General features: G+C 34.0%; 3 protein-coding genes across 4 annotated transcripts; 2 read left to right on the top strand and 1 right to left on the bottom strand.

The window, feature by feature from the left end:
- The first annotated feature begins 31338 nt into the window (after nt 1-31338).
- On the top strand, nt 31339-34838 carry LOC139844753 (lysM domain-containing GPI-anchored protein 1-like). The gene is made up of 5 exons (XM_071834979.1): nt 31339-32079; nt 33498-33612; nt 33704-33865; nt 34248-34279; nt 34376-34838. Exons 1-5 carry the CDS (start codon nt 31413-31415, stop codon nt 34654-34656), a joined length of 1257 nt encoding a protein of 418 aa, XP_071691080.1. The 5' UTR covers nt 31339-31412; the 3' UTR covers nt 34657-34838.
- A 1959-nt stretch (nt 34839-36797) lies between these two features.
- On the top strand, nt 36798-39266 carry LOC139844754 (uncharacterized). Of its 2 annotated transcripts, none has more exons than XM_071834981.1 (3): nt 36798-36928; nt 37826-37911; nt 38180-39266. In XM_071834981.1, exon 3 carries the CDS (start codon nt 38205-38207, stop codon nt 39057-39059), a length of 855 nt encoding a protein of 284 aa, XP_071691082.1. In that variant the 5' UTR covers nt 36798-36928; nt 37826-37911; nt 38180-38204; the 3' UTR covers nt 39060-39266. The 2 variants fall into 2 exon arrangements, with proteins under 2 accessions (XP_071691082.1, XP_071691081.1); XM_071834980.1 differs by having other exon boundaries at nt 38146-39265.
- Nucleotides 39267-41216: 1950 nt separating this feature from the next.
- LOC139840233 (fruit protein pKIWI502) lies at nt 41217-44261 on the bottom strand. The gene is made up of 5 exons (XM_071830478.1): nt 43593-44261; nt 42407-42506; nt 42232-42327; nt 41709-41789; nt 41217-41600 (listed from the first exon to the last, which is right to left on the bottom strand). Exons 1-5 carry the CDS (start codon nt 44150-44152, stop codon nt 41538-41540), a joined length of 900 nt encoding a protein of 299 aa, XP_071686579.1. The 5' UTR covers nt 44153-44261; the 3' UTR covers nt 41217-41537.
- Nucleotides 44262-72089: the final 27828 nt, after the last annotated feature.

The raw sequence follows: 72089 nt of genomic DNA, 5'->3' as shown, positions 1-72089 counted from the left end.
TATAGAAAATTAAATGACGCCACCAGAAAAGATCACTTTCCCTTACCTTTTATTGATCAAATGTTGGAAAGATTAGCCGGAAATAGTTACTATTGTTTTCTAGATGGATTTTCTGGATATTTTCAAATTCCAATAGCACCCGAGGACCAAGAGAAAACCACATTCACGTGCCCTTATGGTAATTTTGCTTACAAACGCATGCCATTTGGACTTTGCAATGCCCCTGCAACCTTTCAAAGGTGTATGATGGCGATTTTTCACGACATGATAGAAGAATGCATGGAAGTTTTCATGGATGACTTTTCAGTCTTCGGTGATACATTTGAATCATGTCTAGTTAATCTGGAACGAATGCTTATTAGATGCGAACAATCAAATCTAGTACTTAATTGGGAGAAATGCCATTTCATGGTTAAAGAAGGCATCGTTCTTGGACATAAAATTTCAAAAGAAGGAATTGAAGTGGATAGAGCTAAAGTAGATGTAATTGCTAAACTTCCACATCCCACCAATGTTAGAGGAGTTAGGAGTTTTCTAGGGCATGCCGGTTTTTACCGACGTTTCATAAAAGATTTTTCTAAAATTGCCACTCCTATGAATAAACTCCTAGAAAAGGATGCTCCATTCATCTTTTCAGATGAATGTATCAAATCTTTTAATATTCTTAAAGAGAAACTCACTAATGCGCCGATCATGATAACACCAAATTGGAATCTACCATTTGAACTAATGTGCGATGCAAGTGATTTTGCAATGGGAGCCGTTTTAGGACAAAGGATTAAAAAACTATTTCAACCTATATATTATGCTAGTAAGACGTTACAAGGAGCACAAATGAACTATACAACTACTGAAAAAGAACTCCTTGCTATTGTCTTTGCTTTTGACAAATTTCGTTCATATCTCGTTCTAGCAAAAACGGTGGTCTATACCGACCATTCTGCTCTTAGATACCTATTTTCGAAACAAGATGCTAAACCAAGATTAATCCGTTGGATCTTACTCTTACAAGAGTTTGATATTGAAATCCGAGATAAAAGAGGAGCAGAAAATCTCGCCGCTGATCATCTTTCTCGTCTTGAAAATCCCGAATTAGAAGTTCTAAATGAATCGGCCATACAAGACAACTTTCCTGATGAATATCTATTGAAGATAGATTATAAAAAAATTCCATGGTTTGCAGACTATGCAAACTACTTAGTTTGTGGATTCCTTGAAAAAGGATTATCGTACCAAAGACGAAAGAAATTCTTCAGTGATATAAAACACTATTTCTGGGAAGATCCACATCTTTTTAAAAGTTGTCCCGATGGAATAATACGCCGATGTATATTCGGAGATGAAGCTAGTAAAATATTAAACCATTGTCACACAGGACCAACAGGAGGGCATTATGGGCCTCAACTAACAGCAAGAAAAGTTTATGATGCTGGATTCTATTGGCCTACAATTTACAAAGACGCACACCTTCTTTGCAAATCCTGTGATGCATGTCAAAGGGCCGGAAAAATAAGTCAACGTGATGAAATGCCACAAAATGTCATCCAAGTATGTGAAGTATTTGACATTTGGGGTATTGACTTTATGGGTCCATTTCCAAAATCTCATAATAATCTATATATACTCGTAGCCATTGATTATGTATCTAAATGGGCGGAAGCACAAGCTCTCCCAACTAATGATGCACGAGTTGTAGTCAACTTTTTAAAACGTCTTTTTGCAAGGTTTGGAACACCGAAAGCTTTAATAAGTGATCGGGGTACTCATTTCTGTAATAATCAACTTGAGAAAGTTCTTAAAAGATATGGAGTAACTCATAAAATCTCCACCGCATATCATCCACAAACAAGTGGACAAGTTGAAAATACCAACCGAGCTTTAAAACGTATTCTAGAGAAAACCGTAGGATCAAATCCGAAGGAATGGTCCATTAAATTGGAGGATGCACTTTGGGCTTTTAGAACAGCCTACAAAACTCCAATTGGAACCACACCTTTTAGACTTGTTTATGGAAAAGCATGTCATCTTCCAGTAGAAAATGAACACAAAGCATTTTGGGCTTTGAAGACATGTAATCTTGATTTACATGAAGCCGGACGTCTACGGTTAAGTCAACTAAACGAATTAGAAGAATTAAGACATGAAGCATACGAAAATTCATTAATCTATAAAGAAAGAACGAAGAAATGGCATGATAAAAGAATCAGAAGTTCAAAAGAATTTAAGGAAGGAGACAGAGTTCTTCTTTTCAATTCACGATTCAAGCTATTTCCTGGAAAATTGAAATCAAGATGGTCTGGACCATTCATAGTCAAAAGAGTTTTCCCATACGGAACGATAGAATTAATAAATTCAAATGGGATTGAATTTAAAGTTAATGGTCACAGAGTTAAACACTACATACATGGTCCGATGGAAGTCGACAACGAAGTTAATCACAATTTCGACACCACAGCTAACTAAGTGTGGGGAGAATCAAGTCTTTAAAGGATAATATGTATTTCTGTTAGAGTTGGATTGTCTGTTTTCGTGTAGTTCTCGAAAATGGAACCTGAATGGTCTTTCCCTAGCAGACCCTAAAGAACTAGTATTCTCCCCCCATTCTGAATTTTTATAAAATGAAGACTGCCTGTGAACTAAACCATGGTCTAATGCTACACGCTTTGATTACTAAACGTAATAATGACACATTACCGAGTGAAATAGTATCAGTAATCAGAGAAAGAATGGACGGAGTTAGAAAAGAATCCAGATGCGAAGATAATAAGTTACAATTTGGTAAAGGAAAATCAAAATCCGCAGCAAAAAGAAGAGCACGACACCTAGAAAGATGTCACAAATGCGGAAAATGGTCACATGGAGGTAAATGTTCAAATAATCAAACCTATTCAAACACCGAATTTGTTACTTTATGCAGAGACGGACCGTTCATATGTTTAGAAGAAAAGACGCTGAATGCTCGAGGTTACGCCTATGTAGCTATGGAAAACCAATTAAACCGACTATCTTATGAATGGGATAGATCATATAACTAAGAAATCTATTTCACAGGTATGTTTGTACAGTTTTTATTTTTTTATTTTTATTTTTAACCTTTTGATAATAAACGCTAATTTGTTTGCTATAAAGTATTAAATTGGTATTGAATAAAATTAGGTTTGGCTACCGAAATTATTGATATCATTCAAAAATTTATTACATCACTGCGAAATTTAACGTTTATTCTTAAGGTATAAATATCTTTAATCAATCAACCCAAAATATTTCAAAAATTCGTCATGAGTTAAATTAGGTCTTGAAACCGAAATTACTTTACCGAAAAGAGGAGCGCATATTTTTGATAATATTTGATTGATTAAAGTGGGATAAAAAGCCAAAAAGATTTTTAATTTTATTTTTACCATGTTTTTAAAATTAATATATAAATCTTAAATTAATATTGTAAACTTTGTAAAAACAATATATTTAAAATTGTAAATATTTAAAAAATTTATATAAGTTTGGTGTGAATTTATAATATGAATTTTTAAATTAAGTTTGGTGTGAATTTTTAATTTTTAAAATATGAATTTTTAATTTTATACATTTCAAATTTTAAGTTTGGTGTGAATTTTTAATATTAATTTTAAATTTTATATTTAAGTTTTGTGAATTTAAAAACAAAAATTTACTTTATCTCATTAAGTTAAAAATATGATTTTTAAATTTCGTCGTAAGTTGAAGACTAGGTCATTGAACCGAAATTGCTTTACCCGAGAGAGGGACGAGAACTTTTATTATCAATATTTTTAATCTTATTGAATTAAAGTATGCCAAAAACATAAAAAAAAAAAAAACCAAAAATCTTAGCTTTTAAAACAATAGCTACGAAAAGACAAATTTTAAAATTTTGTCGAGGGACGGACTAGGACATCGATCCGAAACGACCTCGTCCTAAATAACAAGGGAAACAAAATTTTAAAATTAATTACTTAATTGTTTTAATTAGTATAAGATATATATAAAAAAAACAAAAACAAACTCCGCGACTCGCGGAGTTTGGAGGTTTAATCCCCGCAAGTCGCGAAGGGACCAAAACCCAGAAAAAAAATAAAACGTAAAGAACAGCTCAAACCACACACCACAAAAACATACAGCTAAAATACTGCGCGAAAAAACCCAAAAAAACACCCCCAAAATCACAATTTTTAACCGTTAATCATCAAATCTTTTACTAAAATCATGTTGAGAAGGATGCTATCAAGGAATTACTCAAGAAAAACGGTAAATTTCTACACCTAAACACCATTTAATCCGAAAATTAGTGTTCTTGAGCAATTTTTTCCCCAATTTGATTTTGATGCTTTTTAGTGTAATTATGCTTAAATTGTTTATGTATTATGCTTGTATAACCTAGATTGATGCTATTTAACATGATTAGAAGCCTTAAACTTCAAATTTTGAGTAATCTAGGGTTTGTGTTCTTGAGCAATTTGGGGCTTTTTGATATAAACAGGTTATGGCCGATTTTTGTCATGAATTGTTGCTAAATTAAGTAGTGTAACATGTCTAGGTAGTTAAATGATCCAAACTTTGAGCCTAAACATGATTTTGAGAATTAAAGTGGACTTTTTCAAGTTTAAAATTCATGAACTTGATTTTTGAGAGATAATGCCATTTGAAACTTGTTTAATTGCTAGTAATGATTATTTTGACATGTTATTTGAGTTGAATGCTTATGAACTTGGCGAACATTTTCGTATATGCTTATTTGAAAAAGTGTAGATTTGATAAAAATGTGAAAATGAGCTTAAGTTTGAAATAAATTGATCATGTCATTGTAATTATTTTGATTGATGATTTTGCTGACACTAATGCATATTTGGATGCACAAAAATTGTGTTTGATGTGTTTTGCAGACTGAAAGGAGTGAATCTTCATCCCAAGCTCGCAATGCTCCTGCTGATAATGCGGAACAACAGGAGGTGGATAACTACTACAAGCAAGATATACCTCATCCAGTCATGACATTTTCTGATATGCACTTGGAAGATTTGCACCCAAACCTGAGATTTGACAGACTTTGGTTAGATTATCCAAAATATCAAAGGGGTTTGCATACTCTTCATTCCAAAGTTGTTGAGGTACCTAGGGTCATAGAATGGGGACCCTTAGAAGCTGTAGAATTGGCCGGGCCAATTAGGGAATTACTTATATAGAGGTATGGTAATTCTACTTTTAACGACTGGGTACGTTTATTCACCATGCGTAGACCTGTATATAAAGTATGGTGTGAAGAATTGTTGTGTAGTATAGAATTAAATGATCGGGTAGCTAGTTTAACCGATCGATCTTTTATTATATTTTTGTTAGGAGGTTCGATGCGCCACATGTCTTTACTAGACATGGCTCAAGCTTTACGTATATATACGCCTGAGGAGTTAGCATCTGCCGATTGTAGAGGGTTGATACTAAATGGTAGAAAGATAGATGAAAATTTTGATACACATGGTGTATGGAGTCAAATGACAAGCCATCACCGATTCAAAGGGGGAAATTACTCTTATTTGGATATAGATAGAGCTGAATTAAGAGTAATTCATAGGTTTTTAGCTAATTCGATTACACAAAGAGGTAAGAACAAGGAAAAGGTAAATGAACAGGATTTGTTTTACCATATGTGTATTCGAGACCCACAAAGCGCTGTAAGTATACCTTATTGTGTGGGTTATTATTTATCAGCTATGGTTAGGGGGATGAGACCGCATAGCATAATAGGAGGTGGTATTTTTATTACTTTGATTGCTGAATATCTCGGTGTGGATATAAGTCGGGGGGGATTATTAGTCGAAGAACCAGAACCCCGCGATACTATAGGTTTAAATGTATACCATGGTGCGAAAGTTTTGAAGAGGTGAAATAACGCCGCAGTACAATACCATGGTAGACATCCACAGGTTGAGAGAAACCAACAGCAAGGTAATGTAGGAGGGGGGAATGAAATGCAAGAAATGCAAAGGTTTATAGCTTCACAGGAGTACGAAAATGCTAGACAGAGAGCATTTGAAGATTGGCAAGTTCATCAAAACCAAATCATAGCTCATTGCCAACATATAGGTAGAAACTATATTCCTACACCAAAACCCATATTCCCTCCCTGGTCTATAGAGATGCAACCACCGTATCCTACGTATAACCCAGACGAAGCATTCTATAGCACCTATGGTTATGCCTGGAACCCCTATTGGTATCAGTATCATCCCTAGTCTACTTAGTTTTATTTATTTTGTAATTTGTAATGTTGATACGTTTAATACTTATGTTAATATTGTAATAGTTTTTATAATTTTCTAACTTTTATTCTTAGATTTTAATAATTTTTGAATGTGGGGTAAAATACCAAACTTCAAAAATATGTATATATGTTTGCAGTTTATCTTATGTACACAACAGGGTAAAACAACACATTTTCAAAGACTGGCATTAAGTTTAGCAAAAGCAACTAATTTTGACGACAAGATGCAAAATATATGTGAAATAACAACAAGACGGAATGAACAAATGATGTGCACCATTTATCATTCAGCAAACAAACGCCAATATATTTGGAAACTTTGGTAAAAATTTAATCATTTTCACACAAATCACCCTCAATAATTTAAATTGTTACTGATTTCTTGCAAATGAGGGCATTTCAAGATCTTAAGTGTGGGAAGGGGTTAAATTCTTTCGGATTTTAAAATTTTTATCTTAAACACTGGGTTACCATTAAAAATACTAGTAAAGCAGTAGTTGTATTAGAATCTAGTGCTCTCTGATAATAAAGAACAGCCCTAGTCTTATATACTGACTACCCAATTCTAGTAAAAATTTTCAAAATTTTCAATTAAATGAACTCAAAATCATGTTTATACATATTTATGAACGATAAAACTAGGTTTTAATACCGAAATTATTGTAACCTCGGAAAGAACATAAATTGAGAAACAAACCAAAATGTTAAAATTCATTTAAAATGGAATAGAGGACAATAAAAAGGAAAATAAAAGCCAAGTGTGGGAAAATTCTCCAAGTTATTCAAAACATATATCACATATTTTTGTACAAATAACTGAAAATACTTTTGCTTTGGACTAAACTAAAAAGTTTTACCCGATTTACTGTAAGAAAGATGGATCTACACGATGAATCAATTCCATCATTAAAAGGAAGTAAAGTCTTCCGAAAAAGAAACGCGCTTCTTGATTTAGGTCAAGAAGTTATCGTCCAGACCAGCTGTAGGTTGACGAAAAATCTAGAAAAGTCATCACTAAAATCAGCAGGAAATCCACGGACCTCAGCATTAAACAGGGTCCCCAAGTGGTCAGATTTATCCTAACCATGAGAAGGATTTATCTCGTACAATGGGGGGCACCATGCAAATTAGCTTGATAAGACTAATGAATCAGATCCCCAGAAAGGATAATCTCCTTAAAGATCAAAAATCAGCTTTTAAGCCTGATATTACTCAATCCTTGAGATTGACCTTAAAGATTGAGAATTACAAACTCATGGAATTCAATGATATCTAAACTCGAGCTTGAACGAGAAAATATTTTGATCAAAATTACAAACCGATTTGTTTTCTGAAAACCCTATTTTCAATGCGTTCATTACCATTGAACGTAAAATCCTAGGAATTCACCTGGAATTCATTAGGTCACCTGAACCAAATCGGGTGTCAACTGTAAGAACGGTGGTTGCATAGTGGTCAAAGACAGGACCTTGTGCCAGACCGAAAAATCATAAGGGTGAGCTTTACTATTGCTCCTACCAAGGATAGTAATTGCGTCCGACACGTTATAGACCATAATTAAAAGCATGTCAGGGGACATTGCCTTAACAGTTGCTTGTTCAACGCTTTCCTTTACAACCGGACGGTAGTTTACCGAAAGGTAATATACGGGACAAGTTAACTGGACGTGTTGCTTTCCAAATACAAGGTTAGCAAGTGGGTGACACAAAACCGCAAGTTTTGAGCTAAAATTTTCAAATCTGAAACCCACCAAACCCACAAAAATATTTTGCAAACACCGGTAAAGGGTTATTCCGGAAAACTTATCTAGGGTAAAAACTAGATTTAATTTTCAAAAGATCAAATGTTTTCATAAAGATCCAATTTCCTTAATGGATCTAAATTTTTATAGTCATGTGGGACTGTAAACCATATCGTTACTACCATTGTTTATACCGCCGTATAGAAATCACTGATGTACAAAGTGTGAACAATAAAGAAGTGATTCTAGTATTTCAAGACGATATTGCTTGAGGACAAGCAACGCTCAAGTGTGGGAATATTTGATAATGCTAAAATCGAACATATATTTCATAACATTATTCCTCAAGAAAGACAAGCTTTTAGTTGCAATTGTTCTATTTAAAAGTGATATTCGTTTAAATAATAAAAGATGAAGACAAAAGACATATTCGACGAATTGAAGACGCAAACGATCAAAAAGCTCAAAAGTACAAAAGACAATCAAAGAGGTTCCAATTATTGATAAGAAACGTCTCGAAATTACAAGAGTACAAGATTCAAAACGCAAAGTACAAAATATAAAATTGTACGCAAGGACGTTCGAAAATCCGGAACCGGGACCAGAGTCAACTCTCAATGCTCGACTCAACGGACTAAAAATTACAAGTCAACTATGCACATAAATATAATATAATATTTAAATAATTCTTATAATTATTTATATATTATATAAATAAATAAAAACCGTCGGCAAGAAAGACTCCAAATTGTGTGAGCTGTATTTACAAACTCCCCGACTCGCGGAGTTTGAAGGCAAAAAGGGCCGCGAGTCGCGGAGCCCCAAATTCTGCAATTCCCTATAAAGCCAACCGAATTCTGATCATTTTTCAATAACATATATCTCCATCCATCTATCTAAACGTAATATATATATATAATTTATATTTTAATTTTAATTTTAATTTTAAATCCTAATAATAAGGGCATGTTAGCGAATATTGTAAGGGTGTAAGTCAAAATTCTGTCCGTGTAACGCTACGCTATTTTTAATCATTGTAAGTTATGTTCAACCTTTTTAATTTAATGTCTCGTAGCTAAGTTATTATTATGCTTATTTAATCCGAAGTAATCATGATGTTGGGCTAATTACTAAAATTGGGTAATTGGGCTTTGTACCATAATTGGGGTTTGGACAAAAGAACGACACTTGTGGAAATTAGACTATGGGCTATTAATGGGCTTTATATTTGTTTAACTAAATGATAGTTTGTTAATGTTAATATAAAGATTTACAATTGGGCGTCCCTATAAATTACCATATACACTCGATCGGACACGATGGGCGGGGTATTTATATGTACGAATAATCGTTCATTTAACCGGACACGGGAATGGATTAATAGCCACTAGAATAATTAAAACAGGGGTGAAATTATGTACAAGGACACTTGGTATAATTGATAACAAAATATTAAAACCTTGGGTTACACTCAGTCGACATCCTGGTGTAATTATTAAACAAAGTATTAAAATCTTGTTACAGTTTAAGTCCCCAATTAGTTGGAATATTTAACTTCGGGTATAAGGATAATTTGACGAGGACACTCGCATTTTATATTTATGACTGATGGACTGTTATGGACAAAAACCAGACGGACATATTAAATAATCCAGGACAAAGGACAATTAACCCATGGGCATAAAACTAAAATCAACACGTCAAACATCATGATTACGGAAGTTTAAATAAGCATAATTCTTTTATTTCATATTTAATTTCCTTTATTTTATATTTAATTGCACTTCTAATTATCGCATTTTTATTGTTATTGTATTTAATTGCACTTTTAATTATCATACTTTTTAATTATCGCAAGTTTATTTTATCGAACTTTTATTATTCGCAATATCATTATCGTTATTTACTTTACGCTTTAAATTAAGTCTTGTTTTTATTTATTATTTTTGGTTTTAACTGCGACTAAAGTTTTAAAATCGACAAACCGGTCATTAAACGGTAAAAACCCCCCTTTATAATAATAATATTACTTATATATATATATATATTTGTATTTTTATAAAAGTAAACTAATATAGCGTTAAGCTTTGTTTAAAGATTTTCCCTGTGGAACGAACCGGACTTACTAAAAACTACACTACTGTACGATTAGGTACACTGCCTATAAGTGTTGTAGCAAGGTTTAAGTATATCCATTCTCTAAATAAATAAATATCTTGTGTAAAATTGTATCGTATTTAATAGTATTTTCTTGTAAAAAATTAATAGCTATTTTATATACACCTCGCGAAACATCAGTATCAAATCAATCTTAAATATTTCGCTACCCAGTTTAATTTCTCGATTCCGGCATATATAATCTGCTAAAATTAATTTACCGTTTGCTAATTCGAGTAAAAATTTACTATCCAACGGCGTCAATAGACAACTTAATTTAGCACAAAAATCTCTACTCATATAGCTTCTATCCGCACCCGAATCAAATAAAACGTAAGCAGATTTATTGTCAATAAGAAACGTACCCGTAACAAGTTCCGGGTCTTCCTGTGCCTCTGCCGCATTAATATTGAAAACTCTTCCGCGGCCTTGTCCATTCGTGTTCTCCTGGTTCGGGCAATTTCTAATAATGTGGCCCGGTTTTCCACATTTATAACAAACTACATTGGCATAACTTGCTCCGACACTACTTGCTCTGCCATTACTCGTTCCGACACCATTTGTTCCTTTAGTTCTGTTAAACCCTGGTCCGTAGACCTCACACTTCACCGCGCTATGACCATTTCTTTTACACTTGTTGCAAAATTTGGTGCAGAACCCCGAGTGATACTTTTCACACCTTTGGCATAGCTGCTTCTGATTGTTGTTATTATTGCGGTTGTTATTGTTGTTGGGATGATTGTTGTAGTTGTTGTTGTTGTTGTTGTGCTGTTTGTTGTAGTTGCGATTGATGTTGCGATTGTTGGGATAGTTGTTGTTGTATTGGTGACTCTTATCACCGTTTTCCTCCCACTTTCTTTTGACTAGCTTCATGTTGGCCTCTTCGACTGCCTATTCTTTAATTCTTCCCTCAATCTGGTTCACTAGTTTGTGAGCCATTCTACATGCCTTTTGTATGAAGGCAGGCTCGTGTGAACTTATATCTTCTTGGATTCTCTCCGGTAACCCTTTCACAAACGCGTCGATCTTCTCTTCCTCATCTTTGAACGCTCTCGGACACAATAGGCACAATTCTGTGAATCATCTTTCGTACGAAGTAATATCGAATCCCTTTGTTCGTAACCCTATAAGTTCTGACTTGAGCTTATTGACCTCGGTTCTGGGACGGTACTTCTCGTTCATTAAGTGCTTGAATGCTGACCACGGTAGCGCGTAAGTAGCATCTTGTCCCACTTGCTCTAGATAGGTATTCCACCATGTTAACGCAATACCTGTGAAGGTATGCATAGCGTACTTCACTTTGTCTCCTTCAGCACACTTACTTATGGCAAACACCGATTCAACTTTCTCGGTCCACCGTTTCAATCCGATTGGTCCTTCGGTCCCATTAAATTCTGAAGGTTTGCAGGCAGTGAATTCCTTGTAGGAGCATCCTACATGATTTCTTGCGCCGTTAGATGTATTGCTAGATTCAGAGTTATTGTCAGTATGTAGCGCGACCTGTACTGCGGCTATGTTTGAAGCAAGAAAGGCACGAAATTCCTCTTCGCTCATATTCAAGGTGTGTCGAGTAGTCGGTGCCATTTCCTTCAAAATAGTCAAATGAAACAAGTTAATCATATAGAATATCAAGAGTAGTCAATAGTATCTCGTAGCATAATATGAACTCATTTATAAAAGTTTTTTCTTCATATTAGCGTTTTATAAGTTTAAATTCGGGTACTACCTACCCGTTAAGTTCATAGTTAGTAGCTAATATACAATTCAACTACTACAATTCCATATGAAAAACTGATTATAATAATATATCACATACAAATATTCTTCAAACTTACAACTTCGCTATATTACATATAACATGAAATATAGTACACTATGATACAATACAGTTTTGAAGATAAATCTAGTTAATACGCAAGTTGTTTAGCAAAGAAAATAAAGACACATAATTCATAAGTCCAGAAACAAGTCATGCATTCTGGTTTTACTAAGACGACTTCCCATCCTTGGTCTTGTGGAAAATAACCGTTATGACCATTGGCTAGGCAACATGTTGTAATGTCGTCAAAAGGACGAGGGTTTCGTAATGTCCAACAGCCCCGTAATAATCTAAAAACCTTGTTTCTCACCCCAACTACTGAATCCGTCACTTGTGGGAAAGTTTTATTTAAAAGCTGCAATCCGATGTTCTTTTTCTCACTTTGGTAAGAAGCGAACATCACTAACCCGTAAGCATAACATGCTTCTTTATGTTGCATGTTAGAAGCTCTTTCTAATTCACGAAATCCTATGTTGGGATATGTTGAGACAAAATAGGTTCTTAACCCGTAGCGTAAAATTGCATTTGGGTTCCCGCATTTAACGCTTTAAAGAAAACACGGCGTAACTTAAAGTCTCCCCAATGTGATATACCCCACCTATCAAAGGAAAGCCTTTTATAAACTAATGCATTTCTGAAAAGTCTTTCAAATGTTTGACAAGTTAATTTCGCCATAACTAAATGTGTTGATGAATTCTGACCGACTCTAGACAAGATTTCCTCAATCATATCCTCTGGTAGGTCTTCTAAAATATTCGGTTGTCTACCCTTAACGTCCATTTTGTTTTTATACTGTAAAATAGACAAGGATTAGATTTGTAATAACAAACAATACAAGTAATTTTTACATAGAACATAAAAGTATAAGCACACTACAATACATTTATTACACAACATGCTCACACCCCTCTAATCTGAATCACTGGTTTCTTCTTCTTCGGACTTGGTTCTTTTCCCTAATTTTCTAGGGATGTATGATGTTCCTCTAATACGAGCCATCGTTTTCCACATTGGTTTAGAAAAACCTGGTGGTTTAGAGGTTCCCGGGTTATTGTCACGATATTGAAAATACAGGTGTTGACGGTACATATAAAGTTCATCGGGGTCGGAATCAGATTTCTCTATTTTGATGCCTTTTCCCTTATTATTTTCTTTTGCCTCATTAAATTGGGTCGGGGTAATTTCTATGACATCATCGGAATCCTCATCAGGATCCGATTCATCGGAAAATTGGTAATTTTCTCAATATTTTGCTTCCTTAGCGGAAACACCATTGACCATTATTAACTTTGGTCCATTGGTTGAGGATTTTCTTTTATTTGACCGGTTTTCTGTGGTTCCTACTATTCCCCCTCCGGAACCTCTTCTTCTTCTGGTTCCTCTTCTTCTGGTTCCTCTTCTTCTGGTTCCTCTTCTTCCGGTTCCGTTTCCTCTTCTTTCGGTTCTTCGGGAACTTGTGAATCTTGTCAATATATATTCGACTCTTCGTTATTATTAGGTGAGTCAATGGGATTTGTGCTAGAGGTAGACATCTATCACACAATATCAAACATGTTAAGAGATTAATATATCACATAAGAACAACTTGATGACCATTTTGAAAAACATACTTTCACTTTGAGTTTAACCAAGATTTTTGGATATAGTTTCATGTTCATATGAAAAATCATTTTCCTAGAAGAACAACTTTTAAATCAAAGTTTATCATAGTTTTTAATTATCCAAACCAAAACAGCCACCGGTTTCACTACGACGGCGTATATCCGATTTTATGGTGTTCATCGTGTTTTCAGGTTTTAAATCATTAAGTTAGCATATCATATAGATATAGAACATGTGTTTAGTTGATTTTAAAAGTCAAGTTAGAAGGATTAACTTTTGTTTGCGAACAAGTTTAGAATTAACTAAACTATGTTCTAGTGATTACAAGTTTAAACCTTCGAATAAGATAGCTTTATATGTATGAATCGAATGATGTTATGAACATCATTACTACCTCAAGTTTTCTGGATAAAACTACTGGAAATGAGAAAAATGGATCTATCTTCAAAGGATCCTTGGATGGCTTGAAAGTTCTTGAAGCAGAATCATGACACGAAAACAGTTCAAGTAAGATTTTCAATCGAAATAAGATTGTTATAGTTGTAGAAAATGAATCAGAGTTTGAATATGAATATTACCTTGAATTAGAAAGATAACCTACTATAAATAACAAAGGTTCCTTGATCTTAGATGATTACTTGGAATGGATTATAAAGCTTGGAAGTAGACTTGCAAACTTGGAAGTATTCTTGATTTTTATGAAACTATACTTATGGAATTTATGAAGAACACTTAGAACTTGAAGATGGAACTTGAGAGAGATCAATTAGATGAAGAAAACTGAAGAATGAAAGTGTTTTTAGGTGTTTTTGGTCGTTGATATATGGATTAGATATAAAGGATATGTAATTTTGTTTTCATGTAAATAAGTCATGAATGATTACTAATATTTTTGTAATTTTATGAGATATTTCATGCTAGTTGCCAAATGATGGTTCCCACATACGTTAGGTAACTCACATGGGCTGCTAAGAGCTGATCATTAGAGTGTATATACCAATAGTACATACATCTAAAAGCTGTGTATTGTACGAGTACGAATACGGGTGCATACGAGTAGAATTGTTGATGAAACTGAACGAGGATGTAATTGTAAGCATTTTTGTTAAGTAGAAGTACTTTGATATGTGTCTTGAAGTCTTTAAAAAGTGTAAGAATACATATCAAAACACAACATGTATATACATTCTAATGGAGTCGTTAAGTCTTCGTTAGTCGTTACATGTAAGTGTTGTTTTGAAACCTTTAAGTTAACGATCTCAATTAATGTTGTTAACCTAATGTTTATTATATCAAATGCGATGTTAAATTATTATGTTATCATGATATTATGATGTATTAATATCTCTTAATATGATATATGCATTAAAATATCGTTACAACGATAATCGTTACATATAAGTCTCGTTTCGTAATTCTTGAGTTAGTAGTCTTGTTTTTACATATGTAGTTCATTGTTAACACACTTAATGATATATTTAAATATCATTTTATCATGTTAAATATAGTGTGTCAATATCTTAATATGATACATATGTATTTAGTAGACGTTATCATAACGATAATCGTTATATATATCATTTCGAGTTTCTTAACTTAGTAATCTCATTTCTTATGTATATCACACATTGTTAATATACTTAGTGAGATACTTACTCATCATAATCTCATGTCAACCATATATATATGTCTATATATACCACAACATGTAGTTTTTACAAATTTGCAACGTTCGTGAATCGCCGGTCAACTTGGGTGATCAATTATCTATATGAAACTTATTTCATTTAATCAAGTCTTAACAAGTTTGATTGTTTAACACGTTGGAAACATTTAGTCATGTAAATATCAATCTCAATTAATATATATAAAGTTGGAAAAGTTCGGGTCACTACATCGGGACCCGACCCGAACGTGTTGACTTTGACCCGATCAAAGTTGACTTTTAATCAAACTTAACCAAATACTTATGCAATCATTCTAACATGCTTTTATACTTGTACCTTGCATGAAATATGACAATTTGATTCACATGCTTTTATAATCGAGTCTTAACGAGCCATATGACTAATTGAACACTTTGACCGACCGTGTTTACCGATATTGATACAAACCTATTTGTTTAGGTCAAGACTAGCATTCGTTCTTGCACACGTTTACTTGTTGAAGTACTTTTACATACGTGCACTCAAGGTGAGATCATAGTCCCACTTTTACTCTTTTTGAACTTACATTTGGGATGAGAAAACATAAACGTTTCTTTTTACTAAGTGAACACAAGTACAGGAAAACAAACATTCTACATACGAGTTTGAACAAAAATCCTCAATTCGATTATCATTAGTTACACTTGCCGGGTGTAAGCGAGAACTTATGTTATATGGCCATATGGGTTTGACAAACCCTCATTCAGGCGGTTCGTTACCGTCTACGAATGAAATATATTTTCGAGAAACAGTGTATGTTCTAACACTATTGTGATGGGGTTCTATGGAAGGAATGTTAAGCATTGATAATTGAGTGCTCGTGAAACAAAATTTTGGAATGTATTACTATTATATCAATGTTACAAATCTTGTGGTTCACTTGTACTTACATACTTAAACCTATGATTTCACCAACATTTTCGTTGACAGATTTCTATGTTTTTCTCATGTCCTTGAACGTTTTGTGATACATGCTCCTGCTCATTACTTTTGATACTTTCTTGGATGTCGAGTATACATGCATACATGGAGCGTCTTTTGGCTACTTTCAAATTGTGTCGCATATGTTTCAATTGTACTTTAAACTTTGTTATGTAACTAGTTGTCGAACTACTTTGTAAACTTTGAAACATCTTTACTTTTGAAATGAATGCGACGTACTTTTGGTCAAACGTTGTTTTAAAGACTTATGACCACGTAATGGGACCTAAGTAGATGGCGCCGTCAATGACAATTTTGTTGGGTCACTACACAAACCACTAAAGGTAGTTATAAGTCTACTGAATTATAACACGTTATCAGCACGAAGTGCTCCGTATAATCAAGGTTTATCTAAGCAAGCACAAGTCACTAATGAAGGTAATAATAAAAAAAAAATCTTTAACAATATCTTCTATTATTTATTAGTAAGGTAAATATTATTATCATCGTAACTAACATTTATATTTATGTTATTTAAGTTACATATGGTCGGTTATACCGCCTGAATTATATTTCTGTAATCTAACTTTTATTAACTTCACTAACATTTATATTTATGTTATATATGGTCGGTTATACCGCCTGAATTATATTTCTGTAATCTAACTTTTATTAACTTCACTAACATTTATATTTATGTTATATATGGTCGGTTATACCGCCTGAATTATATTTCTGTAATCTAACTATTATTAACTTCACTAACATTTATATTTATGTTATATATGGTCGGTTATACCGCCTGAATTATATTTCTGTAATCTAACTCTTATTAACTTCACTAACATTTATATTTATGTTATCTAACATTTATGATTACTTATGCAATTAATCATTATTTATTTCATGCATACTAATGTTTATTCTTAAAATTTATTATTTATGCATAATATGTTTATTCTCTTAATCTTCGTATTTATACTAAACGTATTTATACTAAATGTATTTATAGTAATCATATTTATACTAAAAAAATTCTTTTATTAAAATTATTATTAATACAATGAGTACATAACGGTCGTTAACGTCAACTAACGATGTTACAACGGTCATATATACATAACGGTTGTTAACGTCAACTAACGACGTTACAACGACTATATTTTTCAAATATAAAATAAACATCTCCGTTTTCACATTTTCACAAATCAATCTTCATTTTCTCATATTACCACTCTCAAAAAAGTTTTTTTTGTAAAGATGATTCACACAAGGATGGTTTTTCCTATTGTATTGGTCATACTAACTATCATCATTGTTGCTAATATATCACGGGGTGAACCTATAGTCTATCCTGCTCTTTGTGATTTTATCATTTGTAATCATGCCATTATTCTGTTGTTTGCTACTTATGAATTTAAAATGATTCTAATTTCATTTTATTATTTGTCTATGAATAGAAGTTGATTATGATTATGATTTATGTTGTTCATCTTTTTGATAATAGAAAATGTCAAATTTGAAAAGGCTTAAATTTGCTCCTTTAAAATCAAGTGGGAACAACTACTTAACATGGGTTATGAATGTAGAAAAACATCTCGAATCAATCGGTATTTTAGAAACCTTGAATGAAAATAACAATTGTTCCGAACAAGAGAAAGCAATAGCACGTATTTTTCTTAGCAAACATATTGACGAGTCCTTAGAATCTACATATTATATTATCGAAGATCCAAGTATATTATGGAAAATACTCAAAGATAGATACGATATTAATTATCAAGAAATAACGGTGATCCATGAAAGAATAAAATTGAAGATGTTAGTAGACGCTCTTATGTGATGACCCGGAAATTTCTGACCAAATTTAAACTTAATCTTTAACTTTTCCAACACGATAAGCAAAGTCTATGAAGTTGAATCTCAAAATTTTGAACTATTTAATTACCCTTCGATTGTTTTCAACGATTCGCGAACAATTATATGTAAATAGATACATATGCTATAACTTGAAAACGTAACAAAGTGTTATGAAAATGATGCTGTGCATTAACCTTATTGGTTTGATTATCTGTTTGATATTTAGATAAGTTAACTAAAACGTTTAAGATGAACCAGTAAAACACTAATTTGCTACAGTATTTTCGAATTGCTACAGTACCCGAAAAGCTACAGTGTTTTTGAAAATCACTATTTGCTACAGCAATTCTACGCCAACAGTTATATATATACATATAATGTCTATCTTCCAGACTTACATACTTCGAATGTGAAGTTTCTGAAAAACATCCCAAACTATGAACTAGTTCTCTGAAATTGGAACAATGCTGATGAAGCAGCAAAAACTGTAAACGACCTTAACAGTCAAAAGTTTGATGATAAAGAATAGTATGGTGGTAAAGCTGAGAAAAAGAGAAGGTTTGGAACTGAAAAACAGATTGAGCAAAGTATGAAGGAGGCTGTGGATAAATCACAAAGACTGAACCTGCCTTCAAAGAATCCAAATGATTCAGTGTCTAATGAAGTCATTAACAAATACCTTACTCCTTACTCTAAAACCTTTGCGGATAATATTCTTCATCATCATCTTATCTTAAATATTCTAAGATATCATCGTATCTTCCATTATAAATATCCTTCATATTTCTGAAGATATTTTTTTCATACCCATTCTTATCTTAAATCATTCATCTCTTCGCGCTATCTGTGTTACATCATAAAAGAAACTATTTTAGCTTCTAAAATCTGAAAAATTCGAAAAAATGGATGTTTTGACGTAATGTTGGGAACTGAAGCATGAGTTAGTATAATATAATGACACTTGATCAACGTGATTATATTACAGTAAGTCATGCTGAGTTTCTAATGGAACGTGATAAAGGTTCACAGATCCCACCCTTATCATGAACCATGTTACATAACTCTTTCATTCTATATAATCTCTAAATATATCAAGAAAATATATTTCTTGATGATTCGGTCTTTTCCGAATATTCTGGTAATTTGACAAATCAAGATCGTGCCATTACATTTCCCTTCTTAGAACATTAACTATGTTCATTTCAAAATCCATACCTACGAATTCTGAACCATTATTCGCTTGACTTGAAGGCGGGAAGAGAGAACGAAAGCATGAAGCTTCGAAATATAACGGAGAATATAAAGCCCGATAAAAACACATAAATTACAAACCATGAATATCAATAAGTATTGCAACGTAAAGACACGGGAGAACTAAAAACACTATAAAGCCAAGAGTATAGTAAAAGTGAATAAATTCCTCCGGCGGCAGATGAAAAAGAAGAATGATAGATATGAAAGTTAGGAGTATATCAAGAATCAGAACTGGATGAAGCATTTTCACAATCTATTAAGAAGTATTAAATAAGGAAGAAGATTATAGGAGTGATGAAAATAAATGAAACGGAAGAGGTCAATTTATAGCAAAATATCAGACATAGCAATCGAGGCAGATTACGCATTTAATCAAAGAAAATCCTAATTTCCACAAATTCCGAAAAAATCAAATCTTATTTAGATAATGAAGATTTTCTATTCCTTAAATTCCGAAAATCAATCGTTACTACGTCAAGAGTTAAAAACGAATCTCTATTCTCCATTTCACTCTATTATGATAACTTCCCTCATACGCTTCGAGTAATTGGATTGTTTTATCCATATTATTCAACGGTGATAAAAATTCTATTTATCAACTCATATTCGTCATGAAAACATTTTTATTGTTAGCCATGATGACCTCACTCAAATTTCGGGATGAAATTTCTTTAACGGGGAGGTACTGTGATGACCCGAAAATTTTTGACCAAATTTAAACTTAATCTTTAACGTTTCCGACACGATAAGCAAAGTCTATGAAGTTGAATCTCAAAATTTTGAACTATTCAATTACCCTTCGATTGTTCTCAACGATTCGCGAACAATTATATATAAATAGATACATATGCTATAACTTGAAAACGTAACAAAGTGTTATGAAAATGATACTGTGCATTAACCTTATTGGTTTGATTATCTGTTTGATATTTAGATAAGTTAACTAAAACGTTTAAGATGAACCAGTAAAACACTAATTTGCTACAGTATTTTCGAATTGCTACAGTACCCGAAAAGCTACAGTGTTTTCGAAAATCACTATTTACTACAGCAATTCTACGCCAACAGTTATATATATACATATAATGTCTATCTTCTAGACTTACATACTTCGAATGTGAAGTTTCTGAAAAACATCCCAAACTATGAACTAGTTCTCTGAAATTGGAACAATGCTGATGAAGCAGCAAAAACTGTAAACGACCTTAACAGTCAAAAGTTTGATGATAAAGAATAGTATGGTGGTAAAGCTGAGAAAAAGAGAAGGTTTGGAACTGAAAAACAGATTGAGCAAAGTATGAAGGAGGCTGTGGATAAATCACAAAGACTGAACCTGCCTTCAAAGAATCCAAATGATTCAGTGTCTACTGAAGTCATTAACAAATACCTTACTCCTTACTCTAAAACCTTTGCGGATAATATTCTTCATCATCATCTTATCTTAAATATTCTAAGATATCATCGTATCTTCCATTATAAATATCCTCCATATTTCTGAAGATATTTTTTTCATACCCATTCTTATCTGAAATCATTCATCTCTTCGCACTATCTGTGTTACATCATAAAAGAAACTATTTTAGCTTCTAAAATCTGAAAAATTCGAAAAAATGGATGTTTTGACGTAATGTTGGGAACTGAAGCATGAGTTAGTATAATATAATGACACTTGATCAACGTGATTATATTACAGTAAGTCATGCTGAGTTTCTAATGGAATGTGATAAAGGTTCACAGATTCCACCCTCATCATGAACCATGTTACATAACTCTTTCATTCTATATAATCTCTAAATATATCAAGAAAATATATTTCTTGATGATTCGGTCTTTTCCGGATATTCTGGTAATTTGACAAATCAAGATCGTGCCATTACAATTCCCTTCTTAGAACATTAACTATGTTCATTTCAAAATCCATACCTACGAATTCTGAACCATTATTCGCTTGACTTGAAGGCGGGAAGAGAGAACGAAAGCATGAAGCTTCGAAATATAACGGAGAATATAAAGCCCGATAAAAACACATAAATTACAAACCATGAATATCAATAAGTATTGCAACGTAAAGACACGGGAGAACTAAAAATACTATAAAGCCAAGAGTATAGTAAAAGTGAATAGATTTCTCCGGCGGCAGATGAAAAAGAAGAATGATAGATATGAAAGTTAGGAGTATATCAAGAATCAAAACTGGATGAAGCATTTTCACAATCTATTAAGAAGTATTAAATAAGGAAGAAGATTATAGGAGTGGTGAAAATAAATGAAACGGAAGAGGTCAATTTATAGCGAAATATCAGACATAGCAATCGAGACAGATTACGCATTTAATCAAAGAAAATCCTAATTTTCACAAATTCCGAAAAAAATCAAATCTTATTTAGATAATGAAGATTTTCTATTCCTTAAATTCCGAAAATCAATCGTTACTACGTCAAGAGTTAAAAACGAATCTCTATTCTCCATTTCACTCTATTATGATAACTTCCCTCATACGCTTCGAGTAATTGGATTGTTTTATCCATATTATTCAACGGTGATAAAAATTCTATTTATCAACTCATATTCGTCATGAAAACATTTTTATTGTTAGCCATGATGACCTCACTCAAATTTCGGGACGAAATTTCTTTAACGGGGAGGTACTTTGATGACCCGGAAATTTCTGGCCAAATTTAAACTTAATCTTTAACATTTTCAACACGATAAGCAAAGTCTATGAAGTTGAATCTTAAAATTTTGAACTATTCAATTACCCTTCGATTGTTCTCAACGATTCGCGAACAATTATATATAAATAGATACATATGCTATAACTTGAAAACGTAACAAAGTGTTATGAAAATGATACTGTGCATTAACCTTATTGGTTTGATTATCTGTTTGATATTTAGATAAGTTAACTAAAACGTTTAAGATGAACCAGTAAAACACTAATTTGCTACAGTATTTTCGAATTGCTACAGTACCCGAAAAGCTACAGTGTTTTCGAAAATCACTATTTGCTACAGTAACTTGCTACAGTAAACACTGTTTTAAAATGTATTTTAACAAATAGCGAGACGATGATTTATAGAAGTAAATGACCAAACACTCAAATGTATAAGTTATATTTCGAGTGATATAAATTAGGGATAATTTAAGGCTATATTTTGACAAAGGTACGTGTCCCAAAATGTAAATTACAAGTTTTCTCAGCGTACGAAGGGACACTCGAAAAATCGGAACCGGGACATAAGTTGCGTAATGACGTACGACTTATCGAAACAAAAATTACAAATTAACTATGCAAGAAGAATATAATATAATATATAATTAATTAATTTAAATTATATATTATATATATTATATTATAATATGTCGACAAACTAGAAGTTAAAAGGTTTGTGAGCTGGATCTTTAGGCCATGCGATCGCATGGCCATTCCTCTTCAGACCCATGCGATCGCATGGGATGGCTGGGCAGGAATGCCTATAAAGCTCGATCAATTTTTCGGACGAATTCAATCATAAATCTATCTCTCAATCTCTCTGTCTCTTTAACATATATATATATATATTATTATTATTATTATTATTATTATTATTATTATTATTATTATTATTATTATTATTATTATTATTATTATTATTATTATATTAATATTATTAATCTTATTATTATTATTATTATTATTATTATTATTATTAGTAATATTACATAAAATACTACGACGAGGTTATGAGCGTGTCACTTTCAAAATGGGTTTTCGAGCGGGATAGAGCTAAGGAAATTATGGGTTATAGCTATGGAGGTTATGAGTAATGTACGTGGGTATTATTGGCAAATCAAACCTAGTGTTTATCATCTCTGTTGCGTCTACGTACTTCCCTGCAATATTGAATCACAATATTGATACGTGAACATTCATATCTTATCTTTTATATATTAATTGTGTATCCATGTCTAGTGCTCGAGTATATATGTTTATGCATGCTTGTATGCTAAATTTCGTTGTTAAACATTTTATGATGAATCACGAATTAAATACATATATTACTGGTAAAAGGTATATGATATGCATGTTTTTGGAAAGCTGGCGAAAAATCAATAACTTTTCATTTAGAAATCACGTAATTTCAATGAACGAATCAAAAAATATGGTCAACTGAATTATGATTGACGTTAATTGAAATTGCTTTTGAATCTGCAATTAAGATTTAAACAACTTGTTTACAAGATTGATAAAATGAATTTTTGAATATTACCAACCGAGTAAAAGACTCCTTATATAAGGTATGTCTCGTTTTGTTGAACTATTGTCAAAATTGACTTTTTGAAACGACTTTGGATAACTTTTGTATGTCGATCTCGAGCATTATGATTGTGATACACTATGACCAGACCTAGCTTGATAGACATTTATTGATCAACATATGTTCTCTACGTTGAGATCTACGGTTATTTGGTAATCCGAGTTTCAGTCACATTTTGGTGAACGACTTTATATGCTGCTAAGGTGAGTTTCATTTGCTCCCTTTTTAAATGCTTTAAATATTTTGGGCTGAGAATACATGCAATTTATTTTAAACGCAATGGATACAAGTACATACTTAATTCTACACTGAGTTTGAACCGAAAATCCCTTAGCTTTGGTAACTAGTAACTGCCAGTTATAAGAACTGGTGGGCGCGAGTAGTAGTATATGGATCCATAGTGCTTGATATCCCCGTTCGAGCTAGAGCACTAGCCTTTTAACAGACGTAGGCTATTTGAGAAGCATACACGTTGGTTTGCGTGTATTATTAAGATGATTATACAAAGGGTATAAATTATATATACATTAAGTTTAGTTACCAGGGTGCTCAATTTCGTAGAATATTTTGATAAACGTTTCTGGATGAAACAACTGAAATCTTGTGATCCACCTTTATATACAGATTATGCGAAACACTAAAACTATAAACTCACTAACCTTTGTGTTGACACTTGTTAGCATGTTTATTCTCAGGTTTCCTAGAAGTCTTTCGCTGTTTGCTTATATGTTAGACAAGCTATGTGCATGGAGTCGTACATGGCATATTTTTCAAGGAAACGTTGCATTCACCAAATCATCACCATGTATCTTATTTTGACTGCATTGTCAACGGAAGTACTATTGTAAACTATTATTTACGGTGATTGTCTATATGTAGAAATCATCAGGTATCGAAAACCTTTGATTTAAATATTCATTTATGGTGTGCCTTTTCAAAAGAATGCAATATTCACAAAACGTATCATATAGAGGTCAAATACCTCGCAATGAAATCAATGAATGACGTATTGTCCATATGGATTTGGAGCGATCGTCACATCTTATAAGAATCCCGGAGATTCTTATTAATGATCTGGTAACGTGGATCATCAGTCTAGTATTTCTTGAATACATGAACATCTTGTTTAGCTCTACAAATAAGTCCCAAAAGAAAAGAAAACGAGAGTGAATCTGTTGAAAAATCTTGATTAAATAAACCCTAAGCTACCTTGAGACTTGAATGGTTTGAATTTTCTAAGATGCCTAGCTTGTTATGTATCACTCATAAATAAATGGTTTTAGACCATAACACATATGTTTATTAAGTGTTATCTTTTATGTACTTCAGATTGTAACTTGTTTGCATGTAATATAATTTGATTATCTTGCTGAAATATAACTCATTATTTGCTTATCTTATTTGAAGTTTTAGTATGAATTCTGCTGAAATACAACATCAATTAAATGGTAAAGACCTATGTATTGAAGATAGTGGTAACGTACACACTATGATCAAATCTAAGAAATATTTCATTGATTTAAATCAAATGAAGGAAGTATAAATACTATATCAGGTCTTGCAAACTTGATATAAGGAACGGAAAAGGCAAAAATTCATATTACCAAATGGTACGAATTTTCTGATAAACAATGCCTTGTTTTCTCCCAAATCAAAGAGAAATTTGTTAAGTTTCTCTGATATATATCATAATGGATATGATTATCAGTCAATAATAACCGAAAATGAGAGATATCTATGTAGCACCGAAAAGCGCATATGATGAAAAGCGCAGCGCATATGATAAAAAGCGCATATGATAAAAAGCGCATATGATGAAAAGCGCAGAGCATATGATTAAAAGCGCATATGATGAAAAGTGCATATGATGAAAAGCACAGCGCATATGATTAAAAGCGCATATGGTGAAAAGGATATATGATTAAAAGCGCATATGATAAAACGTGCATATGATGAAAAGCGCATATGATTAAAAGCGCATATGATGAAAAGTGCATATGATGAAAACACAGCGCATATGATTAAAAGCGCATATGGTGAGAAGGATATATGATGAAAAGCGCCTATGGAGATTAATGAAAAAGTACGTATGGTGATTAATAAAAAGCACATATGGTGATTAATGAAAAGCACATATGGTGATTAATGAAAAGAATATTGAGAAAGAATCACCAATATTTCTTGAAAGAATTCAAGGTTATATATATGGACTAATTCATCCATCATGTGGACCATTTTGATATTTCATTGTTCTAATAGACGCATCTAGAGAATGGTCTCATGTTTGTGTGTTATCAAGCCATAATATGACATTTGCAAAGTTTCTTGCACAAATTATTAAATTGAGAATACATTATTCTGATTACACCATTAAAAGGATGAGACTTGATAATGCTGGTGAGTTAACATCTCAAGCATTTAATGATTATTATATGTCTACAAGGATTGTGATATGCATACACAAAATTGGTTTAGCTGAATCAATAGATAAACGCTTGCAGCTAATAATTAGACAATTGGTAATGAGTACAAAACTTTCAATATTTATATGGGGACATGTAAATTTACATGATGCGATATTAATTCGCATTAAACCAAGTGCAAGTCATAAATATTCTCCATTACCAACTTAATTTTGGACAAGAGCCAAATATTTTCTATCTTAGAACATTTGGTTGTACGGTTTATGTTCATATCGCACCACCACAATGCACTAAAATGGGTCTTCAAAGAAGGATGGGAATATATGTTGGATATGAAACATTTTCAATCATAAGATATATTGAACCCATGACGGGTGATATTTTTACGGCACGTTTTGCTGATTGTCACTTTAATGAGATAATGTTCCCTAGATTAGGGGGAGAAATAAAAATAAAGAAAATGATGTTTCATGGTGTGAACCTAAATTAATGTATCTTGATCCTCGTACAAAAGAATGCGAGACCGAAGTTCAAAAAAAATAAATAATGCATATGCAAGAACTTGCGAATAAATTTCCTGATGCATTTACAGATAAAAAAAAGAGTGACTAAATCATATATACCAGCAGTAAATGCTCCAGCTCGAATTGAAATTCCAAAAGCTGGCAATAATGTCACTCTTGAGTCTTTGCCACGCCAGAAACGTGGGAGACCAACTGGTTCAAAAGATAAAAATCCTCGAAAAAGAAAATCAGCTGATAATGAGGTAAAAGAAAGTGTTCAAGAAGAATCACAAATCAATACTCCTTCTGCAGAGGAGATTAATAATGTCAATACGAAATTTTCAATCAATTACGCACATTCAAAAATATTATGCAACCGAAATGAAATGAAAAATCTTGATGAGATATTTTCATATAATGTTGCATATGACATCATGAATAATGATGATGATCCAGAACCAAAATCTGTCATGGAATGTCAAAATAGACATGATTGAAATCATTGGAAAGGAGCAATACGAGCTGAATTTGAATCGCTCAATAAAAAAAAAGTTTTCGGATGTATCATTCTCACACCTAAAGATGTGAAACCTGTGGGATATAGATGGATTTTTGTGCGAAAGAGAAATGAGAAAAATGAAGTTACAAGGTATAAAGCTAGACTTGTAGCTCAAGGTTTTTCTCAAAGACCAGGAATTGATTATGAGAAAACTTATTCTCCTGTTATGAATGCAATTACTTTTAGATACTTAATCAGCCTGGCAGTTTCTAAAAAATTTAGAAATGCATCTCATGGATGTTGTGACTGCTTATCTATATGGATCACTTGATAGTGATATATATATATATATATATATATATATATATATATATATATATATATATATATATATATATATATATATATGAGGATACCTGAAGGATTTAAGGTATCAGAAGCAACCAATGCAAAACCCAAAGATATGTACTCAATTAAGTTACAAAGGTCTTTATGTAGGTTGAAACAATCGGGTCGCATGTGGTATAAACGATTAAGTGATTACTTGATAAGCAAAGGGTATACCAATAATCTTATTTGCCCATGTATTTTTATTAAGAAAACAACATCCAGATATGTGATCATAGCTGTTTATGTTGATGATCTTAACATCATAGGTACAAATAAAGAGATACATGAAGCCATTCAACTTCTAAAGAAAGAATTTGAAATGAAAGATCTCGGAAAAACCAAGTATTGCCTTGGTTTACAAATTGAGCATATGCCTAATGGTTTACTTGTACATCAAACAACATATACTGAAAATATTTTGAAAAGTTTCAATATGGACAAGGCAAAACCATTAAGTACTCCTATGGTTATTAGATCACTCAATGTTGAAGCTGATCCATTTCGTCCATGTGAAGATCATGAAGATATTCTTGGACCAGAAGTACCATATCTTAGTTCAATTGGAGCTCTTATGTATCTTACAAATTGTACAAGACCTGACATTCCTTTTGCAGTTAATTTGTTGGCAAGGTTCAGCTCTGCTCCTACCAAAAGACACTGGAATGGGATCAAACACATATTTCGATACCTACGAGGAACTACTGATTTAGGATTATTTTATTCTAACGAATCAAAACAAGATCTGGTTGGTTATGCAGATGCAGGTTTTTATCTGATCCACATAAAACTAAATCTCAAACTGGATATGTATTCCTAAATGGAGGTACTGCAATATCACGGCGTTCTTAAAAATAAACACTTGTTGCTACATCATCAAATCATGCCAAAGTGATTGCATTACATAAAGCTACTCGGGAATGTTTTTGGTTGAGATCAATGACACAACTCATTACTGATTCTTGTGGACTAGAACGCGATAAAAATCCAACAACTATCTATGAAGATAATGCAGCTTGTATAGCACAGATGAAAGAAGGGTACATCAAAAGTGACCGAACAAAACACATACCTCCTAGATTCTTCTCATACACTCAAAATCTCATTAAGGACAACCAGATTGAAATGAGATATGTGCAATCCAGCAAAAACTCTGCTGATCTTTTCACGAAAGCACTTCCAACTGCTATTTTCAGAACACACGTTCATAACATTGACATGAGACATGTTCAAAAGATGTAACAGCTGAAGCGATGTCTACTTGAGGGGGAGTCAACTCCATGCTGCACTCTTTTTCCTTAGCTAAAGTTTTTTCTCACTGGGTTTTCTTTAGCAAGGTTTTTAACGAGGCAGTAATTTATAGTTGATCTTCAACAAAACAAAATTGCTATCCAAGGGGGAGTGTTATAATAATAATAATAATAATATAGATATGGATAGTCAATTTTGGTGTATACATATAGTCAATTTTGGTACATAAAGTATGTATTTTTATATTGAGATTTTAGGCTATAAATACTCATGAATGCAAGCATTAAACTTGCACCATTTCTCACACATACGAAGTGTTTCTTTCTTTCTCTCCATTATCATCTTTGTTCTTACACTTCATTATTAGTATTCTTAATCAAGAATCAAACCACTAAAGGTAGTTATAAGCCTACTGAATTATAACACTTTTTAATTTTTTTTTAACTAAAATACAATTATTATATGAAAGTTGTAAAATATGCTTCAAAGTTTGTAGATGTGTTCATTGAGTTTTTTGTAAAAGATTGTACAATTTGTTTTAAAATTTGTATATATGTTTATTAGAGTGTTTTATCATAATGTTTTACATAATGTTTTAAATATTGTACATGTGATAATGGGGATGTTGTACCATAAGGTTGTACATAATGTTTTATATATTATACAATTAATATGTTAATATTTTTATTAAAAATAATTAATTATTTAAATGACATCATCATGAGGGGTTTATAAGCTTTTCTTTATTTTTAATTTTTTTTAAACTTTGATAATCTTTATTTATACATCTATCATTTTTGAAATTTATATTATAATATATAATAGATTGGTTTTGTGATTTACTAAAAAATAAATTGATACTCATAGTCCTTTTCTTTTAAAAATTACAACAGTAGTCCATATAGTTTGATAAATGCACGACATTGTCTCTATTTCTAACCTCGGTTTGCTTTTTCGTTAACTTAATATATGTGTTAGACACATGATGGGCAATTAAGTAATTTTATCTACACTATTTTCATTAAGACAAAATTACAAAGATAGTCCCTGCAAACCTATATCAATTTCGAAAGTTACATGTAAGCTCAACTAATCCGTATATCAATTTTAAAACTGAGCCACAACCATCAATTTCTATCTCAATCACCATAAACCATATTAAAATAGAAAAATCCAAAATCGATTATAAAATAAAAACATCGCATACAACTTTCCTAACTCTAACCAAATTACTAAATGAATGAAGAAATTTGTTTATTGTGTTAACCTACCAACAACCTCTAATCGTATCAAGTTATCACGACGTTAACCAATGTATACATGATAGACAAAACCGCTCCCTAAACTTCGATGATCAGTTCAATCTCAATTTCAAACAAAAATGCTAATTAAATTTATACAGCAATATAATAGTATCTTATTACTTTATCCTTCTAGAAACTCCTTTGAAAATAAGCATAATTGAAGTAAAAAGCATCAATGTAGTGAAACCCTAGGAGTACAACAAAAATCGCCAACAACAAAGACGAAACAATGAAAAAAACGGATGAAAACAATAGAATATGCATGTACTTAAGCCCATTAAAAAGACATTATTAAACCTAAGATATCCACGTGCCTCACTAAGTGACAACGTGTTTTGCACTAACACTAACATTAGGAATAGTAGGAAACGACAACTATTTTCAAAGGAAGCCAACAAAGAGGGAAACAAAACGGCAACCCATTGTTGGGCTGTTATAATTTATAATAATATATAATATAATATATTATTTTATATTGTTATATTGTGGATGCAAGTGATGACAAAATAACCCGTATTCGATGGAAAATTTCAAAGCCCAATAGATTTGAGACGGGTTCGGGCCTGGTAAATGAGTTCTGGGTCGGGTATGAGGATGGTTTTTATTTGTGTCGCGGGTCCAGGTCCGGTGATGGTTTTAGATACAAACCCGATTACTCGAACCGTATACCCGGAAAAAAAAACCTGAGGTGCCTCCTCTTCAGATGTGTCCTCGATAACCTGGCGGTTTTTCGGTCTCCACTTTTGAGGGGGAAAGAGATCCGAGAGTTTTGGCAGTAGTGGACTCGACCTGTAAATCCGATTACTCGGCCCGTATACTCAATTATTCGACCCATATAGCAAAAAAAAAGATTCAAATAAGCGTAAAAAAACCCATTATCCGATAGTTCGTAAGATAATGAGGACCCGAATACCCGTGTGAAAAGCTATAAACCCGATTATTCGAATTTGAGGCGGGTTTTTTTTAATCGTATTCGAGTATGAGATTACCTAAACTCGAATCCAATCGGCCCGATGTCATCATTAAAAAAACGAATGTATAGACTAGTTAAACGTAAATAAAACCCGTACAAATTTAAAGTTTAAAACGTTAGTATAGTCCAAAACACTAAAAAAATAATTCCTCAGGCACATCACAGTATCACACAACTACACAAGAAGACAAAGAAATCAATTTACATCCTTCAAAGCACTTTTCCAGAACAGCAATAACAACTTCCAACACAACACCATATTACAAACTTGTAAACCACGCATTAAAACTTATACATCACTTTAAATATTTGATATCACTTCTGTATCTCACCATCTTTTGACTACAAACGGTACTCAAATCTGCTTCCACTTTTCCTCACTACTCAAACCCCACTCTGCACAAACACTCAAAACCCTAGCTTCATCCTCAAATTCCAAAATGCCATCAACAACCACCGGCGCCGCCGTCTACCACCTCATCACCGCCGTACTCCTCACCACTATCACCATCGTAACCACCAAATCAACCATCGAGCCGTGTGCAAACAACGATTCATGTAACGCACTTTTAGGTTATACACTCTACACCGACCTAAAAGTCTCCGAACTCGCGGCGTTATTCCAAATCGATCCGATTCAGTTACTCGCCGTGAACTCAATCGACGTTTCGTCACCGGACGTTGTTTCACACATCTTACCGTCGCAGTTATTCGTTAAAATCCCTATCGTTTGCTCGTGTGTTGACGGAATACGTAAATCTGTGTCCACACATTACAAAACACGGCCGTCGGATACGTTATCGAACATTGCAGACGCGGTGTACGGCGGACTTGTATCGGCGGACCAGATTAAAGAGGCGAATTCGATTAGTGATCCGACAGTGCTTGATGTAGGGCAGAGTTTGGTGGTTCCGTTACCGTGTACGTGTTTTAACGGTACGGATAATTATTTACCGGCGATTTATTTGTCGTATGTGGTTAAAGCAGTTGATACGTTAGCTGGCATTGCGGTTAGGTACAAGACTACTACGACGGATCTTATGGGGGTTAATGCTTTGGGAAATGCAGCTATTGAAGAGGGTGATATACTGGCTATTCCTTTATCAGGTGATAATAAATTTTATATTTTTAATTTTCAAAAGAAATTATTTTGTGGTTGTGGTGGTTGGATATATATTAGGAAAAATGGCTAAAATAGGCATTACAGGTGTTAGATTTTGTTCATATTTACTTTTTCTCATTTATGCCTTGGTCAAGGGGGTTGCTGGGAATTTGGGATATGGTTAAGCTTACTTTGAAGTTTCAGTATTAATTTTGAGTAGTTGGATGAAAGTGATTAGGATTTTGATTTTTTTAATGCTAAGTTTTTTTTTTTGAACGGCAAATTTGTATCAGCGGATCATTTATTTCAACAACCCTCATCATTTGCACCCACACACGTTCGAAGGAAACTCCTACCCGGGTTGCTTGGCAACTAATCGCAGGTAATTGGATAGAAAACCTTCCGCCCCCAGGAATTGAACTCGGGTTGCTTGGCAACTAATCGCGGGCCCTTCCACACTGAGGCATGATACCATTGAAGCAAAAGTTCGTTGGTTTTTTAATGCCAAGTTGATATAGTTTAATCTAAACTAAACTTGTAGGACTAAAAGTTTAATATTGGTATGTTTAAAGAGTAAAAGGATTAAAAAAGTGATTTTGGTAGAGTGTTTACCTAAAATTGGAATATCTCTCAATAGGGGATGTTTTGTGATGAAAGGTGCTGCTAGTTTTATCATAGGTATATGAATCAATTGAAATACTAGTGAAGTAATGATGAAGATTTGTGATTATTGAACAAAAAAGGTCCTTTTTCTCATTTTGTTTAAAGTTTTGAAGGTATTTTGTAAATTAGAGTGCCATTTTGATGTGTGTGGGTCTAGAGTGTGGGCCTTTTGTAGTATTTTGCATGTCATTTATGAGTTTAGGAATGGTTTTCTTCAATGGTATTTACTCCGTACTTGATACTCTTTGTTGTTTAGACATACTTATTTTACATTTCATTTTTTATTGAATTGTATATGATAATAAGGTTGATGTTTTTGAATAACATTTTTGAATATAGTATTTGTAGCATCACGGGACATTAGGAGTTGTTGCAACATTTCACCCTTATACATTTAATGATAGATATAGGTATTTTAATCTGAGGAAACAAATATTAAATCCGTTAATATTTACTTTTTCACTTTGTATTCAAATTTGCAGCGCCTGACTCTGCATTTCAAAAGTCCTAAATACTCTGGCGGACATATATGCTTATATTACAATTATTACAATGAATGATATAGGTCACTTTAGTTTCATCACTTTCCTTAAGGGAACATTGCAATTAATATCAAAACTTACCAAATAGATGCTTTTGTATAGTTGATTTATTAAACCATGTTCTTCACTTATTGATATAGTGGTTAGGTAAAACATTAATGCTTTATATGTAGCATAAAAGTTAGAAAGTTGATTGTATTGTGTTTTTTTTTTTTCAGCTTGTGCCTCAAACTTCCCACGATATGCATCTGACTACGCATTATCCGTACCCAATGGAGGCTACGCCATCACTGCAGATCATTGTGTGCAATGTAGTTGCACACCAGGGAGCAGGTTACAACAATAATACCGTTATCCTTGCCTATACCGGAAAAAGCTTTTTAAAGCCTTTGTATAATCTCAATCTTGATCTTAATTGTTGCAGGTTATATTGCCAACCAGCTTCATTATCAGTTTCTTGTTCGAGTATGCAATGTAAAAGTAGTAACCTTATGCTTGGAAATGTTACGGTTCAGCAGAGTAGTGCTGGCTGCAATGTTACATCTTGTGGTTATGGTGGCTTTGTCAACGGAAGTATAATCACTACGTATTATTCTTAACTTACACTCCCTTAACGAGCCTCTTAAAATAGATAAAATAGAGTTGGGTAGGCGGCAAGATAGGCGGGTTGGGTGATGGGTAATTGGGCTTCTCAGTCGATTGTGTTGGGCTTAAACCACTTTTTGTTCAGATTAAACAAAAGTTATATAATTAGGTTATATGTTGATCATGGAATAAAAGGGTTTAGGAGGTTGTGTGCATTGATAGTTTTCGCGCAACTTTCAACCCTGTTGTCTGTTCTCTCAAAAAAAGTTGTTTGACCTGATCGTGGTAATGAATAACTCAATTTGACATCTCTAAATTGTAAATATGCATATTTTGACCCATTCTTAATCTCAAAGTTGTTGCTGATGCCCTTACTTTTGCAGGTTGTCAAATTCTCTTCAACCCAAATGCCCAGGTAAACTGATTTTGAAATTAATTAACAGGTGATTATAGAATATTAACCTTTTGAAACTATTAAACTGAGTGTTTTAGGTTGCTGAATGTATTGCAGGTCCACAACAGGTTCCACCTGTAATACCACCACCAACTGTGGTTAGCCCAGACATGGCATTTGCCCCAGCCCCTTCACCTTTCCAGCTTGGCGGTGCACCTATAGGGAGTCTTCCAGGCTCAGTGGTTCCATCAACCGGCTCAAGCATATCACTTCCTCCATCTGCAAATGGACCCAGTGGAAGCGTATCGGCTGCTTGCACATTGGTCAACCCATTTTCCAGTTTCTCACTATCCATGGTCATAGTTTTGTGTCTCAAGGTGGTACACCTATTCTTGTAGTGTTTTGTATCTGATTTGCATGAAGGTATGAACATGTATGTTGTATATTTAACCTTGATTCCTGCCCGGAAAGACCATTTACACGGGGTTCGGCCATTATCTGGTATGAGATTAGTTAGCTGTTCATGTGGTATGTATTGAACTTTTTGGAACTTGCATTTCAATGAAATGAATGTTGATGTTTTGGGCTCAATATGTTCATGCTTTTTGTGTTGGTGTTTTGAAAGTCGAAACATTTTGTAGTAGATGTCGCATCTCTATAATACCGCTGGTTGCTGTCTCTTTTGGACTAATGAATGTTGTGTCTCTTTATGGCGTTATTTCAAACTTCTGTAGAAAACCCCCAAAATGGCGGTTATAGATTTTTTTCCCGTTATTGACCGGGGAGTTTTGCATGTTATTCTAAGGGCAAACATGTGGCGTTTTAGGACTTTATGTTTGTGATGTATGTATATTATCAGTGTTGTAGAACTTGGAATTACTCTGCGAGTACTTGATTTTCGCAACTTGGGGACTACGGTGAGTGCTTGGTCAAACTCAGTTGTATTATATTATACACTCCATTCCAATTTTTAATCACGACTTTGACGTATTATTCACAAAACTATTGAAACCATAATGAATGGTCATGATCGGATATGTAAGATGCAATCAACTGTTTTTTAGGTTGTAATCCAGAATTTTGAGTTGCAAACATAAGTTTTTCTCGGCAGCAACCTAGTTACGAAGAGTAATTTTTCGGCCATGACCAAGTCCTGATTGGGAATTGGAGAAAAGCTTTTGAATACGTTTTTTTTAAGATATTCACATTTCTCCAAAATTATCTTATACCGCGCTTTTTCAAGATTTTCCGGTTGAAAAAAGCATAACGTATTCTTAGTCATAACAAAGTCATGAACGGGTCAAGCAACACGCAATATACAACATTCATGACTCACAATTCTCGGTCTTGACCTCATAATCATCGATCCCAACTTGCATTATATCGTCATGACTTGGATATTGCAGGTCACCGCTTGCATTTTTTGGTCATGACTTATAAATCATTATTCGTAACTAATATTTGTTGATCATGCCCGAGTCATGATCGCGACATTTTCCGACATTATCGGATCATGCGATACGCAATGGCCAGGTTTGTGTGTTGCATGATCAGGTCATGGCCTAGAAATTTTTTATAACGACTTGTATTTTTCAGTCATGACCTAGTCATTATTGAGAAATTGCTGAGTGTGAATTGTTTCAAACGGACGTTGACTTGTAAATATACAAATAATATATATATATATGTGTGTGTGTGTGTGTGTGTGTTTGTACATTTTAAATCAAAAAAACTTTCGTTGGTCAGTTTGTACTTGTATCGTTATTACTGCTAATATTTTACCAAAAAGTAACAAAATTATTGATTTGACGGAATTTTAACTCTTATCTGCTGATGACCCGACCTATCCCTTCTTTGACCCGACTTTTTACCGTTGACCAACTTATTAGTCCCCAATACAGGGTCGGGACGAGTTAGTCACCAAAACGTCGCAACGGTGGACGTAACGAACGTCGTTTGCAACCATAGTCACAGCTTGCATTTTCTGGTCATGACTTAGAAATCATTGATTGCACTTATCATATTATTGGTCACGACTTGCATTTCTCATTTAAGACCTACCCACGACCGTAAATTGTTGATCACGACTTGCATATTCCGATCATGATCGAGTCACACAATACACAATGATCAGGTTTGTTTGTTGCAAATTGTCATGACTTAGAAATTGTTGTCTGCGATTTACCTTATTTAGTCACGACCTGAGTCATTACTGAAAAACTGCTAGTTGTGAATTGCTTTTTCTAGTCATAATCGAGACGCACATCGTGTAATATATGCATGTTAGACCAGTTAATATCGTCGCGTTAGAAAATGGCGTTAGAAGTCTTTTCATTAGTTATTTATTTTTTCTTTTATATCTTGATTTGATTTGATTTGATTTGATTTGATTTGATTTGATTGATTTTGATATAACGTGAGCACTTAACAGGCTTGGACCGGCGCAAGTTAGAGCCCAAAACCTCACATGGTTTTCTTGAATAAAATAAAGCAAACCGCTCTCCACAGGAAGCTTCCAGATACCGTGTTTTCAAAACTAAATACATTCATTAAATTACGGAAATCAAACCCCTAATTTTTTAGCAATATTAATATTTCTCTTCAACAAATTTATTCGTCCCCAGATAAAAAATTCTCTTATCTGACTTTTCAATTACTTAATTCATAAAGGTACGTCAATTTTTATGCTTGCTGTTTCTTCTAATTCTATCTTCTTGTTTCTTTTTGTTTGATTTTATGCATCTAGGGTTTGTCAATTTATCCGTCATATTTGTTGACTGTTTAATTAAAGATCGTAAGCCTAGTTATTGTTTGTAAATTAATTCTTTAAATCAATTGTGTTAACGATTTAGGGGTTTATCGAATCTATTTCTTGATGTTTATATAAAATAGTTGTTTGCTATTTGTGATCTAGGGTTTTATTTCAACTCATGTTAATAGAATTTTATTTGATGTATTCGTTGACTAACCACCAGAGATTTGACTTTTCTAAAATTCAACAATTTTATATCTTAATTTCACAATATCAAGTAGTAATATTCAGGGATTATCTAGTATTACTTATAGATCTCATGCGTTTAATTCATTATTAACGTCTAATTGGTCATGTTTATTTATGTATTGCAGTTTTAAATGTTTAGTTCATATGTATCAGTTTATAAAGAAAAGACTCGAACTTTGAACTTTAGGTTTTAACTGATCCTTTGATATTTTACGAATTGTTAGTACATGACTCTAGGATTATTTTCTTTATAAATGCTAATAAAGATAAAGATTTTGTTTTGTAAATTAGAGAAGAAATTTTCTAATTTCACTATTAAAATGTTGTTTTTTTTATGACAATGGTGGAAATTATATGTTTGAAATGAAGCAGTTTTGTTGTAATGGTTTGTTATATAAAATTTTATTATTCCATTTTACTAAATCGGACATGAGAAGGGATAAATCAGGTTAATTCACCAGTCAAAGCTAATCTTTCAGTTGGCTTTGTGTGTTCTTATTCTCAGCGGTTTGTAACATCATTCTTTTCCTTTTTTCGAAACGTTACATATTTTTTGATTTATGCAGATTCTTTCTTTGATTGTGTAATTGCGAGTTTAGGATTTTGGCTTCTTGAAGATTCTCAACGTTGGTGTATTCAGTATTCAAATAGGGTAAGCGTCCAGCGTCCTAAGCTAATTTATATTCTTTTTATTGGTTCGAATAGTTCATTTACTTGTAGCAAACTTGCAACTTGTTTCGTCTGAATTTACTTGCTTTAAAATCTGAAAAGTTATTTAAAGGGGCAATATTTATTTTTACATTTATGTACTTTTTTTAGATGTTTGTTATTCTTGGGTTGGATTATTTTGATAGAGTAACTAACATTATATCCTTCTCTCTTTGAGATGCACCTCCGGTCATCATCATACCATAATGCAGATATTAGTTTCGATTTTACATCCGAATGGACTGCAAGACGTTCATCCAGCTGGTTGAAGAGAAAAAGAAGCGGATTTTGGCTCAAAAAGAAGCCCCTTTGAAATGGCAGCAGAAGCTTGAAGCTGCCATTGAAGCCAACAAAAAGAAATCAAAGAATCGAAAGCATAAAAGACGATCCTCCTCAGCATCTGATAGTGACACCGAAAGTGAAAGCAGCCGTGATGTTAAAAAGTCAATAAAACGGAGTCACAAGAAGCATAGGAAGCATCATGATAATGAGAAGAAAGAGAAGAGATCACGCCGCAAATCGAAGAGACGATTTTCGAGCTCAAGTGATGAAAGTGATAGCTCATATGAAAGTGAGTTAGAGGAACGTAGAAAAAAACATGGTTACAAGAAACACAAGCGTTCAGATGATTTGAATTCATCGAGTGATGAATCTGATGGTGAAATGACTAAGAGAAGGCGTTCGAGGCATCATCATCACCACAAACGTCATAGACGTTCATATTCGAGTGATTCAGATGATTCTGGATCTGATGCCCGTGCTAAAAGACGGGACAGTAAGCGACATAAGCATCATCGCAGGTCCCACAGTCATGAACTGAAGTCAGATTCTGAAAGGAGAGGTGGATCAATGGTGAGATCGCCCGACGATAATTACGAGGAAACGGGTCGAAAAGATGGCTGCGGGAAGGATGATTATCGTCACCGCCGCCACCATAGTAGCCAAGATCATGAGGATTTTTTGGATGAAGCGCGTGATGGTAGTGAACTGCACAAACAGCAGAATGGACCTGAAAACGATGATATTCGAGAAGATTCTTTTTGTGAACCACACAAACAGCAGAATGGATCTGAGAACAATGGATGGCATTGAATTGTTTATGTTTGTAGGTGCACCATTTTTTAATGTGAACTTGCTACCTGATTTTTATCTTGAATGTATTGAAGAGATGTTAGAAATTGCTTAATCTGAACTTCTAAACTTTGCATTGCTGTTTATCTGCAAAGGTGTGATTTGAACAACCAAAGCTGCTTGCTATTAAAAAAAGACCCTTTTAGTCGGTGTATAACTCTCTGCGAGTGCATCTCATCTCTGCCTTGCAATTGGATCGGGTCAAAACAGGCTCTGGTCAAATGGGTATCGGGTCTAAAGTCTAAACTAGTCAACTTTTTTGGATGGGTTGGACAAATGAGGTCAACTCGGTATGAGTTGGGTCCAGATCGGTTTTTCTTTAACTGGCTAACCGTTCTTGGATTTGGTTGGTTAAACCAACTTGTTAACTTATTTTTTTTCATCCAAATTTGTCCAATAAACAAAGTTAGATCTAGTATACAATTATCACACTTTCTGTAAACACATATTTTACCTGCTAGAACTACTACTCTTCCAATTTATAAATTATATGGGATGGGATCTGGGATATGGGATGTATTGCCACTAGATACTCTACACGCACACCTAAATATTCAAACTTATCTCTCATTTATGAGCTCTACAACTAAATTTTTAAAGACCTGAAAGCACATTTTCTTGAAGTATGTGTTGATGTTCTTTTTAAGGGATGTGAAAACTAAAACGCAAGTAGGAATTTGGAGAATTTGTGGTAGCCGTGACATGCCTTCGTTACTCACAAGTCACAACTATTACCAACTCTATTTTGCCACTGCGCGTGATCACTCAATCAATAACAAACAAGGCGGAAAGTGATTGAGAATCATACTTATAAGACGTCATATATATGTTATGGTCACACAAACGGTGGCAATGGTGAGACAAGGCAACCGGTTTTTGTAATCAGTCAGATATCATGTTGTAGCTTTGATGTTGATCGGTGATGGTAAACCCATGTGTGGACCCATTCGACCTGCTGATACTTTTCCAGCTTTTGGAGATGACCCCTTTGGACCAGTTCACGTGATTTTGACACAAACTTTCAGACCTGAGAGCTACATTTAATTAGTTTAATACACCCACTTTTGTCTTTTTGAGTTGAAATTGCCAGGCATATTCTTATCTAGTTCTCTCCCAACATGGACACATTCAACCGAATCGCCCCTTCGTGATGAATATATAAATTAATCTAAGTGGATATGAATATGGATGAATTTAAATGGATATGAATATAAAAATGGATAAAAAGTTTCATCTATAAATATATTCACTAAAACCTACACAAACATAGATATATGCTTACGTATTTACTATTAAAAATGTAATTATCGTTAGATTTACATTTTGCTTCAACCTTATATCAAATTACTATTTACTGTGATATATTACAATAAAACACTTATATCTAACGAAATAAACATACAAATTATATATTTAATTTTTTGTAATCTATTTATTAATTGTAAATTCAACAATAATTTTTGTTCTATCTTCGACGCAAATTGATCATTCTTATCATTATATTTTAATTATGTCCCATATATTTAATTTTGCTATATTACGTTTTTGTTTTAATCGCAAGTTATAAAATATTATAATATTTTTCACTATCCAATAGATATGAATACGGCATCATCCGATTCATATTCGATCCATTGACATCCCTATAAACATACGGTAGTAGTCCAAAGAGATTAAATAATCCACTACAGTCAGTTGAGAAGCACATGATACCCAGGAATCAGGACCACAGGAACAACATACAAGTTGTTTGTTTCAAAACATATGTATCGGCAGAGACATGTTAGCCCTGTGTTGACTTTGTCAACCCATCCAGCGGTCCCCCGATAGCCCACTAGAGCCTGGCGAAACAACATCACCCATTTCCCCACAGCATGTCAGGCCCGATAAACGAACCTGCATTGTCATTGTTTCAATCTTCGCATGCGTGGGACCAAGGGATCATTTGGGCCCGGTAAGAATGGTTTTTGATCCAATTTTTTGGAAAATCCTCACCTAGTGGGAATCGAACCCTCACCTCCCCTAAGGAAGAGTGAGTCATTCACCACTAGGCTATTGGCCCATTCTTGGAACAACATACAAGTAGCATTCTTTGATGTGGTTGAGTAATTAGCCCAGTTCAAAAGTATTCAAACGTTAATTTCAACACGACTTTCTAAATTAATGGTACATGACACATAGCAGCAATGATCAACAACTGGTTCATGGACATTTGTAATCTTTAACTTGATCTTTGGGCATCAATTGTTGTTACATGATTGACCAATTGAAAATGAGCTTCTATGTAGGTAAATAATAATTGTACATTTATATCTAAAAAAATTGTTATTATTGTGAGCCCGAGCTGAGATGCTTGGCAATCTGAATGAATCAAGAGAGCAAATATTTCCCCACGTATATATATATAATCAATACAACAATCCATCATTATATTGGACCTCAAAAATTCTTTAGGATCTTCTCAGATGGCACTCCATTGCCGACAAGAATAGAAGTAACTTCCTGCAACACACCATTACTTTGATCGATTAGCAAGACATATCATTATGAAGATTATAACTTTTAGTTGTACTAAAGGCTATCAAAAATGATCATGAGTTTAGAAGTCACCTCAGCCATTTGTTTTTGACCACACAACACAGCACCAGTTGACTCAGGTGCATACAATTGTTTAGCTCTAGCAAAAGCTGCCTGCTCAATACATATATAATATCCATATTAAGAATAGAAATAAGAGCGTTATCATACTACAATCAACAGTACTAAGTAGGTGGCAAAATGGGCAGAGTAGTTAAGGGGTCAAAAGTCAAAATGGGTAACTTTCTGGAGTGGGGAAAATTGGCTTTAGTGGAAGAACTTCGTGTACACAGTACACTAATAAATCACTAATAAACGTAGTATGTCTTTTCCTACTTAATCAGTGTGATATAGAATTGTAGAAGCTATATAGTATATAATCAATTTCAATCCTATATAAAAAAACAGCAATTTAGAAGGTTTATACATTATAGATAGACTTTACCACATTTCACCCTGTTAGGCCCATTTACCCGTTTTCTTTAAAGCTAATTTTTACCCAAACACCAGTTTAAAATAGGTCAACCATTACATCTCTAAAATACACAATATCTACCTGTACGTAGCCGGATTCACCAACCCAACCATCATCAGGCTGAGACAACACAGGCACAACAGTAACTCCCTCAGATTCCCAAGCTTTGAATCTATCCTGTAATGGTTGAAGAAAAATGAAAGCCAAATTCATTTTACGTTTAAGATCCACAGAACAAATTAAATTAGAAACGTACCTGATAAGCCATTCTTTGAAGGTTTCTAGCACCATAATATAATCTAACGTCTGATCTCTTGTCGGCACCGAAGCCAGACTCAATTAAAGATCGAATGGGGCTGCAAGAATTACATTATCCGGAGTGAGTATAGATGCATGTGACAATCATCTGGACATTGTAACTAAAAGACATTTCAACAAATGAAGCTCCAAATGTAACTAAACAACATTATGAAAAGAATCTTTGCTTACAATTTCAAAACTGCCAATTGCTTGAAAATTTTATAATCGATATGAAATGAAGGATTTTGCTAACGACAACACTTAGGACTTTCGTTAATGTACTTTAAATTGTTGTACATCTTGGTAACTACCATTTTGAAAGTGACTGATAACCGCTATTTACAATGATTCAATGCATGTTAACAAGGGATGTCGTTAGCAAAATCCATAAATAAATATCTCGTAACTTTTTATAGGTTCAGTAACCTTAGGCTCACTGCTTTATTTATACATTACATAACAGCAATACAATTCCAGATATTTATGGGATAAAAATAGCTAGAAGCGTGTTCTAAAACTTCTCCACACAAGCCTGGTCAATTTCTGGACCCAATCAATTCTAAAAGATCTGAAAATAAAGGTTTCAAAATCTTAATATTTCCTCCCCACTGTTCTATAAAACTACTGATATAAGTTCTTAATCAGTAAATCAGCATGCTGATGATCCTTCTACATAAGCAGCGTTTTTAAAACAAAGAGAACACCCAAACCCTCAGCTCCTCGGGCCTAAATATATCCATCACTTACGCGATTCTTATTAAATCCACCATCACAAACTGGACTTTGCATCTGTCTTTAAATAGAACCTAAACATTAAGCTCTGTTTAGTCTAGAAAGCTTCCAAATGAATCTAAACATGAACTTCAAGCTATATACAGTCATGAATAATGTAAATACATATAGTAAATGATAAATTCAGTAGCCTAACTAGCTTATGAAGCAATACTATTTTTGGTATTGTTCAATCCATCTACAAACATATCGAAGCATAAGGTACTGACACCATATTGTATAATTACCTATCAACACAGATAGTTTAATTTAACATTCAAAGATGAGCAACAACATATAGCAGAAGAACATTATAATATAAAATAACTTTTAATCTCTAATAAAATTGTGTATCCACACGAAAAAATTACCTAATTCCGGATCCAGTTGCGAAGATTAAAACAGATTGATACTCTTCAGGTGGAGATATTTGATTTGTATCAAATCCTTTCCCCATAACCGGACTCAATTCCACAACATCACCTTTTCCGAGACCACACAACAGCTCAGCCGTAGAGCCGGCAATACTTTTGATTAAAAACTCGAAAACACCGTTTGTATAAGCCACCGACGGCGGCGAAGCGATCGCTAAAAACGACGGTTTCTCAACGTCCGGAATACGTACCTGGAGATACTGTCCGGCGACGGTGTAAGATGACGCTAGATCCGGCGATGACGATACGTCGATGGAGACGTGGAAGAGCGATTCAGCGGCAGGTTTGACAGTGGCGAGAGATGCAGGGGTCCAGAGAGTGGTGTCTTGTTGACGGACTGCGGCGGCGATAGCGAGGGATCGTCGACGGAGGATAGGGTGGTTTAGACGGCGGATGATGGTGGCCATAGGGAAGGATATGGTGTGGTGACGAGCATGGGAGCTAATGTGAGGAAGCGAATTAGGGTTCGGTAAGGAAATAGTGGTGGTAAGAGACATCGTGAGTTTTGTGTGTATTTTAGAGAGTGCCGCCGTAGAAGGTGGACGGTAAGGCGGCGGTGTTAAAATGTGCGGGTTGTTAATTTTACTACACACACGTGGCGGATACGGTGATAAACTTATATGGATTTATGCCTCTTAATTCGTGGGTTGACAAACCAGATCCGAAAAGCAATATCATCGTTTTTGGTTTGCTACAATTTTGAGGAATCAGATTAAGCAACTAAGGGGGAAAAAAAAAGTTACACTAACACACTAATTACATTACATTATTGTTGATTAACGTAACACTAAACTCTAACCCTAAACTAACAAATTTTAAAGAAAGAAATATTCCCGATTCTAACTTGGAAGGACATCCAATGGTGACTTTGTAAAATAAAGTACGCTTTATTGAACACACCAATCACCACTCAATCTGTTAGGATGGAACGCTAAAAAATTATACAACGAGTGGAGACCACGAAGTTTACTTTCATCCTTTCGACATGACGAATGATTATTAGAAAGTTTTTTTTTGAAGATTTAGCTGATCGCGGGTTAATATCCACCTTGTTAAGGCACTCTTGTCGAAAGTTCTTCCTCCAACGTCCTCGCTTATTCTTTCAAATCTCAGATAGGTAAGGGCGTTCCCATTGATGAAGTTGATGAGATAACAAATCGGTCCCTATTATGTCCTGTGATGTTATTATTCTTTTCTCAAGCATTGTAATCGTTCTCAGTTCGATCAGCTTTTTGTTGATCGGTTATTAATTAATATATTGCCTCTTTTAACTCCCAATTTTAGAATAACAACAATAAATACACATTTAATTTTGTCATACATAAATAAAATAGAAGTTGTTAGAGTAACTGATAGTCTAGCAAACACCATCAATGCTTAGGGATGGCATCGGGTCGGGTTTGGACACGGTTTAGGTAATCTCAGACCAGAACCCGATTAGAGAAACCCGTCCCAAATCCGAACCCGAACGTGTCGGGTCCTCATTTAGTTACTAACTAGCGGGTAAACGGGTTTCTCCACGGGTATTCGGGTCCCCATTTACTGACGAACTATTGGGTAAATGGGTTATCCCACGGGTATTCAAGTCTTTTCCCGAGTATACGGGCAAGGTAATTGGGTATACTGATGTGTGCGAGGTGTAGTACGAAATAGATTATATTTTACTACGAAATACCATTAAATACGATACAATTTTACACAAGTTATTTATTTATTTATTGAATGGGATATACCTAAACTTTGCTACAACACTTATAGGCAGTGTACCTAATCGTAGAGTAGTGTAGTTTTTAGTAAGTCCGGTTCGTTCCACAGGGAGCTAGCTGAGTTTAACGCTATATATATTTTAAACTATATTTGTATAAATAAATAAATATATATATATATAAATAAATAAATATATATATATATATATATATATATATATATATATATATATATATATATATATAAGTAGTAGTATTATTATTATAGAGGGGGTTTATACCGTTTAATGACCGGTTTGTCGATTTTAAAACTTAAGTCGCAATTAAAACCTAATGTAAAATATTAAATATACAAATGACTTAATTTAAAGCGTAAAGTAAATGGCGATAAATAAAAGTGCGATAAATAAAAATGCAATAATTTAAAGTACGATAAATAAAATGACGATAAATAAAATGACGGTAAATAAAAGTACAAAGAGATATAAATTAAAGGAATTATGCTTATTTAAACTTCCGTAATCATGATGTTTGACGTGTTGATTTTAATTTATTACCATGGGTTAATTGTCCTTTGTCCTGGATTATTCGATATGTCCATCTGGTTTTTTCCATAATAGTCCATTGGTCATAATTATAAAGTGCGAGAGTCTTCGCCAAATTAACGTTATACCCGAAGTCAAATATTCCAACTAATTGGGGATTTGAACTGTAACAAGGTCTTAATACTTTGTTTAATGAATACACCAGGTTATCGACTGCGTGTAATCCAAGGTTTTAATACTTTGTTAACAATTACACCAATTACCCTTGAATGTAATCCACCCTTGTTTTAATGAGTCCAGTGACTATTAATCCATCCCCGTGTCCGGTCAAATGAATAATTATTAGTATTTATAGATATCCCGCCCACCGTATCCAGTCAAGCGTATGTGATTATATATAAACATGTCAAATTATAAATCTCTATATTAAATCAACGAGATATCATTTAATTAATATAAAGCCCATTAATAGCCCATAGTCTAATTTCTACAAGTGTCGGTCTTTTGTCCAAACCCCAATAATCCAGTCTTTATAGTTAGTTCAACATCACGATTACTTCGGCTTAAATAAACATAATAATAACTTAGCTACGAGACATTAATTTAAAAAGGTTGAACATAACTTACAATGAGTATTAATCGCGTAGTGTTACACAGACAGAATTTCGACTTACAAACTTAAAACATTCGCCAATATAACCTTATTATTATTAACTTAATATTAAAATTATAATTATAAATAAAATATAAATATAAATATATTTGAGAGAGAGTGATATCAGTAGGATATGATGTACTAAATCTCGGCAGAAAACGTTCCAATTTATAGGACTTTTGCAGCTACAGGGCTCCATGCGATCGCATGGATTTTGTGCTTCCAGGCCATGCGATCGCATGGCCAGCTGGATTCAGATATTTTCCTTTCAAAACGTGAGCTGCTCGATTAAATTAATATATAATATAATATATATAAATATATATAATTATATATATATTATATTATATTCTTGTTCATAGTTGACTTGTAATTTTAGGCCCGTTGCGTCGCGCGTTGATAGTCGGTTTAGGTGTCGGTTTTGGATTTTCGAACGTCCTTTCGTACGATTTAATATCTTGTACTTTGCGTTTTGCGGCTTGTACTCTTGTAATTTTTGGACGTTTCTCAGCAATAATTTGAACCACTTGGATTGTACTTTGTACTTTTTAGCATTTTGGTCATTTGCGTCTTCAAATCGTTGAATCTGTCTTTTGTCTTCACCTTTTATTATTTAAACGAATATCACTTGTAAATAGAACAATTGCAACTAAAAGCTTGTCTTTCTTGAAGGATAATGCTATTAAATATATGTTCTTTTTTAGCATTATCAAATATTTCCACACTTGAGCGTTGCTTGTCCTCAAGCAATATAGAACTTGAATATAACTTTACTAGAATCACTTCTTTATTCTTCACACTTTGTACATCAGTGATTTTGATACGCCGGTATGAACAATGATAGTAACGTTGTGGTTTACAGTCCCACATGACTATGAAAATTTAGATCCTTTAGGAAATTGGATCTTTATGAAAACATTTGATATTTTGAAAATTCATTCTAGCTTTTACCCTAGATAAGTTTTCCGGAATAACCCTTCACCGGTGTTTGCAAAATATTTTTGTGAGTTTTGTGGGTTTCAGATTTGAAAATTTTAGCTCAAAACTTATGGTTTTGTGTCACCCACTTGCTAACCTTGTATTAGGAAAGCAACACGTCCAGTATACTTGCTCCGTATATTACCTTTTAATAACCTACCGTCCGGTTGTAAAGGAAAGCATTGAACAAACAACTGTTAAGGCAATGTCTAATGACATGCTTTTGATTATGGTCTATATCGTGTCGGATGCAATTACTATCCTTTGTAGGAGCAATAGTAAAGGTCATCCTATAGTTTTTTGGTCTGGCACAAGGTCCTGTCTGTAGTGACCCGAACTTTTCCATGTTTATATATATTAATTGAGATTGATATTTACATGATTAAATGTTTCCAACATGTTAAGCAATCAAACTTGTTAAGACTTGATTAATTGAAATATGTTTCATATAGACAATTGACCACCCAAGTTGACCGGTGATTCACGAACGTTAAAACTTGTAAAAACTATATGATGACATATATATGGATATATATATAGTTAACATGATATTATGATAAGTAAACATATCATTAAGTATATTAACAGTGAACTACATGTAGTGACCCGAACTTTTCCATGTTTATATATATTAATTGAGATTGATGTTTACATGATTAAATGTTTCCAACATGTTAAGCAATCAAACTTGTTAAGACTTGATTAATTGAAATAGGTTTCATATAGACAATTGACCACCCAAGTTGACCGGTGATTCACGAACGTTAAAACTTGTAAAAAAAAACTATATGATGACATATATATGGTTATATATATAGTTAACATGATATTATGATAAGTAAACATATCATTAATTATATTAACAATGAACTACATATGTAAAAACAAGACTACTAACTTAATGATTTTGAAACGAGACATATATGTAACGATTATCGTTGTAACGACATTTAATGTATATATATCATATTAAGAGATATTCATACATCATAATATCATGATAATATAATAATTTAAAATCTCTTTTGATATTATAAACATTGGGTTAACAACATTTAACAAGATCGTTAACCTAAAGGTTTCAAAACAACACTTACATGTAACGACTAACGATGACTTAACGACTCAGTTAAAATGTATATACATGTAGTGTTTTAATATGTATTTATACACTTTTGAAAGACTTCAATACACTTATCAAAATACTTCTACTTAACAAAAATGCTTACAATTACATTCTCGTTCAGTTTCATCAACAATTCTACTCGTATGCACCCGTATTCGTACTCGTACAATACACAACTTTTAGATGTATGTACTATTGGTATATACACTCCAATGATCAGCTCTTAGCAGCCCATGTGAGTCACCTAACACATGTGGGAACCATCATTTGGCAACTAGCATGAAATATCTCATAAAATTACAAAAATATGAGTAATCATTCATGACTTATTTACATGAAAACAAAATTACATATCCTTTATATCTAATCCATACACCAACGACCAAAAACACCTACAAACACTTTCATTCTTCAATTTTCTTCATCTAATTGATCTCTCTCAAGTTCTATCTTCAAGTTCTAAGTGTTCTTCATAAATTCCAAAAGTTCTAGTTTCATAAAATCAAGAATACTTTCAAGTTTGCTAGCTCACTTCCAATCTTGTAAGGTGATCATCCAACCTCAAGAAATCTTTGTTTCTTACAGTAGGTTATCATTCTAATACAAGGTAATAATCATATTCAAACTTTGGTTCAATTTCTATAACTATAACAATCTTATTTCAAGTGATGATCTTACTTGAACTTGTTTTCGTGTCATGATTTTGCTTCAAGAACTTTGAGCCATCCAAGGATCCATTGAAGCTAGATCCATTTTTCTCTTTTCCAGTAGGTTCATCCAAGTAACTTAAGGTAGTAATGATGTTCATAACATCATTCGATTCATACATATAAAGCTATCTTATTCGAAGGTTTAAACTTGTAATCACTAGAACATAGTTTAGTTAATTCTAAACTTGTTCGCAAACAAAAGTTAATCCTTCTAACTTGACTTTTAAAATCAACTAAACACATGTTCTATATCTATATGATATGCTAACTTAATGATTTAAAACCTGGAAACACGAAAAACACCGTAAAACCGGATTTACGCCGTCGTAGTAACACCGCGGGCTGTTTTGGGTTAGTTAATTAAAAACTATGATAAACTTTTATTTAAAAGTTGTTATTCTGAGAAAATGATTTTTATTATGAACATGAAACTATATCCAAAAATTATGGTTAAACTCAAAGTGGAAGTATGTTTTCTAAAATGGTCATCTAGACGTCGTTCTTTCGACTGAAATGACTACCTTTACAAAAACGACTTGTAACTTATTTTTCCGACTAGAAACCTATACTTTTTTTGTTTAGATTCATAAAATAGAGTTCAATATGAAACCATAGCAATTTGATTCACTCAAAACGGATTTAAAATGAAGAAGTTATGGGTAAAACAAGATTGGATAATTTTTCTCATTTTAGCTACGTGAAAATTGGTAACAAATCTATTCCAACCATAACTTAATCAACTTGTATTATATATTATGTAATCTTGAGATACCATAGACACGTATACAATGTTTCGACCTATCATGTCGACACATCTATATATATTTCGGAACAACCATAGACACTCTATATGTGAATGTTGGAGTTAGCTATACAGGGTTGAGGTTGATTCCAAAATATATATAGTTTGAGTTGTGATCAATACTGAGATACGTATACACTGGGTCGTGGATTGATTCAAGATAATATTTATCGATTTATTTCTGTACATCTAACTGTGGACAACTAGTTGTAGGTTACTAACGAGGACAGCTGACTTAATAAACTTAAAACATCAAAATATATTAAAAGTGTTGTAAATATATTTTGAACATACTTTGATATATATGTATATATTGTTATAGGTTCGTGAATCAACCAGTGGCCAAGTCTTACTTCCCGACGAAGTAAAAATCTGTGAAAGTGAGTTATAGTCCCACTTTTAAAATCTAATATTTTTGGGATGAGAATACATGCAGGTTTTATAAATGATTTACAAAATAGACACAAGTACGTGAAACTACATTCTATGGTTGAATTATCAAAATCGAATATGCCCCTTTTTATTAAGTCTGGTAATCTAAGAATTATGGAACAGACACCCTAATTGACGCGAATCCTAAAGATAGATCTATTGGGCCTAACAAACCCCATCCAAAGTACCGGATGCTTTAGTACTTCGAAATTTATATCATATCCGAAGGGTGTCCCGGAATGATGGGGATATTCTTATATATGCATCTTGTTATTGTCGGTTACCAGGTGTTCACCATATGAATGATTTTTATCTCTATGTATGGGATGTGTATTGAAATATGAAATCTTGTGGTCTATTGTTACGATTTGATATATATAGGTTAAACCTATAACTCACCAACATTTTTGTTGACGTTTTAAGCATGTTTATTCTCAGGTGATTATTAAGAGCTTCCGCTATCGCATACTTAAATAAGGACAAGATTTGGAGTCCATGCTTGTATGATATTGTGTAAAAACTGCATTCAAGAAACTTATTTTGTTGTAACATATTTGTATTGTAAACCATTATGTAATGGTCGTGTGTAAACAGGATATTTTAGATTATCATTATTTGATAATCTACGTAAAGCTTTTTAAACCTTTATTGATGAAATAAAGGTTATGGTTTGTTTAAAAATGAATGCAGTCTTTGAAAAACGTCTCATATAGAGGTCAAAACCTCGCAACGAAATCAATTAATATGGAACGTTTTTAATCAATAAGAACGGGACATTTCAGTTGGTATCCGAGCGTTGGTCTTAGAGAACCAGAATTTTGCATTAGTGTGTCTTATCGAGTTTGTTAGGATGCATTAGTAAGTCTGGACTTCGACCGTGTTTACTTGAAAAATGATTGCTTAACAAATTTTGTTGGAAACTATATATTTTTAACATGTGAATATTATGTGATATATTAATCTCTTAACGCGTTTGATATTATGTTATAGATGTCTACCTCTAGAACAAGTCCCATTGACTCACCTAATAATAATGAAGAGTCAAATGTAAATTGGAATGATTCGTGGACTGATTCACAAGTTCCCGAAGAGGAACCGGAAGAAGAGTCGGAACCGGAAGAAGAATCGGAACCGGAAGAAGAATCGGAACCGGATGAAGAAGTAGAACCGGTGGGGGAAATAATAAAACGGTTAAGTAAAAGAAAATCCTCAACCAACCGACCAAAGTTAATTATGGTCAATGGTGTTTCCGCCAAGGAAGCAAAATATTGGGAGGATTACCAATTCTCCGATGAATCGGATTCCGACGAGAATCCCGATGATGTTATAGAAATTACCCCAACTGAATTTAAAAAGGCAAAAGAAAATAATAAGGAAAAGGGCATAAAAATAGAGAAATCTAATTCCAACCCCGATGAACTTTATATGTATCGTCAACCCCCGAAGTCCTTAAGTTGTAACAATGACCCGGGAACCTCTAAACCACCAGGTTTTTCTAAACCAATGTGGACAACGACGGCTCGTATTAGGGGAACATCATATATCCCTAGAAACTTGGCAAAACGAACCAAAACCGAAGAAGAAGAAACGAGCGAGTCGGAATAAGATAGTTGTATTCGTGTGGTGTAATATATGGAATATAGTGTTCTTATGCTTTATGATATATGTAAAAATTGCTTGTATTAATAAGTATTTTTTTTTATGAATCTAACTCTTGTCTATTTTACAGTTTAAAAACACAAAATGGATAGACAACCCAATATTTTAAGAGACCTACCCGGAGACATGATTGATGAAATCTTGTCTAGAGTCGGCCAGAATTCTTCGGCACAACTATTTAAGGCGAGATCAGTTTGTAAGACATTCGAAGAACGTTCCAAGAATGTCTTGGTTTATAAGAGACTTTCGTTTGAAAGATGGGGGATATCACATTGGGAAACCCATAAGTTACGATGTGTTTACTTTGACGCATATATTGCGGGGAACCCAAATGCTATTTTACGCAACGGGTTAAGAAATTATTTTGACTCAATATATCCGAATATTGGACTTCGTGATTTAGAAAAAGCGGCTAACATGCAACATAAAGAAGCATGTTATGCTTACGGATTAGTAATGTTCGCTTCTCACCAAAGTGAGAACAAGAACATCGGGCTACAACTATTAAACAAAACGTTTCCACAAGTGACGGAGTCGGTAATTGGGGTAAGAAATGAGGTTTTTAGATTATTACGGGACTGTTGGACATTACGTAACCCTCGTCCCTTTGATGATGTTACAACACGCTGTCTTATCAACGGCCATAACGGTTATGTTGCACAAGACCAAGGATGGGAAGTAGTCCTAGTAAAACCAGAATGCATGACTTGTTTCTGGACGTATGAATTACGTGTCTTTATTGCCTTTGCCGAACGACTTGTGTACTAGCTAGAATTGTCTTCACAACTATCTTGTATCAAAGTTATTGTGTGCTATATTTCATGCTTTATGTAAAATAAGCGGTATTGTAAGTTTGTAAAATATTGTATAAAAGTTTGAACGCGAAATATTATTACAATCAGTTTTTCATATAGAATTGTAGTAGTTGAATTGTATATTAGCTACTAAGTATGAACTTAACGGGTAGGTACTACCCGAATTTAAACTTATAAAACGCTAATATGAAGAAAAAGCTTTTATAAATGAGTTCATATTATGCTACGAAATACTATTAACTACTCTTAATATTCTGTATGATTAACTTGTTCCATTTAACTATTTTGAAGGAAATGGCACCGACTACTCGACACACCGTGAATATGAATGAAGAGGAATTCCGTACTTTTCTAGCTTCAAACATAGCCGCAGTACAGGCTGCGCTACATACCAACAATAACCTTGGATCTAGCAGTACAGGAAATCGTGTAGGATGCACCTACAAAGAATTCACTGCCTGCAAACCTTTGGAATTTGATGGAACCGAAGGACCAATCGGATTAAAACGGTGGACCGAGAAGGTCGAATCGGTGTTTGCCATAAGTAAGTGTACTGAAGAGGACAAAGTGAAGTACGCTACGCATACCTTCACAGGTTCTGCGTTAACATGGTGGAATACCTATCTAGAGCAAGTGGGACAAGACGATGCGTACGCACTACCGTGGTCAGCATTCAAGCACTTGATGAACGAGAAGTACCGTCCCAGAACCGAGGTCAATAAGCTCAAGACAGAACTTAGAGGGTTACGAACCCAAGGATTTGATATTACCACGTACGAAAGACGATTCACAGAATTGTGCCTATTGTGTCCGGGAGCATTCGAAGATGAGGAAGAGAAGATCGACGCGTTTGTGAAAGGATTACCGGAAAGAATCCAAGAAGATATAAGTTCACACGAGCCCGCCTCCATACAACAGGCATGTAGAATGGCTCACAAACTAGTGAACCAGATTGAAGAAAGAATTAAAGAACAGACTGCTGAAGAGACCAATGTGAAGCAAGTTAAAAGAAAGTGGGAGGAAAACGGTGATAAGAATCACCAATACAACAGCAACAGCAATTACAACAATAATCGCAACAATTATCCCAACAATCGCAACATCAATCGCAGCTACAACAAACGGCCCAACAACAACAACAACAACAACAGCAACTACAACAATCATCCCAACAACAATAATAACCGCAACAACAACAACAATCAGAAGCAGCTATGCCAAAGGTGTGAAAAGAATCACTCGGGGTTCTGCACCAAATTTTGCAACAAGTGTAAAAGAAATGGTCATAGCGCGGCGAAGTGTGAGGTCTACGGACCAGGGGTTAATAGAACGAAAGGAACAAATGGTGTCGGAACGAGTAATGACGGAGCAAGTAGTGTCGGAGCAAGTTATGCCAATGTAGTTTGTTATAAATGTGGAAAACCGGGCCACATTATTAGAAATTGCCCGAACCAGGAGAACACGAATGGACAAGGCCGTGGAAGAGTTTTCAATATTAATGCGGCAGAGGCACAGGAAGACCCGGAGCTTGTTACGGGTACGTTTCTTATTGACAATAAATCTGCTTACGTTTTATTTGATTCGGGTGCGGATAGAAGCTATATGAGTAGAGATTTTTGTGCTAAATTAAGTTGTCCATTGACGCCTTTGGATAGTAAATTTTTACTCGAATTAGCAAATGGTAAATTAATTTCAGCAGATAATATATGTCGGAATCGAGAAATTAAACTGGTTAGCGAAACATTTAAGATTGATTTGATACCAGTAGAGTTAGGGAGTTTTGATGTGATAATCGGTATGGACTGGTTGAAAGAAGTGAAAGCGGAGATCGTTTGTTACAAAAATGCAATTCGCATTATACGAGAAAAAGGAAAACCCTTAATGGTGTACGGAGAAAAGGGCAACACGAAGCTACATCTTATTAGTAATTTGAAGGCACAAAAACTAATAAGAAAAGGTTGCTATGCTGTTCTAGCACATGTCGAGAAAGTACAAACTGAAGAAAAGAGCATCAATGATGTTCCCATTGCAAAAGAATTTCCCGATGTATTTCCGAAAGAATTACCGGGATTACCCCCACATCGATCCGTTGAATTTCAAATAGATCTTGTACCAGGAGCTGCACCAATAGCTCGTGCTCCTTACAGACTCGCACCCAGTGAGATGAAAGAACTACAAAGCCAATTACAAGAACTTTTAGAGCGTGGTTTCATTCGACCAAGCACATCACCGTGGGAGCTCCTGTTTTGTTTGTCAAGAAGAAAGATGGTACATTCAGGTTGTGTATCGACTACCGAGAGTTGAACAAACTTACCATCAAGAACCGCTACCCACTACCGAGAATCGACGACTTATTTGATCAACTACAAGGCTCGTCTGTTTATTCAAAGATTGACTTACGTTCCGGGTATCATCAAATGCGGGTGAAAGAAGATGATATTCCAAAAACTGCTTTCAGAACACGTTACGGTCATTACGAGTTTATGGTCATGCCGTTTGGTTTAACTAATGCACCAGCTGTGTTCATGGACCTTATGAACCGAGTGTGTGGACCATACCTTGACAAGTTTGTCATTGTTTTCATTGATGACATACTTATTTACTCAAAGAATGACCAAGAACACGGTGAACATTTGAGAAAGGTGTTAGAAGTATTGAGGAAGGAAGAATTGTACGCTAAGTTTTCAAAGTGTGCATTTTGGTTGGAAGAAGTTCAATTCCTCGGTCACATAGTGAACAAAGAAGGTATTAAGGTGGATCCGGCAAAGATAGAAACTGTTGAAAAGTGGGAAACCCCGAAAACTCCAAAACACATACGCCAGTTTTTAGGACTAGCTGGTTACTACAGAAGGTTCATCCAAGACTTTTCCAGAATAGCAAAACCCTTGACTGCATTAACGCATAAAGGGAAGAAATTTGAATGGAATGATGAACAAGAGAAAGCGTTTCAGTTATTGAAGAAAAAGTTAACTACGGCACCTATATTGTCATTGCCTGAAGGGAATGATGATTTTGTGATTTATTGTGACGCATCAAAGCAAGGTCTCGGTTGTGTATTAATGCAACGAACGAAGGTGATTGCTTATGCGTCTAGACAATTGAAGATTCACGAACAAAATTATACGACGCATGATTTGGAATTAGGCGCGGTTGTTTTTGCATTAAAGACTTGGAGGCACTACTTATATGGGGTCAAAAGTATTATATATACCGACCACAAAAGTCTTCAACACATATTTAATCAGAAACAACTGAATATGAGGCAGCGTAGGTGGATTGAATTATTGAATGATTACGACTTTGAGATTCGTTACCACCCGGGGAAGGCAAATGTGGTAGCCGATGCCTTGAGCAGGAAGGACAGAGAACCCATTCGAGTAAAATCTATGAATATAATGATTCATAATAACATTACTACTCAAATAAAGGAGGCGCAACAAGGAGTTTTAAAAGAGGGAAATTTAAAGGATGAAATACCCAAAGGATCGGAGAAGCATCTTAATATTCGGGAAGACGGAACCCGGTATAGGGCTGAAAGGATTTGGGTACCAAAATTTGGAGATATGAGAGAAATGGTACTTAGAGAAGCTCATAAAACCAGATACTCAATACATCCTGGAACGGGGAAGATGTACAAGGATCTCAAGAAACATTTTTGGTGGCCGGGTATGAAAGCCGATGTTGCTAAATACGTAGGAGAATGTTTGACGTGTTCTAAGGTCAAAGCTGAGCATCAGAAACCATCAGGTCTACTTCAACAACCCGAAATCCCGGAATGGAAATGGGAAAACATTACCATGGATTTCATCACTAAATTGCCAAGGACTGCAAGTGGTTTTGATACTATTTGGGTAATAGTTGATCGTCTCACCAAATCAGCACACTTCCTACCAATAAGAGAAGATGACAAGATGGAGAAGTTAGCACGACTGTATTTGAAGGAAGTCGTCTCCAGACATGGAATACCAATCTCTATTATCTCTGATAGGGATGGCAGATTTATTTCAAGATTCTGGCAGACATTACACCAAGCATTAGGAACTCGTCTAGACATGAGTACTGCCTATCATCCACAAACTGATGGGCAGAGCGAAAGGACGATACAAACGCTTGAAGACATGCTACGAGCATGTGTTATTGATTTCGGAAACAGTTGGGATCGACATCTACCGTTAGCAGAATTTTCCTACAACAACAGCTACCATTCAAGCATTGAGATGGCGCCATTTGAAGCACTTTATGGTAGAAAGTGCAGGTCTCCGATTTGTTGGAGTGAGGTGGGGGATAGACAGATTACGGGTCCGGAGATTATACAAGAAACTACCGAGAAGATCATCCAAATTCAACAACGGTTGAAAACCGCCCAAAGTCGACAAAAGAGCTACGCTGACATTAAAAGAAAAGATATAGAATTTGAAATTGGAGAGATGGTCATGCTTAAAGTTGCACCTTGGAAAGGCGTTGTTCGATTTGGTAAACGAGGGAAATTAAATCCAAGGTATATTGGACCATTCAAGATTATTGATCGTGTCGGACCAGTAGCTTACCGACTAGAGTTACCTCAATAACTCGCGGCTGTACATAACACTTTCCACGTCTCGAATTTAAAGAAATGTTTTGCTAAAGAAGATCTCACTATTCCGTTAGATGAAATCCAAATCAACGAAAAACTTCAATTCATCGAAGAACCCGTCGAAATAATGGATCGTGAGGTTAAAAGACTTAAGCAAAACAAGATACCAATTGTTAAGGTTCGATGGAATGCTCGTAGAGGACCCGAGTTCACCTGGGAGCGTGAAGATCAGATGAAGAAGAAATACCCGCATCTATTTCCAGAAGATTCGTCAACACCTTCAACAGCTTAAAATTTCGGGACGAAATTTATTTAACGGGTAGGTACTGTAGTGACCCGAACTTTTCCATGTTTATATATATTAATTGAGATTGATGTTTACATGATTAAATGTTTCCAACATGTTAAGCAATCAAACTTGTTAAGACTTGATTAATTGAAATAGGTTTCATATAGACAATTGACCACCCAAGTTGACCGGTGATTCACGAACGTTAAAACTTGTAAAAAAAAACTATATGATGACATATATATGGTTATATATATAGTTAACATGATATTATGATAAGTAAACATATCATTAATTATATTAACAATGAACTACATATGTAAAAACAAGACTACTAACTTAATGATTTTGAAACGAGACATATATGTAACGATTATCGTTGTAACGACATTTAATGTATATATATCATATTAAGAGATATTCATACATCATAATATCATGATAATATAATAATTTAAAATCTCTTTTGATATTATAAACATTGGGTTAACAACATTTAACAAGATCGTTAACCTAAAGGTTTCAAAACAACACTTACATGTAACGACTAACGATGACTTAACGACTCAGTTAAAATGTATATACATGTAGTGTTTTAATATGTATTTATACACTTTTGAAAGACTTCAATACACTTATCAAAATACTTCTACTTAACAAAAATGCTTACAATTACATTCTCGTTCAGTTTCATCAACAATTCTACTCGTATGCACCCGTATTCGTACTCGTACAATACACAGCTTTTAGATGTATGTACTATTGGTATATACACTCCAATGATCAGCTCTTAGCAGCCCATGTGAGTCACCTAACACATGTGGGAACCATCATTTGGCAACTAGCATGAAATATCTCATAAAATTACAAAAATATGAGTAATCATTCATGACTTATTTACATGAAAACAAAATTACATATCCTTTATATCTAATCCATACACCAACGACCAAAAACACCTACAAACACTTTCATTCTTCAATTTTCTTCATCTAATTGATCTCTCTCAAGTTCTATCTTCAAGTTCTAAGTGTTCTTCATAAATTCCAAAAGTTCTAGTTTCATAAAATCAAGAATACTTTCAAGTTTGCTAGCTCACTTCCAATCTTGTAAGGTGATCATCCAACCTCAAGAAATCTTTGTTTCTTACAGTAGGTTATCATTCTAATACAAGGTAATAATCATATTCAAACTTTGGTTCAATTTCTATAACTATAACAATCTTATTTCAAGTGATGATCTTACTTGAACTTGTTTTCGTGTCATGATTTTGCTTCAAGAACTTTGAGCCATCCAAGGATCCATTGAAGCTAGATCCATTTTTCTCTTTTCCAGTAGGTTCATCCAAGTAACTTAAGGTAGTAATGATGTTCATAACATCATTCGATTCATACATATAAAGCTATCTTATTCGAAGGTTTAAACTTGTAATCACTAGAACATAGTTTAGTTAATTCTAAACTTGTTCGCAAACAAAAGTTAATCCTTCTAACTTGACTTTTAAAATCAACTAAACACATGTTCTATATCTATATGATATGCTAACTTAATGATTTAAAACCTGGAAACACGAAAAACACCGTAAAACCGGATTTACGCCGTCGTAGTAACACCGCGGGCTGTTTTGGGTTAGTTAATTAAAAACTATGATAAACTTTTATTTAAAAGTTGTTATTCTGAGAAAATGATTTTTATTATGAACATGAAACTATATCCAAAAATTATGGTTAAACTCAAAGTGGAAGTATGTTTTCTAAAATGGTCATCTAGACGTCGTTCTTTCGACTGAAATGACTACCTTTACAAAAACGACTTGTAACTTATTTTTCCGACTAGAAACCTATACTTTTTTTGTTTAGATTCATAAAATAGAGTTCAATATGAAACCATAGCAATTTGATTCACTCAAAACGGATTTAAAATGAAGTTATGGGTAAAACAAGATTGGATAATTTTTCTCATTTTAGCTACGTGAAAATTGGTAACAAATCTATTCCAACCATAACTTAATCAACTTGTATTATATATTATGTAATCTTGAGATACCATAGACACGTATACAATGTTTCGACCTATCATGTCGACACATCTATATATATTTCGGAACAACCATAGACACTCTATATGTGAATGTTGGAGTTAGCTATACAGGGTTGAGGTTGATTCCAAAATATATATAGTTTGAGTTGTGATCAATACTGAGATACGTATACACTGGGTCGTGGATTGATTCAAGATAATATTTATCGATTTATTTCTGTACATCTAACTGTGGACAACTAGTTGTAGGTTACTAACGAGGACAGCTGACTTAATAAACTTAAAACATCAAAATATATTAAAAGTGTTGTAAATATATTTTGAACATACTTTGATATATATGTATATATTGTTATAGGTTCGTGAATCAACCAGTGGCCAAGTCTTACTTCCCGACGAAGTAAAAATCTGTGAAAGTGAGTTATAGTCCCACTTTTAAAATCTAATATTTTTGGGATGAGAATACATGCAGGTTTTATAAATGATTTACAAAATAGACACAAGTACGTGAAACTACATTCTATGGTTGAATTATCAAAATCGAATATGCCCCTTTTTATTAAGTCTGGTAATCTAAGAATTAGGGAACAGACACCCTAATTGACGCGAATCCTAAAGATAGATCTATTGGGCCTAACAAACCCCATCCAAAGTACCGGATGCTTTAGTACTTCGAAATTTATATCATATCCGAAGGGTGTCCCGGAATGATGGGGATATTCTTATATATGCATCTTGTTATTGTCGGTTACCAGGTGTTCACCATATGAATGATTTTTATCTCTATGTATGGGATGTGTATTGAAATATGAAATCTTGTGGTCTATTGTTACGATTTGATATATATAGGTTAAACCTATAACTCACCAACATTTTTGTTGACGTTTTAAGCATGTTTATTCTCAGGTGATTATTAAGAGCTTCCGCTATCGCATACTTAAATAAGGACAAGATTTGGAGTCCATGCTTGTATGATATTGTGTAAAAACTGCATTCAAGAAACTTATTTTGTTGTAACATATTTGTATTGTAAACCATTATGTAATGGTCGTGTGTAAACAGGATATTTTAGATTATCATTATTTGATAATCTACGTAAAGCTTTTTAAACCTTTATTGATGAAATAAAGGTTATGGTTTGTTTAAAAATGAATGCAGTCTTTGAAAAACGTCTCATATAGAGGTCAAAACCTCGCAACGAAATCAATTAATATGGAACGTTTTTAATCAATAAGAACGGGACATTTCACTACATATGTAAAAATAAGACTACTAACTTAATGATTTCGAAACGAGACATATATGTAACGATTATCGTTGTAACGACATTTAACTGTATATATATCATATTAAGATATATTAATACATCATGATATCATGATAATATAATAATTTAAAATCTCATTTAATATTATAAACATTGGGTTAACAACATTTAACAAGATCGTTAACCTAAAGGTTTCAAAACAACACTTACATGTAACGACTAACGATGACTTAACGACTCAGTTAAAATGTATATACATGTAGTGTTTTAATATGTATTCATACACTTTTGAAAGACTTCAAGACACTTATCAAAATACTTCAACTTAACAAAAATGCTTACAATTACATCCTCGTTCAGTTTCATCAACAATTCTACTCGTATGCACCCGTATTCGTACTCGTACAATACACAGCTTTTAGATGTATGTACTATTGGTATATACACTCCAATGATCAGCTCTTAGCAGCCCATGTGAATCACCTAACACATGTGGGAACCATCATTTGGCAACTAGCATGAAATATCTCATAAAATTACAAAAATATGAGTAATCATTCATGACTTATTTACATGAAAATAAAATTACATATACTTTATATCTAATCCATACACCAACGACCAAAAACACCTATAAACACTTTCATTCTTCAATTTTCTTTATCTAATTGATCTCTCTCAAGTTCTATCTTCAAGTTCTAAGTGTTCTTCATAAATTCTACAAGTTCTAGTTACATAAAATCAAGAATACTTTCAAGTTTGCTAGCTCACTTCCAATCTTGTAAGGTGATCATCCAACCTCAAGAAATCTTTGTTTCTTACAGTAGGTTATCATTCTAATACAAGTTAATAATCATATTCAAACTTTGGTTCAATTTCTATAGCTATAACAATCTTATTTCAAGTGATGATCTTACTTGAACTTGTTTTCGTGTCATGATTTTGCTTCAAGAACTTCGAGCCATCCAAGGATCCGTTGAAGCTAGATCCATTTTTCTATTTTCCAGTAGGTTTATCCAAGGAACTTAAGGTAGTAATTATGTTCATAACATCATTCGATTCATACATAAAAAGCTGTCTTATTCAACGTTATAAACTTGTAATCACTAGAACATAGTTTAGTTAATTCTAAACTTGTTCGCAAATAAAGTTAATCCTTCTAACTAGACTTTTAAAATCAACTAAACACATGTTCTATATCTATATGATATGCTAACTTAATGATTTAAAACCCGAAAACACGATAAACACCATAAAACTGGATATACGCCGTCGTAGTAAAACCGGGGGCTGTTTTGGTTGGGATAATTAAAAGCTAAGAAGAACTTTGATTTAAAAGCTATACTTCTGGGAAAATGATTTTTCTTATGAACATAAAACTATATCCAAAAATCATGGTTAAACTCAAAGTGTAAGTATGTTTTCTAAAATGGTCATCTAGACGTCGTTCTTTCGACTGAAATTACTACCTTTACAAAAATGACTTGTAACTTATATTTCCAACTATAAACCTATATTTTTTCTGTTTATATTCATAAGATAGAGTTCAATATAAAACCATAGCAATTTGATTCACTCAAAACGGATTTAAAATGAAGAAGTTATGGGTAAAACAAGATTGGATAATTTTTCTCATTTTAGCTACGTGAAAATTGGTAACAAATCTATTTCAACCATAACTTAATCAACTTGTATTGTATATTATGTAATCTTGAGATACCATAGACACGTATACAATGTTTCGACCTATCATGTCGACACATCTATATATATTTCGGAACAACTATAGACACTCTATATGTGAATGTTGGAGTTAGCTATACAGGGTTGAGGTTGATTCCAAAATATATATAGTTTGAGTTGTGATCAATACTGAGATACGTATACACTGGGTCGTGGATTGATTCAATATAATATTTATCGATTTATTTCTGTACATCTAACTGTGGACAACTAGTTGTAGGTTACTAACGAGGACAGCTGACTTAATAAACTTAAAATATCAAAATATATTAAAAGTGTTGTAAATATATTTTGAACATACTTTAATATATATGTATATATTGTTATAGGTTCGTGAATCAACAGTGGCCAAGTCTTACTTCACGACGAAGTAAAAATCTGTGAAAGTGAGTTATAGTCCCACTTTTAAAATCTAATATTTTTGGGATGAGAATACATGCAGGTTTTATAAATGATTTACAAAATAGACACAAGTACGTGAAACTACATTCTATGGTTGAATTATCGAAATCGAATATGCCCCTTTTTATTAAGTCTGGTAATCTAAGAATTAGGGAACATACACCCTAATTGACGCGAATCCTAAAGATAGATCTATTGGGCCTAACAAACCCCATCCAAAGTACCGGATGCTTTAGTACTTCGAAATTTATATCATATCCGAAGGGTGTCCCGGAATGATGGGGATATTCTTATATATGCATCTTGTTAATGTCGGTTACCAGGTGTTCTCCATATGAATGATTTTTATCTCTATGTATGGGATGTTTATTGAAATATGAAATCTTGTGGTCTATTGTTACGATTTGATATATATAGGTTAAACCTATAACTCACCAACATTTTTGTTGACGTTTAAAGCATGTTTATTCTCAGGTGAATACTAAGAGCTTCCGCTGTTGCATACTAAAATAAGGACAAGATTTGGAGTCCATGTTTGTATGATATTGTGTAAAAACTGCATTCAAGAAACTGTTTTCGATGTAACATATTTGTATTGTAAACCATTATGTAATAGTCGTGTGTAAACAGGATATTTTAGATTATCATTATTTGATAATCTACATAAAGTTTTTTAAACCTTTATTTATAAAATAAAGGTTATGGTTTGTTTTAAAAATGAATGCAGTCTTTGAAAACGTGTCATATAGAGGTCAAAACCTTGCAACGAAATCAATTAATATGGAACGTTTTTAATCAATAAGAACGGGACATTTCAGTTGGTATCCGAGCGTTGGTCTTAGAGAACCTGAAAATTTGAATTAGTGTATCTTATCGAGTTTGTTAGGATGCATTAGTGAGTCTGGACTTCGACCGTGTTTTCTTTAAAAATGATTGCTTAACATTTTTGTTGGAAACTATATATTTTTAACATGTGAATATTATGTGATATATCATTCTCTTAACGTGTTTGATATTATGTGATAGATGTCTACCTCTAGAACAAGTCCCATTGACTCACCTAATGATAACGAAGGATCGAATATATATTGGACTGATTCACAAGTTCCCGAAGAGGAACCGGAAGAAGAATCAGAACCGGAAGAGGAGGAACCAGAGGAGGAGGAACCGGAAGAAGAAATAGAACCGGTGGGGAAAATAATAAAACGGTTAGCTAAAAGAAAATCCTCAACCAATCGACCAAGGTTAATTATGGTCAATGGTGTTTCCGCCAAGGAAGCAAAATATTGGGAGGATTACCGATTCTCCGATGAATCGGATTCCGACGAGAATTCCGATGATGTTATAGAAATTACCCCAACTGAATTTAAAAAGACAAAAGAAAATAATAAGGGAAAGGGCACAAAAATAGAGAAATCTAATTCCAACCCCGATGAACTTTATATGTATCGTCAACCTCCGAAGTCCTTAAGTTGTAACAATGACCCGGGAACCTCTAAACCACCAGGTTTTTCTAGACCAATGTGGAAAACGACGGCTCGTATTAGGGGAACATCATATATCCCTAAAAACTTAGCAAAAAGAACCAAGTTCGAAAAAGAAGAAACGAGTGAGTCGGAATAAGATAGTTGTATTTGTGCGGTGTAATATATGTAATATAGTGTGCTTATGCTTTACGATATATGTAAAAATTGCTTGTATTAATAAGTATCTTTTATGAATATAACTCTTATCTATTTTACAGTATAAAAACACAAAATAGATAGACAACCCAATATTTTAGAAGACTTACCCGGAGACATGATTGATGAAATCTTGTCTAGAGTTGGTCAGAATTCCTCGGCACAGCTATTTATGGCAAAATCAGTTTGTAAGACATTCGAAGAACGTTCCAAGAATGCCTTGGTTTATAAAAGGCTTTCGTTTGAAAGATGGGGGATATCACATTGGGAAACCCATAAGTTACGATGTGTTTACTTTGACGCATATATTGCGGAGAACCCAAATGCTATTTTACGCAATGGGTTAAGAAATTATTTTGACTCGATATATCCGAATATTGGACTTCGTGATTTAGAAAAAGCGGCTAACATGCAACATAAAGAAGCATGTTATGCTTACGGATTAGTAATGTTCGCTTCTCACCAAAGTGAGAACAAGAACATCGGGCTACAACTATTAAACAAAACGTTCCCACAAGTGACGGAGTCGGTAATTGGGTTAAGAAATGAGGTTTTTAGATTGTTACGGGACTGTTGGACATTACGTAACCCTCGTCCCTTTGACGACGTTACAACACGCTGTCTTATCAATGGCCATAACGGTTATGTTCCACAAGACCAAGGATGGGAAGTAGTCCTAGTAAAACCAGAATGCATGACTTGTTTCTGGACGTATGAATTACGTGTCTTTATTTCCTTTGCTGAACGACTTGTGTACTAGCTAGAATTATCTTCACAACTATCTTGTATCAAAGTTATTGTGTGCTATATTTCATGCTTTATGTAAAATAAGCGGTATTGTAAGTTTGTAAAATATTGTATAAAAGTTTGAACGCGAAATATTATTATAATCAGTTTTTCATATAGAATCGTAGTAGTTGAATTGTATATTAGCTACTAAGTATGAACTTAACGGGTAGGTACTACCCGAATTTAAACTTATAAAACGCTAATATGAAGAAAAAGCTTTTATAAATGAGTTCATATTATGCTACGAAATACTATTAACTACTCTTAATATTCTGTATGATTAACTTGTTCCATTTGACTATTTTGAAGGAAATGGCACCGACTACTCGACACACCATGAATATGAATGAAGAGGAATTCCGTACTTTTCTAGCTTCAAACATAGCCGCAGTACAGGCTGCGCTACATACCAACAATAACCTTGGATCTAGCAGTACAGGAAATCGTGTAGGATGCACCTACAAAGAATTCACTGCCTGCAAACCTTTGGAATTTGATGGAACCGAAGGACCGATCGGATTGAAACGGTGGACCGAGAAGGTCGAATCGGTGTTTGCCATAAGTAAGTGTACTGAAGAGGACAAAGTGAAGTACGCTACGCATACCTTCACAGGTTCTGCGTTAACATGGTGGAATACCTATCTAGAGCAAGTGGGACAAGACGATGCGTACGCACTACCGTGGTCAGCATTCAAGCACTTGATGAACGAGAAGTACCGTCCCAGAACCGAGGTTAATAAGCTCAAGACAGAACTTAGAGGGTTACGAACCCAAGGATTTGATATTACCACGTACGAAAGACGATTCACAGAATTGTGCCTATTGTGTTCGGGCGCGTTCGAAGATGAGGAAGAGAAGATCGACGCGTTTGTGAAAGGATTACCGGAAAGAATCCAAGAAGATATAAGTTCACACGAGCCCGCCTCCATACAACAGGCATGTAGAATGGCTCACAAACTAGTGAACCAGATTGAAGAAAGAATTAAAGAACAGACTGCTGAAGAGGCCAATGTGAAGCAAGTCAAAAGAAAGTGGGAGGAAAACGGTGATAAGAATCACCAATACAACAACAACAGCAATTACAACAATAATCGCAACAATTATCCCAACAATCGCAACATCAATCGCAACTACAACAAACGACCCAACAACAACAACAACAACAACAACAACAACAACAACAACAACTACAACAATCATCCCAACAACAATAATAACCGCAACAACAAGAACAATCAGAAGCAGCTATGCCAAAGGTGTGAAAAGTATCACTCGGGGTTCTGCACCAAATTTTGCAACAAGTGTAAAAGAAGTGGTCATAGCGTGGCGAAGTGTGAGGTCTATGGACCAGGGGTTAACAGAACGAAAGGAACAAATGGTGTCGGAACGAGTAATGGCGGAACAAGTAGTGTCGGAGCAAGTTTTGCCAATGTAGTTTGTTATAAATGTGGAAAATCGGGCCACATTATTAGAAATTGCCCGAACCAGGAGAACACGAATGGACAAGGCCGCGGAAGAGTTTTCAATATTAATGCGGCAGAGGCACAGGAAGACTCGGAGCTTGTTACGGGTACGTTTCTTATTGACAATAAATCTGCTTACGTTTTATTTGATTCGGGTGCGGATAGAAGCTATATGAGTAGAGATTTTTGTGCTAAATTAAGTTGTCCATTGACGCCTTTGGATAGTAAATTTTTACTCGAATTAGCAAATGGTAAATTAATTTCAGCAGATAATATATGTCGGAATCGAGAAATTAAACTGGTTAGTGAAACATTTAAGATTGAATTGATACCAGTAGAATTAGGGAGTTTTGATGTGATAATCGTTATGGACTGGTTGAAAGAAGTGAAAGCATAGATCGTTTGTTACAAAAATGCAATTCGCATTATACGAGAAAAAGGAAAACCCTTAATGGTGTACGGAGAAAAGGGCAACACGAAGCTACATCTTATTAGTAATTTGAAGGTACAAAAACTAATAAGAAAAGGTTGTTATGCTGTTCTAGCACACGTCGAGAAAGTACAAACTGAAAAAAAGAGCATCAATGATGTTCCCATTGCAAAAGAATTCCCCGATGTATTTTCGAAAGAATTACCGGGATTACCCCCACATCGATCCGTTGAATTTCAAATAGATCTTGTACCAGGAGCTGCACCAATAGCTCGTGCTCCTTACAGACTCGCACCCAGCAAGATGAAAGAACTGCAAAGCCAATTACAAGAACTTTTAGAGCGTGGTTTCATTCGACCAAGCACATCACCGTGGGGAGCTCCTGTTTTGTTTGTCAAGAAGAAAGGTGTACATTCAGGTTGTGTATCGACTACCGAGAGTTGAACAAACTTACCATCAAGAACCGCTACCCACTACCGAGAATCGATGACTTATTTGATCAACTTCAAGGCTCGTCTGTTTATTCAAAGATTGACTTACGTTCCGGGTATCATCAAATGTTGGTGAAAGAAGATGATATTCCAAAGACTGCTTTCAGAACACGTTACAGTCATTACGAGTTTATGGTCATGCCGTTTGGTTTAACTAATGCACCAGCTGTGTTCATGGACCTTATGAACTGAGTGTGTGGACCATACCTTGACAAGTTTGTCATTGTTTTCATTGATGACATACTTATTTACTCAAAGAATGACCAAGAACACGGTGAACATTTGAGAAAGGTGTTAGAAGTATTGAGGAAGGAAGAATTGCACGCTAAGTTTTCAAAGTGTGCATTTTGGTTGGAAGAAGTTCAATTCCTCGGTCACATAGTGAACAAAGAAGGTATTAAGGTGGATCCGGCAAAGATAGAAACTGTTGAAAAGTAGGAAACTCCAAAAACTCCGAAACACATACGCCAGTTTTTAGGACTAGCTGGTTACTACAGAAGGTTCATCTAAGACTTTTCCAGAATAGCAAAACCCTTGACTGCATTAACGCATAAAGGGAAGAAATTTGAATGGAATGATGAACAAGAAAAAGCGTTTCAGTTATTGAATAAAAAGCTAACTACGGCACCTATATTGTCATTGCCTGAAGGGAATGATGATTTTGTGATTTATTGTGACGCATCAAAGCAAGGTCTCGGTTGTGTATTAATGCAACGAACGAAGGTGATTGCTTATGCGTCTAGACAATTGAAGATTCACGAACAAAATTATACGACGCATGATTTGGAATTAGGCGCGGTTGTTTTTGCATTAAAGACTTGGAGGCACTACTTATATGGGGTCAAAAGTATTATATATACCGACCACAAAAGTCTTCAACACATATTTAATCAGAAACAACTGAATATGAGGCAGCGTAGGTGGATTGAATTGTTGAATGATTACGACTTTGAGATTCGTTACCACCTGGGGAAGGCAAATGTGGTAGCCGATGCCTTGAGCAGGAAGGACAGAGAACCTATTCGAGTAAAATCTATGAATATAATGATTCATAATAACCTTACTACTCAAATAAAGGAGGCGCAACAAGGAGTTTTAAAAGAGGGAAATTTAAAGGATGAAATACCCAAAGGATCGGAGAAGCATCTTAATATTCGGGAAGACGGAACCCGGTATAGGGCTGAAAGGATTTGGGTACCAAAATTTGGAGATATGAGAGAAATGGTACTTAGAGAAGCTCATAAAACCAGATACTCAATACATCCTGGAACGGGGAAGATGTACAAGGATCTCAAGAAACATTTTTGGTGGCCGGGTATGAAAGCCGATGTTGCTAAATACGTAGGAGAATGTTTGATGTGTTCTAAGGTCAAAGCTGAGCATCAGAAACCATCAGGTCTACTTCAACAACCCGAAATCCCGGAATGGAAATGGGAAAACATTACCATGGATTTCATCACTAAATTGCCAAGGACTGCAAGTGGTTTTGATACTATTTGGGTAATAGTTGATCGTCTCACCAAATCAGCACACTTTCTACCAATAAGAGAAGATGACAAGATGGAGAAGTTAGCACGACTGTATTTGAAGAAAGTCATCTCCAGACATGGAATACCAATCTCTATTATCTCTGATAGGGATGGCAGATTTATTTCAAGATTCTGGCAGACATTACAGCAAGCATTAGGAACTCGTCTAGACATGAGTACTGCCTATCATCCACGACTCAGTTAAAATGTATATACATGTAGTGTTTTAATATGTATTCATACACTTTTGAAAGACTTCAAGACACTTATCAAAATACTTCTACTTAACAAAAATGCTTACAATTACATCCTCGTTCAGTTTCATCAACAATTCTACTCGTATGCACTCGTATTCGTACTCGTACAATACACAGCTTTTAGATGTATGTACTATTGGTATATACACTCCAATGATCAGCTCTTAGCAGCCCATGTGAGTCACCTAACATATGTGGGAACCATCATTTGACAACTAGCATGAAATATCTCATAAAATTACAAAAATATGAGTAATCATTCATGACTTATTTACATGAAAACAAAATTACATATCATTTATATCTAATCCATACACCAACGACCAAAAACACCTACAAACACTTTCATTCTTCAATTTTCTTTATCTAATTGATCTCTCTCAAGTTCTATCTTCAAGTTCTAAGTGTTCTTCATAAATTCTACAAGTTCTAGTTACATAAAATCAAGAATACTTTCAAGTTTGCTAGCTCACTTCCAATCTTGTAAGGTGATCATCCAACCTCAAGAAATCTTTGTTTCTTACAGTAGGTTATTATTCTAATACAAGGTAATAATCATATTCAAACTTTGGTTCAATTTCTATAGCTATAACAATCTTATTTCAAGTGATGATCTTACTTGAACTTGTTTTCGTGTCATGATTTTGCTTCAAGAACTTCGAGCCATCCAAGGATCCGTTGAAGCTAGATCCATTTTTCTCTTTTCCAGTAGGTTTATCCAAGGAACTTAAGGTAGTAATGATGTTCATAACATCATTCGATTCATACATAAAAAGCTGTCTTATTCAACGTTATAAACTTGTAATCACTAGAACATAGTTTAGTTAATTCTAAACTTGTTCGCAAATAAAGTTAATCCTTCTAACTAGACTTTTAAAATCAACTAAACACATGTTCTATATCTATATGATATGCTAACTTAATGATTTAAAACCCGGAAACACGATAAACACCATAAAACTGGATATACGCCGTCGTAGTAAAACCGGGGGCTATTTTGGTTGGGATAATTAAAAGCTAAGAAGAACTTTGATTTAAAATCTATACTTCTGGGAAAATGATTTTTCTTATGAACATGAAACTATATCCAAAAATCATGGTTAAACTCAAAGTGTAAGTATGTTTTCTAAAATGGTCATCTAGACGTCGTTCTTTCGACTGAAATGACTACCTTTATAAAAATGACTTGTAACTTATATTTCCGACTATAAACCTATACTTTTTCTGTTTAGATTCATAAAATAGAATTCAATATGAAACCATAGCAATTTGATTCACTCAAAACGGATTTAAAATGAAGAAGTTATGGGTAAAACAAGATTGGATAATTTTTCTCATTTTAGCTACGTGAAAATTGGTAACAAATCTATTCCACCCATAACTTAATCAACTTGTATTGTATATTATGTAATCTTGAGATACCATAGACATGTATACAATGTTTCGACCTATCATGTCGACACATCTATATATATTTCAGAACAACCATAGACACTCTATATGTGAATGTTGGAGTTAGCTATACAGGGTTGAGGTTGATTCCAAAATATATATAGTTTGAGTTGTGATCAATACTGAGATATGTATACACTGGGTCGTGGATTGATTCAAGATAATATATATCGATTTATTTCTGTACATCTAACTGTGGACAACTAGTTGTAGGTTACTAACGAGGACAGCTGACTTAATAAACTTAAAACATCAAAATGTATTAAAAGTGTTGTAAATATATTTTGAACATACTTTGATATATATGTACATATTTGTTATAGGTTCGTGAATAGACCAGTGGCCAAGTCTTACTTCACGACGAAGTAAAAATCTGTGAAAGTGAGTTATAGTCCCACTTTTAAAATCTAATATTTTTGGGATGAGAATACATGCAGGTTTTATAAATGATTTACAAAATAGACACAAGTACGTGAAACTACATTCTATGGTTGAATTATCGAAATCGAATATGCCCCTTTTTATTAAGTCTGGTAATCTAAGAATTAGGGAACAGACACCCTAATTGATGCGAATCCTAAAGATAGATCTATTGGGCC

This window comes from Rutidosis leptorrhynchoides, chromosome 4, assembly GCF_046630445.1.
Source record: "Rutidosis leptorrhynchoides isolate AG116_Rl617_1_P2 chromosome 4, CSIRO_AGI_Rlap_v1, whole genome shotgun sequence".
Taxonomy (NCBI): domain Eukaryota; kingdom Viridiplantae; phylum Streptophyta; class Magnoliopsida; order Asterales; family Asteraceae; genus Rutidosis; species Rutidosis leptorrhynchoides.
Note: the sequence above shows the minus strand (reverse complement) of the source record. Positions and strands in the feature narration are given on the sequence as shown.

Excerpts from the sequence above, each read along its gene's own strand:
- LOC139844753 (XM_071834979.1), top strand. The coding sequence starts at position 31,413 with ATGCCATCAACAACCACCGGCGCCGCCGTCTACCACCTCATCACCGCC. Across the intron at positions 33,866-34,247 it reads AACGGAAGTATAATCACTAC|GTTGTCAAATTCTCTTCAAC; the intron begins GTATTATTCTTA and ends TTACTTTTGCAG. Across the intron at positions 34,280-34,375 it reads TCTTCAACCCAAATGCCCAG|GTCCACAACAGGTTCCACCT; the intron begins GTAAACTGATTT and ends AATGTATTGCAG.
- LOC139844754 (XM_071834981.1), top strand. The coding sequence starts at position 38,205 with ATGGACTGCAAGACGTTCATCCAGCTGGTTGAAGAGAAAAAGAAGCGG.
- LOC139840233 (XM_071830478.1), bottom strand. The coding sequence starts at position 44,152 with ATGTCTCTTACCACCACTATTTCCTTACCGAACCCTAATTCGCTTCCT. Across the intron at positions 42,507-43,592 it reads GCAACTGGATCCGGAATTAG|CCCCATTCGATCTTTAATTG; the intron begins GTAATTTTTTCG and ends TAATTCTTGCAG. Across the intron at positions 41,601-41,708 it reads GTCAAAAACAAATGGCTGAG|GAAGTTACTTCTATTCTTGT; the intron begins GTGACTTCTAAA and ends GGTGTGTTGCAG.